At 41.1% G+C, this 69,385-nt stretch overlaps 1 protein-coding gene across 4 annotated transcripts; it reads right to left on the reverse strand.

Moving 5' to 3' along the window:
* Positions 1-21,312: 21,312 nt before the first annotated feature.
* On the reverse strand, positions 21,313-58,916 carry trak1a (trafficking protein, kinesin binding 1a). Of its 4 annotated transcripts, none has more exons than XM_085290994.1 (16): positions 58,720-58,916; positions 49,571-49,765; positions 35,378-35,454; positions 34,326-34,442; positions 34,089-34,189; positions 33,775-33,883; positions 32,951-33,029; positions 32,699-32,829; positions 32,519-32,593; positions 31,860-31,997; positions 31,656-31,732; positions 31,305-31,544; positions 30,547-30,857; positions 28,099-28,587; positions 26,524-26,626; positions 21,313-25,335 (listed from the first exon to the last, which is right to left on the reverse strand). In XM_085290994.1, exons 3-16 carry the CDS (start codon positions 35,426-35,428, stop codon positions 24,273-24,275), a joined length of 3,084 nt encoding a protein of 1,027 aa, XP_085147120.1. In that variant the 5' UTR covers positions 35,429-35,454; positions 49,571-49,765; positions 58,720-58,916; the 3' UTR covers positions 21,313-24,272. The 4 variants fall into 4 exon arrangements, with proteins under 4 accessions (XP_085147120.1, XP_085147118.1, XP_085147119.1 ...); XM_085290992.1 differs by lacking the exon at positions 58,720-58,916 and adding an exon at positions 53,211-53,387; XM_085290993.1 differs by lacking the exons at positions 49,571-49,765; positions 58,720-58,916 and adding an exon at positions 46,772-47,550.
* Between the last annotated feature and the right edge of the window lie 10,469 nt (positions 58,917-69,385).

Genomic DNA, 69,385 nt, shown 5'->3' on the forward strand with positions numbered 1-69,385 from the left:
AACAGAAAGTACATGTTGTGGTTAAACGAATCAATGATGGCCCTGTCTATGTTGTGGAACCCGAGTTGGGAGACGGACCAAAACGCACCTTACACAGGGATCTCCTTCTACCGTGTGGGTTCTTACCTGTGGAAGAAATAGCAGGGAGCAGATCTCATGGGTCCTCTAAAGGGAAGAAACTGAGAAACAAAGCCGAAAGAGAAGTACAATCTTCTGATGACCCTGATGGTCAGGAAGATGAGGTATACAGTGATGAGGACGAAGTGTATCCAGCTTTTGTGGTTCCAGAAATAATAACCAGAGGTCCTTTTATCCAGACTGAAAGGCAGGTTATCACACCTCAGCTGTCCACTGGGGATGTGCATTCTAGTTTGCCCCGTGCAGAGCCACAAGACGAGTCACACGCACGAGAAACACCCAGTCATGTTTCTGAACCTGAGCCTTTGTTACACTCAGAAAGCAATGAGGTGACCACATCTCCCATTCCATCTGATGAAGGTCCAGGTTGGGTTGTTATTGACATTCCTGAACAAACAGAACCTGTTGAAATGAATCAAGAAAGCAGCGACACTGCTGAGCAGAGTTCAGAGACAGTAGAGTTGCGGCGTTCTGGGAGAGAGAGACGCCAACCTCGTAAACTAACTTATGATGAGTTAGGTGAGCCTTTAATTTTGGCTCTCAGTTCCTTTTTGTCAGAGTTTCGCAATTGTATTCTCTCAGAGCACTTTCCTTCACACACCTGTTAAGTCAAGTGTGCATGCAGAGACTCATGCACTTTAGAGGGGGAGAGTGTAACCCAGATCATTGTTTGAGTATGGGATTTCTGATTATTTGTGGTCACTGAACGCACCACTGTGCCGTGCGCATAGCCACTCTCTAGTCCAGCTACAGAGTTTTTCCTTCCGTTCATCCGATGAGGCGCATGCTGCTCTCGTGCCCTCTACGAGCTGGAAATTCGGGAAAAAGTCTTGTAGCGGTTACAAACGTGAAGCGGAGCTGAGTCCGACAGCATTCGCCATTACACGAACTCCTCTGGCTGGTTTGTTTGCCCTTTTGGTGCCCTGGATCCTACTGGATGAACTGCCTTGTGGAAGTCCTCATCTGATGACTCTGCCGAACCGTCCTGGCAAATAGATGGTCGTTGCTGGATGCTATTATTGGATGCTACACCGTTCCAACAGAGCGGTAGGAACAATTCAAAGGGCCCCAACGATGCGCTTTATTTTTCCCTGAGCTCAGGTGATTTTCTTTTGGCCAAAGGACCTTAAAGGATACATATTTGTTTTTATTTATTTATTTTATTTTTCTTATGACACTGAGTGGAAAGACACTACAAAGAAAAGGGGTTTATTATTTAAAATTGTGTCTAATAAATGTGTTTATGTTAAGTAAGTGTGGTGTCCATTGTGTGCTGGAAGCCTTATTGTTCCTGTGGTGGAGCAGCTACTACCAATCTCCTTTACGAAACTAGCTTCTGACAGGATACAGGTATTTGGGATACATTTGATTTCTTGTAACCTATTTTTAGAGAAACTGTGATTCTGGGTTAAACATCGGGGTGAAATTGATGACACTGACACCTAGTGAACTGCCCAAGGTCAACAGTCCTGATTTCCACGCATTAAAGGTTTGGCGTAAGTACAGATTGCGTTACACATGGTAAGGAGCTTTCTTGTCTTTATGTCAGTGGCTTCTATCTCCTCCTTTGGCCAGCCTATTACCCCAGCAGGGTACCTGATCACGGGCAGGGCGTACGTGTTGATGGCCCGGATCTTGTTCTTACCATTCAGCTGACTCCTCAGGACTTGCCTGACCCTCTGCAGGTACTTGGTGGTTGCAGCTTTTCTAGCGGCCTCTTCATGGTTCCCATTCGCCTGTGGGATCCCCAGGTACCTGTAACTGTCCTCTATGTCTGCAATGTTGCCTTCTGGTAGTTCAATCCCCTCAGTTCTGACTACCTTCCCTCTCTTTGTTACCATCCGACTACACTTCTCCAGTCCGAACGACATTCCAATGTCATTGCTGTATAGCCTGGTAGTGTGGATCAGTGAATCGATGTCTCGTTCACTCTTGGCATACAGCTTGATGTCATCCATGTACAGGAGGTGGCTGACAACTGCTCCGTTCCGTAGTCGGTATCCGTAGCCAGTCTTGTTAATGATCTCACTGAGGGGGTTCAGGCCTATGCAGAACAGCAGTGGGGACAGAGCATCTCCTTGGTAGATCCCGCACTTGATGGTGACTTGTGCTATGGGCTTGGAGTTGGCCTCTAGTGTTGTACGCCACATCCCCATTGAGTTCCTGATGAAGGCTCTTAGGGTCCCATTGATCTTGTACAATTCTAGGCATTCCAGTATCCAGCTGTGGGGCATTGAGTCATAGGCCTTCTTGTAATCAATCCAGGCAGTGCACAGGTTGGTCAGTCTGGTCTTGCAGTCTTGGCTGATTGTTCTGTCTACCAGTAGCTGGTGTTTTGCGCCTCTGGTATTCTTGCCAATTCCTTTCTGTGTCCCGCTCATGTATTGACCCATGTGCCTGTTCATCTTAGCCGATATGATGCCTGACAGGAACTTCCATGTAGTACTGAGGCAGGTTATTGGTCGGTAGTTGGAGGGGACCGGTCCCTTCTTGGGGTCCTTGGGGATCAGGACCGTCCGGCCTTCAGTTAGCCATTCCGGGTGTCTCTCGTTAACTAGCAGCTGGTTCATTTGTGCTGCCAGACGCTCGTGGAGTGCAGTCAGCTTCTTCAGCCAGTAGGCGTGAACCATGTCGGGCCCTGGTGCTGTCCAACTCTTCATACTGGAGACCCTTTCTTGGATATCTGTTCAGGGAGGTCGCTGTGGTCTATCTATATATATATATATATATATATATATATATATATATATATATATATATATATATAATTTAAAACATTTATATTTTGGGATTTTTTTGTAATATTTTATAATATTATTTTCTTCTACTCAGCTGTTATAAATCTGAAGCTAAATACTCATTACCCGTGAGTAAAGAGTCCTGCCAGTGTTTCTTTAAATAGATTTACTCTATTAATCCATCTGTGTGGAACTAATCTTTAGGGCAGTTGTCATCATCATCAGTATACCCATTTGTGCATGTTTTTACTATATTAATCATCTGTGCATCCATTTATAGCTTCCGTCTTAGCAAAGCCCCATAAAGCACATCCAAAAATCCAACACAGAAGTACATAGACTGAAATGATGCCGGTTAAAGCAGCCAAAAAGTGCTGTTCACTCCCCTCAGTGGACATGTCTAATGAAATCATTTTTCTTATTTAAGCCAAAAGGAGACAAACACTGATCCTTAAATTCTGCTGCATTATACTGAAGTTTACCCAAAACTCTTTGGGTAAACTCATAAACTCACTGGCAGAAGAAATAATGAATCGGAACAAACATTTGTTAAGCATAGATAAGTTGAAAAGTTTCTAAAATATGAAAAAGAAGATCTGATGTGAAAAGATAATTTTTTAGTTTCAGTTCTTCTACTGGCTGCTGTCAGCTCAGATTTCAATTTCAGCCCAACATAAAAGAAACTTGTTTCACTTACATCTTTGACCTGAGAGTGGAGCCACTGCTTTAGTCCATCAGACACCTCTGCCTTCGCTAGCAGCTTCGGACACATTTAGACACCATGACTGCCAGTATAGGTTTGCTCTGCATGTTCAGCTGTGTCTTTGATGTGGCCTCAAGATTTTTATTTTGTTTTCAAAAATGGAGGAGTGAACCAAACTGTGGGGACGGAGAGGTCATAAAGAAAGTAAAATCAAAACACAAGAAAAGACAAACTCCAGAAACATCATGAATTTGTATAACTTGTATTGTATGAAATCTAACCTTCAGGAAGACAAGGAGATGTCACTTCACAGAGCAAACAGTTAGTGGTATCTGTTAAGGCCTTTATCTATAAGTTATGAGATGCATCGGGATCTGTGCAGCATAACACCTCTGCCTAGAAGTCCTTGAAAATGTCGTTGAACTTCTCAGGCTCAGAAAAGTTCAAAGTCTGTCAGCCTAATCATTTCAGTATCCCACACAGAGACAAGTTTCAGGGTGTTGAATCAATATGCAGTTTTTAGTTTTTTCCTAAATAACAACCCAACTTTAAAAGTAACAACTGTTCAAAACAGCCAAAGTATATTAATTTGACATCATCTGAAGATGTGGGAAACACTGACATCTAAATGTTAAAGCATTATTTAGACAAAACACTAAGCCAGCATAAACACTGTTTTCTATGGTTTAAAAACTTCTGTACTGAACAAAAGTGACTTCAGAGTAAGTAACAGAGTAGGAAGCAGAGCCAGGTAGAGTTATTGGCACATTTGCCGTGAGTTTCTAATCAACCTCATCCTCCGCCAGACACACTGAGACTCACAGCTGATAGGCTGTGCAGCAAATTAGGAACACAATCTTCCCGAGTTGCTGTGGAGCACACGTGCTTTCAATTGTTATCAAGTGTGTGTGTGTTTGTGCACGTGTGTGGATGTGTAAGTGTGTGTGTACCATGTTTATATATTTGTGGGGACCAAAGATTGGAAGTTTACTATACTTGTGGGGACCAACAGTCCATATGGGGACAAAATCCCCGTCCCCACGAGTTTGAAGGCATTTTTGAGACTCAAAATGCAGTTTTAGTGTCAGGGTTACAATTGGGTTAGGGTTAGGCATTTATTTTTGATGGTTAGGGTAAGGGTAAGGGGCTAGGGAAAACATTATGTCAATTAGATGTCTCCACAAAAATATGAAAACAATATGTCTGTGTGTGCTCAACCTGTCTGGTCTGAGAAGAGCTCTCAGGTTTAAGAAGTCTCTGCTACGCTGAAACCACTAGCAAACTTAACTGATGCAGCCTTTGCATTAAAAAAAACAAACCCGCTGCTCAAGCCCAGTAGGGGGTCAACTTAGGTGAGGTTTGTCCTATCAGGGCCAACTGGTTGCAGCAGATGACTTCCCTTCCCTGACCCTGGTTCTGCTGGAGATTTCTTCCTGTTAAAAGGGAGTTTTTCCTTCCCACTGTCACCAAGTGCTTGTTCATACTCGGGTCATCTGATTGTTGGGGTTTTTTCTCTTCTTTCTTGTTGGGTCTTTAGCTTAAAATCTAAAGAACCTTTTTGCAATTAGTGCTATATAAATTTAATTTAATTTAATTTAATTTAATTTAATTTAATTTAATTTAATTTAATTTAATTTAATTTAATTTAATTTAATTTAATTTAATTTAATCGCATTGAACTGAAATGCAACCCTGGCAGAAATGATGGGTTTATGTATCTCAAGAATAAATTAAGTTAAAGTCTTGCAGCAGCAGCTCCAGCACAGGTTGGGCTGGAGCTATCAATGATTGATATCTCATCTGCTGGTAAGCAAATATAACTGAAAGCCTGCAGCAGAGAACACGCTATCATTCACTAAACCGATTTTTTTCTTTAATCTTTGATCCTTTTGATGCGTATGGTTATGAGCTCCCATTAATAATCACAAGCACTGCCCTGCTGACAAGAACAAACCCGCTGATCGATCAGGGAGCCGCATGATGGAGTCGGGTTATTAGTGGCACAGGTGAGTCGTAGATCACATTATTGATGTTGAAGATTAATGATAATTGTGCAGAAAAAAAACAACTCCAGCATGAGTGTTCAGCTCATGTAGCTGTATATCTGACAAGATATCCACTTTGTTTTGACTAAATGAGGTGCCAAGATTTCAAAAAAGGCTTTTGCACGCACATCATGGTGACTGTTGTGTTTATTATAGGGTGTATTTTGTTTGAATTTTAGGTGTAAAGAGTGAAAAATATATATCCACTTGATACCAAAAAACAGGTCTCTCTATCACATGTCAGATGTTAAAGTTTCACTTCATACAGTCATGCTTGTAATTCATATAGTGAGTTTTGACTCTAGAGTCTGACGCTTCAGTGGTGTGTCTTTTAACGATTAATTTCCAAATGATATTAAAATTCAAACACTCTTCACTGATCTGAAGTATTTGGATACTTCTGATTTAAGGGCAGCTCCCCCAAGAATAACACTAATGAACATGTTTGATTAAACCATGAGTGAAAAATATGCAGCTTCATAATTTGCAGAAGTACAAGAAATTCTGCTCACCAGTGCACAGAAAGAAACAATAACACTCTCCGGGTCATACAAAGTGAAGCCGTGCAGTGTAGCAGAGACATAATGGGAGAGCCTAATGCAGACTGTGGTTTTTGACCCACCCTGTTTTGCAGTGACAGATGGAGTCCACTCATGATCCGAGCAGTCCTGATTAGCAAAATGGCGTGCCTTTGCATACTAACCACTGTCATGAGCTCAAAGTCAAGTGGTCGTACTGAAGAGTGAAAGCAGCACAGGCACACAGAAGTTTGTATTTGTTGTGACTCACTTTCTTTTCCATGAGCGTATTATTTTATAAATGTAGGAATTTGCTAATCTGTGTATATACGAATGTATCCTTTTACGATGCCTGCGTGAGTGTGCTGACGTCTGGTCCTTATGAATTGTGTAGCAGATGATGTCATGTGTGCTGTGACGAGGACACACGTTTAAATAAGGGCCTGAGTTTTTTCTTCGCTCTTGTAGTTTTGAGGATTTCTGACTAAATGAAAGTGGAAACATTTTTTTAATGGTTGGATACACACATATTTGCACAATCTCTTTAAAAGAGGAGGAGGTATTTCTCTTAAGGGGAGGCCTTAAATTGATTAGGCCTCCCGCTGCTCAGTAGTTACTCTTTGGATGTTTTTTATTCGATATGTCGCTTTAAATTAGATTCCAGTGTCCTGAAAATGCAAATCACAATGCCACAATGCATCAGGCAAATACCGCAACAAGGGCTGCAGAGCCCAAGAATTAATATAGATGTATAGGTCTTGGAGCTATTGCCTTATGCAAAGAAAAAACTAAGCCTCATATCACAAAATGCAGAATAGTGTGTGTTTCTGGCGTAGCAATATATAAGATGTCAACAGACTCTTATTAAAGTGAATGGAAAGGTTGCATTTGGATTTCAAAGAATTTTTTGTGTTTTGCTATTAGCTCATTAAAATCAGTGCAATGTTAAAAGCAGCATTATTCAACATTTGTAAAATTAAAAAGTAGCACTCTATAGAAAATAGATTAGCAGTGTGTGTGTATTTTAGGCACACAATCTCGTCTTCCTTCCATCGGGCTTTCCTTTTGTTTTTTTGTGCGTTGGCTATTGAAAGTGGCCATAAAGACATTAGTCAGCAACTGCAGAAGGTGGGAATCATAAAGCATCAGTTCAAATGAGTAAGATGTGGCCCCAGTGTGTGTAAAGTACACAGATCAGCCAGGCCCTTTTGATATCCAGCTGGCCATAAAGGTGAACAAATAAGAAAGCCAACAAGCTTCATTCATAAATGTGACATACAGATGGTTGATATGAAAATCTGTGTGAGACGGTAGAGTAATAATAAAACTATCACTTTGTCATTGTTGATTTGTTATATTAGGCACTATGCTGGCCTCGCTGCAAGGTAAAAGGAAAGCTCGTGTAGTGGTGTGCTAATTATGTTTACTTTAGTCAGCAAGCCGAAAATACATTTTCCATTAAGAGTGATTTCTGATAAATCTTAATAAATATGCACTACCAGTCAAAAGGTTGGACACACCTTCTCATTTAATACTTTTTCTCTATTTTTACTACTTTCTATATTGTAGATACACACTGAAGACATTAAATATATGAAGCATAATATATGGAATTATGCAGCAAAGGAAAAATTGATAAATAAATATGTCATATAATTTAGATTCCTCAAAGTAGCCACCTGTTGCTTCATAGACAGTGCTGCAAACCCTTGGCCTTGTCTCAGTGAGCTTCATGATGTAGTCACCTGAAATGGTTTTCACTTCACAGGTGTGCCTGGTCAGGGTTTGTTTCTGGAATTTCTTGTCTTCTTGATGGGATTGGGACCATCAGTCATGTTGTGCAGAGGTCAGGCACACAGCTGACAGTCCTAATGGACAACTGTTAGAATTCATTTCATGGCAAGAACCAATCAACTAAATAAAGACAAACGACAGTCCATCGTTACATGAATTGAAGGTCAGTCAGTCCAGAAAATTGCTAAAACTCTAAATGTGTCCTCAAGTGCAGTCGCAAAAACCATCAAGCACTACTATGAAACTGGCTCACATGAGGACGGCCCCAGGAAAAAAGAGCCCAAGCGTCACCTCTGCTGCTGAGGATACATTCACCAGTCTCAGAAATCGCAAGTTAACAACATACCACAGAGCAGAGCCCAGATAAATGCAACACAGAGTTCCAGTAGCAGACACATCTCCACATCAACTGTTCAGAGGAGACTGTGAATCAGGTCTTTGTGGTCAAATAGCTGCTAAGAAACTACTAAGACAAAGCAACAAGCAGAAGAGATTTGTTTAGGATTAAGAAACAGACGGAATGGGCATTAGACCAGTGGAAATCTGTGCTTTGGTCTGATGAGTCCAAATTTGAGATCTTTGTTTCCACTCCCTGTGTCTTTGTACAATGTAGAAAAGATGAATGCATGGTCTCTACATGCATGGTTCCCACCGTGAAGCATGGAGGAGGAGGTTTGATGGTGTGGAGGTGCTTTGCTGGTGACACGGTTGGAGATTTATTCAGAATTGAAGGCACACTGAACCGGCATGGTTACCACAGCATCATGCTATCCCATCCAGTTTGGATTTAGTTGGACCATCATTTTTTATTTTTCAACAAGACAATGAGTCCAAACACACCTCCAGGCTTGTAAGGACTATTTGACCAAGAAGGAAAGTGATGGAGTGCTGCGCAAGTTGGCCTGGCCTCCACAGTCACCTGACCTAAATCCTATCAAGATGGTTTGGGATGAGCTGGACCACAGAGTGAAGGCAAAAGGACCAACACGTGCTCAGCATCTCTGGGAACTCCTTCAAGACTGTTGGAAAACCATTTCAGGTACCTTGTGAAGCTCATCGAGAGAATGCCAAGAGTGTGCCTAGCTGTAATCAAAGCAAAGTGTGGCTATTTTTAAGGATCTAAGATATAAAACCCGTTTTGATTTCACACTTTGTTGTTTGTTGCATGTTGGTGCTGATAAAATGATTAAAAAAAAATACCATTAAGCTCTTGTTAAGTCCATTTGTGATGTACAGTTTAGATCAATGTGAAAAACATTATGCACTGGGAAACAATGACAGCTTGTGAAAGCTCAGAAACTAGCAGGTTTGCCTATATCAAGTAACTGCTGGATACCTTCGAGTTTATGTTTTGAGCAACATACAGCTGACTTTGATCTCTCAGTTTAGTTTTATTTATATAGCGCCATATCACAATGGTTGGCTCAAGGCTCACCCAGTGAAACTCCTTTTCCTGTCAGTCTAAAGAAGCTCAACTACAAACTGTAGTAGTTACATTGAGATTTCTTAATATAAGGAATAGAAGATCAATTTCAATCATACATCCCAGTTTTTCTACATGATAAAGAAATGCTGCTGTAGTAAGTGAAAGAAATCTGTCAGAATTACTCAGTGGGGTTAGGTTGAAAGAAATATTGCAGGAATACTGCCGGCAGCTCAATGCTCAGATTGTCTGTAAATATAAAATGAATTTTTCTTAATTCCCAACAGTGTTTTTCTTACTGAAAACGTTTTCTGTCATTTCATTATGTTTCTGTTACTTAATCAAGTTGCATAATATGACTGTAGCAACATTTCAGAAAATGCAGTTAAAAGGCTAAAATTTGCGCCCTCCTTCATAAAGCGATTCAGTGGGGTGGATTAGAGTCTTTGCTGGTCAATTCTGGCCCCCCAGCCTTATGTTTGACACCCCTCATTTAAATGATCAATATCCTGACTTTAACAGATTTCCGTATAAATGCATTACATTCTGTAATGTCTCGTTCTGTGTGAAAACAGAAAAACTAATGATCATGTACAATCTTACAGGAGAATATGGTCATTTTTATATCTGATCCTGTAAGTTCCCACTACTTTATTTTGCGCACAGCAACGTAAAGTAATCTTTAAAAAATACAGCAAGAAACTGTAACAAAAATACAGCAACGTAACAGTTTCACAGTAGCACAGTTACAGCTTCCTGAGGTTTAATTTCAAAGGCATGAAACTTGTTTTACTCTGATTTGAGTCAGTCCTGCAGACTTGTGTGCAGCATCTATAGTGTTTATTTTCTTTTTTGTCATATCAGACTTGTGTAGCTGCTGCCAAGGGACATCAATGTGACCTGGCAGTCTTGTCATCATACTGTAACAGCAGACGCTAATGTGTGACCTTGGCTGGGTTATTGTGGGACATTTGCATGAGAGCCATAGAGACAAATCTTGATGGTTTTTACCAAAGGGGGGGAAAAAACCTCCTTCTGAGACTATTTAATATTAAAAGTTTATGTCTTCATGTGTACTTGAAAAAATGCAAAGCACATAAACCCATAAAACTACGTCGCAATGATTAACAAGTGTTCAAGTGTAAAAAGGAAAGAAAAGACAAGTTAATGTGTTTCACTTACTCTAAATGTGACTGCTTGCATATTGCTGCAAATACACTTATGTTTATATAATGCTGGTACTGATGCCTTTCTCATAACTGTTCTGTCAGATTCACTTAAGATGCAATATCTTATTTTTGCATGCTTCCTCCACACAATACATATTTATTTTTTTAGGCACGGGCAAAAAGCTTCTTGCATTAACAGACCAAAACTGAATTTCATTTTTCAACCTTTCGTCTGTATCCCACTTTAAGTAGTACTGTATTTAATAAATGTCTAAATCATTCTGACAAACATAATCCTCTTCACTCACGCACAGAGATGCACACAAATAAATAACAGTGCCATCTCCTTTTTCATGTCATGTCATCTTGTTCTACATCCTTCTGATGACGCAGGTGATACGAGCAGGGTCTGCTAAATATAGCTTTGCACTGGAAATGTCACCACTGTCACATTCCTAGATTAAAAACCTCATCAAGTTTTCAAACATAAACCAGTTACATCCTGGTGGCCCAAAGTAAACTCGTGAAATCAGCTTACATCCTCGCTGTACATCAGCATGAATCATCTTTCCGTTTCTTACAATTGCCACCCGCGGTGTGTTTTGCTGAATAACACCTGCAATACAAAGTTTGCATACGTGAGTGCATGTAAATGACAGATGTCAAACAAGCCATGGGTAATCATGACTCAAGGGAAACGTAACATCAGTTAACAAGTAAAGCAAAGAATCAGTGCTGTGATAAAGCTAAAAAAAAAAAAAAAGATCTGACCTTCTGACGCAATTTATTAAAGGTCACAGATAATGAGTAATATTTGTTGAACATAAATAGTTATGGGCAATCTTTATGAGCATTTGTTTGCTACTGAATCAACATTAAAAGAGGTTTTTTTTTCTGACACATCTCTTACAATTATCAAAATCAGTCAAAATAAACAAAGTTTTGGCTCCTGTTCTCTCTTTGCAACTGTTAGATATTTTAGACGTTTAGGGACATTACTTAAACATGCATAAACCTAAATATTAATAACTGATAACTAGCCATTATTTTTATTTAATCTGTAAAGTCTCCTAAGCAGTCGGCTTTGGAGACTTGTGTCAGTCGGCTCTTTAATGTGTTATGGACACATAAGCATACTCTGTTTGGACAGAAGTACCGGGACACCCACACATTAAACCTACAGAAGCTGCTCAGCTGCCGGGTGTGTGTATGTTGCTTACCTGGGAATCAACAACAGGATGCACTATGAGAAGGAAGCATGCCGGGGATGCATGTGGGCAATGTTCAGCTGGGAAACCTTGGGTCACATGTTAAATGCACCTTGGGTACTTTTAACATGTGAAATACACATTTGATTGTTGCAGACCATGCACACCCTTACGGTATCTGTAATGTCCGTGGCCTCTTTCAGTAGGATAATGTCCCCTGACACAAAGTAGAAATGAATCAGTAATGGTAACTGTCACGGACCCGGCTCTGGAGGACTCGGGGGTCCGTGAGCAGTTTTGACTGTTGTTGTTGTTATTATTATTATTATTTGGTGATGTGTGTGTTTTTCTGCACAATGCTGTGTTAGTCTGTGTCCCACTCGTATGTATAGGCGTATAGGCAGGGTGTGGGTGTGTACGTGTGTATGTCTGCGGGTGTGGCTGGAGGATGGAGCACAGCCACCTGCAGGCCTGATGGGTGTGGCCCTGCGAAAGGATTGGCCACACCTGAAGTTCCTGCCACACCTGTTGGTGATCAGGGCTCGTCGGGGGAGCTACTTAGGAGAGTGTTGGAGCTCCCACTGGTGTGGGATTATTGAGTTATTGTACCAAGTTAGTGTGTCAGCATATGTCTGTGCTGTTTGTATATGCCCGCTGAGGGTTAGTGTTGACGGCTGCTTCTATGGTTTCCCTGCAGGAGGAAGAGTGGTCCAGAAAGGCAGCACGCACGGGGTGTGCGGAAACACAACAGCGGGGAGCACGAGCACGAGCACAGACGTCGGAGGGAAGCACGCACACGGGGTTCAAGGGAGCAACGGGGAGTTATTGTGTTTACAGCCTTTCACTGTAAATAAAGAGCACTGTTGGCATCGCAGAGTCTGCGTTTTGGGTCCTCCTTTCCCCACATCCCCATGGTCTGCCAGCCAGACCGTGACAACAACAGAGAGTTTGAGTTGTTGACTTGGCCTCCAAATTCCCCAAATTTCAATCCAATCGAGCATCTGTGGGATGTGCTGGACAAACAAGTCCAATCCATGGAGGCCCCAAGTTGCAATTTGCAAGACTTAAAGAATCCCTTGCTAAAATCCTGGTGCCAGGAGTCTAGTGGAGCCCATGCCTCAACGGGTCAGGGTTGTTTTGGCAGCAAAACAGGGTCCAGCATATATAGGTGGCGACAACAAGACTTAAATCACTAAAATAGTTTCAGATTGAGTAAATAAAAGTTGTGTAAATTTCCACTTTATTCCCTTGCTTTCTGACTTTGTAGGTTTGACAAAATCAGATTTTTGCAAATGATGTTTAAAGATTTAGCCTTTTTTTTTTTTTATCAATGCTGAGAAATGTAGGCCGATTGCATCCCGGAATAGAGGCTTCAGCATGACACGGACGGTGGCACTCTATCATGCTTTTGTTTAGGTGTTGTGTCGCTATTTAATTGTGATTCAGTCTTTGTGAAATCATTTTTGTTGTGCAAGCATTCAAAGGGTGTCAGGAGTAAATGTCAGCTAGCGTTTGTGTCCCAAGCAGACTGAGAGAAATGCAATTCTATTTCATTTGAGTTGATTCAATTTGCTGTCTGGCAAATTTTAATAATATGATTTAAATGTTGTTAAAGTTAAAAATGTCACAGTGAAACTGTAATAACTGGTGCAAGCAAGGAAGAAGACCTGCCTCACACAGAAGAGGAAGACATTAACCCTCATTTTGTTGTTGCCTCTGGATCAGCTGCTAATCACATGAAGGATGCTGCTGGTGAACAAACGGAGGGAAGATATTTTGTGGTCATATTCTCTCAAACAATACGAATATTACAGTGATTACATAACAGTGTGGAAATACTCTAAAAAGATACAGCAGTATGATTGTTATGATTATTAATATAGCAGTTATTGCATACATAACGTTATCAACCTAAATAAATGAAGCTAATGTCTCAGCATGTGTCGGACAGAGCTACTATTACAAAGACTCTACATAACCTGGACCGGGGTTATCACGAAACTAGAATTCCAGACTACTGATAATGCAGGAAAATACTTTTCAACACCACAGTGGGGAAAATGACAAATTTAAGAGGCTTTTATTTAAAAAATTAAGTTCTTTAGTATCTCCAGATTTCTAGTCTTTAGGTTCTGGTTAAGTGCCTTCACTGTGTTCCCTGTTATGTCTGTGCCTGTTTCCGTGTCCCACAGTTCTTGTCTCTATGTCTCAGTGTCAAGTCCATGTCTCTGTGTTATGCTTCCTGTTCGACTTTGACAGTCTGTATTTTTTGTCATTGTGTTCTGCTTTGCTTCCTTTGTCTCGTTAAGTCTGATTAGTCCCAGCTGTGTTTCCCTCCTGTTTCTCACTCCCTCGTTACTGCCTGTGTATTTAAGCCCTGTCTTTTCTTCTGTTTGTTGCTGGTCTGTCTGTGTTTCTTCTGCTTGTTATCCCGCTATGTTTCATTCATATTCCAGGCTCTAGGTTCCTTGTTGTCTGTCTTTAGGTTCTGTATTCAGGGCTGGACTGGGCCCACCAGGATAAAGATTGAAAATGTGACGTCATTCAGGGGTAAAACCGCAAAGGATTCTGGGAACTTGTGGCAAGAGGTACTAGCGATAAAAAGAAACCCAAAAAATGCCAAGAAGCTGTTGTATTATTAACTGCAATAGCTGGTCGCATGACAGCCATGGAAAGCCAACGGGTAAAGAGATCGTTTTTTTTTTTATCGGATTACGTAGTTGAAGAGAAATTTTTTAAGCCATGTTTCCGAAGTAAGAGCCAACGGATGGTCTGGATATACCAAATATAACGTCCCAGAACACTCCAGCTCACATGTTAGTCTGCTCCAAGCATTCCCACAAAGATCAGAGTTTTGTAGTAGTTAATACGTCCTTTTTCTTAACATAATTGGTGATATAGGTTACAAGTCTGGCGCTGAACAGAAATTGTCGCGCTATGCTCCTTTATTTATTGTGCATAAATAGTAAATTGTCCTGACACAATATTGCGTTTCGCTTCTGTTATTATGGTACATTGACAAAAACATATACTTTTATTCACAGGATAAAACAGTTGTTTTGTATCACTAATTGTCCAGTGCGATTACAACATACAATATTGTTGTCACTGCTACATTTCTGTGATGAACCAGAAATTATTTCCACTACTAATTAATTACCGTTGAGCTCAAAGGTTATATTAATAAACGGTTAACGAATGTGTATTTATGACGACAATTTGGTAAACTTACCTTTGTTCGTATGATGGTCTTTCATTCTACACGGTGCATTTCAAGGTCCTGTACCCATCCGTCGGTAAACTGTACCTGGGCTTGTTGCAGTGACCTGAAGTTACTAAACTTCATGAGTGTATGCACTCACTCCAAGAACCGTATAATTATAAATCTGAGCATGGTGAAAGTTTTGTCCCTCTGTGTGCTCGTAAGGGTCTGACCCTTTCACTCCTTTGATTTTTTCCTCGTATCTTTTCTTTGTCTTTTCGTCGAGTCTGTCTTTGTACGGACCGGCATTGTTCTCCTTTTGTTCTGTACATTCCTTTTTTGTGCGGCAAAGAAAAAACAAGAAGGTATTGGAACCGGAGAATGAACGTTTTGCGGTGCTGCAAACGCTTGCATTTGATGCGGTACTTGGATTGTTTTGCCACGAGTTCCCGGCATGCAATGCGCGAAAATCACGTGATTGCTAAACAGGGGGGAGGGTGCATCCGGCCTCCTCGGCTGTAATTGGTCCAGCCCAGAGTCAATCATGACCAATTGGCCAATCCAACACCTTTCATTATATATACCCTTCCTAAAAAAAAAAAAAAAAAAAAAAATCCATCGGCCCATAAAAACAAAAAATCGCCAGCGGCCCACCGGGCAAATGCCCGGTATGCCCGATGGCCAGTCCAGCTATGTCTGTATTCTATATCTCATGTTTTTGTTCCTCTGAGTCCTTTTATTTTCTCCTAGTTTAGGTTTCTGCTTTAGTCTAGTCATTGCTATGTTCTGCTTGTGTTTGTTTCTCATTTCCTTACTGTAAATAAATGTCGTGTCCAAATTCATGGGCTGCATCCTCCTGAGGCCGCATTTGTAGACCGATTACGTCACAGCGACGCGCCGAAGGCTGTCCAAATTCGTAGACCCCTCCGAATGCAGCCGACAAATGCGTGCTCCTTTTTCCGAATTTGAAGGATGGGTCGGGTGTGTCCTTCGTGGCCCACCATATCCCAGAATTCATAGCGCGGCCCAGCCAAGCTCCAGTTTCCGGCTAATGGCGGCCGCTACTAAGTTTTAAAATTACTCTTATTAATCTTTCTGGGTCACAAAATAAACTTTTAACATATTTTCAGGCGAGAATGTGGGTGTGTAAACTTCAAATATCTGCTTTGTTTGTCAAGATATTGCATATTTGCAAAAGTGCATGGAACGTTTTCGGTGACGTCTGTCACCCCACCGGCTCGATAGCTTGCCAGCCCAGAACAACTTCATTCACGTAACGATGGCGGCACAAGATAAACCGGGAGACGAATACACTTTTAAATGTAAGTATGTGAAAATATGGTGGTACAAAAGTTACATTTTTATAGCGGTTATGTTGTTAGGGTTGTGAATTTGCATAGACTTGTAATATTTATTTAAACAATCTTCATAAAGGTTCACTCGCAATAAGTCCTTTGTCGGTGCCTGCACTTGGGTCCTTTCTCTCACCTCTCTCCACGACTGCTGTTGAAGCCGTGACCCGTTTATGTCATGTGCTTTTTAAACTTGGTGCCACATTTCATTACCTTATCTTATGGAATTGGTAAGGTAGGCTTCAGTGCAGTACTTTAAGAGAAACATAACACATTCAAACACAAAAATTCTGTTATTCTGCTAATTTAACACTTCCTAGTAATATTACAGATGGGCAGGAACCACATTAACCTCATCATTCTGACACTGTTTGTTTGTGTCAGTGCTGTTCCAAACTATTATCTAATCTAATGGTATTTTTGAGTAATGATTAGTAACCTAATATGAGACTTTTTATATTACTAGCATATGTACTTAGTGTACATATGCTGCCTACAGTACCTACTGTAAACAAGCAAGTAGCAGAACTTTGGTAACTCACAGGAAGAAGATCTGGCAAGCTGGAGTCATTTTGACAGGTTCACTGTCAGTCCAAATAGATGCATATTAGGTTCATTTGTCAACAACATGTCATAACTGATGGGACCATGAAGGACAATTTCCTGCCATCACTTCACAACTTAAAGCTAAAACACACTTGGGTTATTGGCAGGAGCACAATAACCCAAAACACACAGCAGGGCGACTTCTGAATGGCTAAAAAAAGGGGTTGAAGTGAGGTAGTCAAAGTGGGGACAAACCATAAATGAGCTTCAAAACTTGCCACACCAGGTAGGTTACCACTGTTTCTGTCTAGTTGCTGTTATACTTTTCTCAGCTTCAATCTGGAACTTTAAGACAAACACATACACAAATATTTGTGTATAAATTTCTTTCCCAGTAACTGTGAAAGACTCGTTGCCAGTTATCACAAATGCTTGATTGCAGTTCTTGCTTCCAACTCATCACTGTGTTAATGAGAGAGAGAGGAAAGCACCAGACAATTAGCAGCCTGTGAGTGCCTGCATGTAAACACAGTCAACGGAAGTGGGTCACATTCCTGCTGCTGGTGACTTAACAGGTGCCTGGAGGGCCTTATTTTTCAAACAGGAAACACAAAGTTCTAAAGTGAAAGAACCTGGAACAAGGGATATGTGGAGTGTAAAATTAGTGTTACAGTGCAGACAATACAACCCAGCACCTGTACAGATGTGGTGATCAGACTAAGTCGTAACAGGAAAGACATTAAGATCATACAGCAAATAGTTGCTGGAGGGGGGAAATCAGCAAATTAGTTTAAGGAGTATATTTCTAAAGCGGAAGCGAAAGGATGGATGGAGTATATTTCTGCAGCATATTTACAGAATTAGAAGCATTACACTTTTGTGTCCACACTCTGCAGATATGAATATGAATGAGGGACCAGTTTTGTCTCAGGTTAATTAACATGAGTCATGAGGGGAAACTACTGTGGAAAATGTGGCGTGAAACAAAATGAATTTGAGAAGAGTTTTTAAAAGAAAACTTGGCTGACTGGTGTCATAGAGTCAGTTGTTGCATTCTGTGATTCTGGCTCAAAGTACCCAAAGTCAGTGATAAACATTTAGTCAGGCAACAGAGAGATTAACTTGTATATGTGTCTTCTTTAGAGTGTTTGAAGGTCTTTGACTGAGGTACTCAGTTTACTGTCTAAGCTTTGCAGCAAGGTGCTATGTTGATGAGCCCAACTTACTTTCTTTCAATGAGGAACTCTTGCTCAAATAGTTCTGCAGGCTTTCTGAAGGTCTCTCAAAGTTTTTCTTTTCACATTGTTTTTCACACATTTTCAGTCCATGCCTTGTATTTGATCATTTTCAGTAGTTGCTTTTTTTTTCTTTGCCTGCTTGTTTGTTAAGTCATATAACAGTGGCCTATGAATCAATCAATCATTAAAAGTGCACCTAACTCATGGGATGAACCAGTGTTGTGTCTGCAAACGACTTAACAAAGAACCAAGTATCTTTAGACACTTTGTTACCAGCAGCTTTTGAGAAAAATACATAATTAGTTCCAATTTCTTAATTTGTACATATAAAAGATACCAAAAATAAAAGTTTAAAAAGCATAAAAGAGTATTTTTATAGCAACAAGATAATTCCAAAAGAGTAAGTAAAAAGAAACCAAGCGTGTCAGCATGCTTGGTTTCCTTGAAAATTTGAGTAAAGTGTAGGACAAGAAAAAAGGGGAAGGCCCGAAAAGCTATCCACGGCAGATGAAAGTCTCAGTCATTTCTTTAAGAAACAGGAAAACAGCGAGTAAGGACCTGAGAGTCTGAAGCCTCATCAGAAACTGTCTCAGTTGGAGGTTGGCTGGAAGCAAAGGGATAAAGTGAGTGATGAAACCAAATTTGAAATTTTTGCTGGTAACTGTCATGATTTCCGCTGCATTTCAGACAGTGGTGTTTGGATCATATCAACACTGATGGAATGATGAAAGCAGAATAGTACGATTTTGAACCACCATGCAATACCTGGATAGAAAAACACAATTCCCCACATTCCTAGATAAAATGAATGGTGGCACAAGACCTTTGCCCAGTACTGTATATCATATCCTATATGATATAGTTACAGTTAAGCCTTTTGTGACAAATGTGATGTTGAATGTGCTGTAAACATTTATGTTAAATGATATATTTTTACAGCAATGCCTCTGCACCCCAAGGGCATACACTACACTTGTGGAAAAGGTGCATGCTTGTACAAATTCCCAGCCAGTGAAAGTGTGAGCTAAAAGTCAGTAACTCAACACCTCTTGGATTCATTTTCTTCCAAATTTAATTTGGTAGGGGAAGAGATGAAGCTAAGTAAGTGGCCCGTATCATTTTCATCACAAATCACACAAAAAAATATTTATCTGATTTTGTAGTGTTTGTTTGAGGTTTCTGGAAGAGGCCTGAGTACTCTGCTTTCTGTCACAGTGGAAAAGATTGGAGTATTCACCCCATCGGGATTCGCCTCTTGAAGCTACGATCACATGAACTGTTGCTGAAGTCGAGGTTCTTACCGAGCTGTTGTTAATTACACCGTGATTGAGTTGGAGATGTGGCGCTACTTTACATCAGGACAGATTCACCAAGTCAGTTTGAAGCCTGGGTTTTTAGGAGGTGTTTTGCTTTCTCCATCATTTCCACTAAGTTTGCAGTAACTTTGATCTTCCTCCACAGATGATGAACTGTAACCAACTATTGTTAATCTAAACTCAAATATAATCACGACACAAGCTTTTCTTATCTTTACTTTTCCATCTGTTCATGTTCTGGCTGACTCAGATCTGCAGAATGCTCTCATATCCTCTGTGGGAGCGCGCACACAAACACACACACACACACACACCGGCCATTGCTTCTCCAAGCATTAAAGCCCACCTCACAACTAACCGGTGCTCCCCATCCATCTGTGCTCTCTTTTCATTCAGTGAGCAGGATTGCTCTGTCTCGGCTGAGATCCCTCCACCATGATCTTTAAGAAATCATTACGTTAACATAGTCACATTTTCCATCTCAGTTTGGATCATCATATTTACTGCAGGACACCCGAACATGTTCCTTTGGCTGCTCTAATATTCGTTATTACTGACGGTGTAACTTATTATGCTGGTGTGTCTGAGCATCACTGAAGCAGCCTTAAAGAAAGAAGCCTGGGAGAGATCTGCTGATCTTTATCGAGGCCAAGAGGAGCACATGTGGGTTTACTAGACCTTCACTTAATCTTTGATTGCTGGTTTACTTTCTTTCTGAAGGCTTATTGGCTTGGCTGTGGTTTGTGTTTATGCCAGCTGTCCATTCTGGGTCTGAGAGACAGCGCCACCCTGTGGAATACAACTGTAAGTAGAACCAAAGCAGTAGAAACTCAGTGCCATCTACTGTTCTTTGGTGTTCATTTATGGGGAGAAATGCCTGCAGTAATACTTAAATTAGTAAACAGGTGGATTGCTTAAAAAGTAGTTACAATGAAAGGGCTCCACCCCGTTGACTAGACGATCTCTAAGGTGTTACACGTTTCGTGGCAATATGCTCGCTCATTTGTATAAAGAAGAAAACGAGGCAGCAGAGTCAAAGGAGTGCAGCTGTTATTTTTTGAGTGAAGGGTCTGGCAACTTAGGTGTGGAGAGAGATGCATGAGAGAGGCCTGGACCAGCTGCTGAGCTCTGGCAGCAGATGCACAAAACTGTTGTAGTCCAAGCAGGGGGTGAATAATTCTGCATAATTTAGTGGGTTTTGGTGAGATTTTGTAGTTATACTAAAGTTAAGTAAAGTTATGTGTCGAATTGAGCTTTTCACTCACAGGCTGCTGGCTTATGGTTCTTAGGGTATTTAAAAGTAATGGGAGGCAGAGGCCTCAGCTTTTTTTAAAACCAACTCCCAGTTTGGATTCAGGAGACAGACACCCTCTCTGCTTTTAAGATTAGGCTTAAAACGTTTATTTTTGACAAAGTTTGTAGTTAGGGCTGGATCAGGTGACCCTAAACCCACCCTCAGTTATGCTTCAATAGCCCTTGGCTCCTGGGGGATTCCCATGATGCCCTGTGTTTACACACCGCTCTGCATGTAGTCATTATTTATTACTAATTTCTGGTGGCTTTGTCTCGCCTCCCCTCCCTCAACCCCAACCAGTCCCCAAACCACTAACACTCATATGAAAATATGAAAGGTGATTTTTGTTTTATTAAGTAAAATGTGGCCATTAAAATGTGTTCAGAATTTGCAAATTGATAATCTCATAAATGATAACGCGTTACTCTCCCCTACACCGCATCCATCAGCCTTTATAGGTAACATTAAGTATTAGTGTCGGTAATATTGGCTCTGTATGTACTTGGTATTTGCACAATCACACAGCACTACTCTTCACCTTAGAACGTCGAGCAGCTTGAAGTGACTTATTGTGATTCGACACATAAAAAAAAAAAGTGTACTTTTAATGGAATGAAGCAAAACAAAGTCTTTATTTATTTATTTATTTATTTATTTGACAGTACAGTCAGTTCTGTAGAATAGAACTCATCAGTTTTCCTCTCTTTACCCAAAAATAAACAACTCAAATGCCTCTTCGTTTTTTTCAAGTTAGCATGACTATCTGTGTTGCATACATTTACAATGCAATAATAGTTCCCTTTCATGAGGTTAACACAAACGGAACTTAAATCAACATACTGTACACAAATGTATGGCCCTACAGCGGATTACTGTTTGTCATAAATTACATTCAGATGAATTGACACACACACACACACACAAAAGCAAAGCATACACGCACAAACACACATACACCATCTCCTTGTTTCTTCAGTCTTATCATTTGTTTTTTTAAATACTGAAAATGGTCTGATTTTGACAAACACCTTGCTCTGCCATGAAGCATTGAGCAGCATCAGTGTACTGTCGGGTTTTTACCCACTGTTAGAAATGGAAATGTTTTTAAGATTTTAATATAAGTGCCAAAAAAACTGATTAATATAATGAATGAAAGGATTCCAAATGCTTTTATGAGATTTCAAAATAAATAAAATCCTCAAAATTCCTTCATTTAAACAGCTGTCATGACAGATGTGCTTACTTTTTACAATCCACATACTTCAATGATTGCTAAGTATCCGTTTCCCCCCCCTCCACCAAAAAAAACCTTTGCTTGTTTAGTCATTTAATCATCAAGAACCACAGCAGGTCAGCATCCATTCATCCCACTAAACACTCACTGGTCCAGGTGCAATGCCCAAACTCGAACTCTAATGGAAACAATGTGCACAACAAAATGTCAGAGTGGCAATGAACAAAAGAAAGTCTGTTTGACAAATCGGATGGGTGAAAATATGACAGTTGATGTGCTTAAAAATCCCCCGCTTCATAAGCGAGCATCAAAGTGTGAGTTCAAACGGCAGCAACTGGACCCGCTTCAGTGACACCAAACCATCAGCAGGAAACTGTTGCAGACGAAACAACAAGCTGTTAAAACCAGCGTGAATATTTCAAGTCGCTCCATTTTTTAAAAATCTTTTTTTTTTTTTTTACAGTTACATTCAGAAATCAAGTCTTGTTTAATATTGCTTTAATCCTTTTTTACTCCCGCGCATGCTTGACAGAATAAATAACAAAAGGTGTCAGCATGTATGCAAATTATTCTGCTACAAGGGGCACATGCAATATGAGCAAAAAAAAAAAAAAAAAAAAAAAAAAGAAATGAAGGAAACTAACTTCAAGCCTGCACGACAATGGTCCCTCCCAGTATTCACCAGCATATAACTTTGGTTTACGGTGAAAGCTCAGCGGTTAGCGTGTTGCAGAGGTTTTTGCAATGTGGCAGCTTCCATCTGGATTTTGCAGGACTTAAAATGTTATCGACCACTTCATGCATCGAAATCTCAATCAAATCACCCAACATTCATTGTCGTCCTCCAGCTGACTAGACAAATACAAAAACAGAGGTGAGCCAAAATTGTGGGGGGGGGGAGTACTCGTGTTCTCTGCAGGTCTGTAGTCACAGTGCTTTAGCAGATGTCTGTATCTAGACCTGGTCTGTATCCCCCTTCACATGTGCATCAAACGCCCCCCAATTTTTTTAAATGACAAAAACAGAGCCACAAACACCTTAAATTGGCATAGGTACATTTATGTACCCTCTCTACTGCATACCGTACAATAATAATAATAATAATAATAATAATAATAATAATAATAAAGGCAACATAAAATATGAAGTAATCAACTAAAACAAACGCAGATCCATATTCTACAGACATACAGTATGTTTGTTTTTAGGCACATAAGAAAATTCAGTCACAGCAAGAGGACATAAATCCCCAATCTGGATTCTCTCTGAAAGTATAAATTACAAAGAGGGGAGGGGTTGCTGGCAGAAAATAATCTCGATCTCTAGAGCCATGGCCACTGCTACGTAGCATAGCTTTCAGCTAACTCCACTGCATTGCAACACACACATAATGCAGGAGTAGCATTCATAAAATGCAGTCTGGACTACATCTGTCACAATTAGAGACAAGCACGATCTGAAAGGTTTTAATAAAGACATTAATAGGACCACTGTTTGTATGTTAGTTTAGTCAGATTGCCTTTGTCTCTAACCGCGACTTAAATATCGAGCAGATTACATTTAATGAGTCGTCACTGCAGAAATCACAGTCATTCAAAACTTTTTTCTTCCAGTTCCTAAACTGAAGCTCTTCTAGTTTCGCTTTGGCTGACGGTCTTTGGCAACACTGGACTGGACACGACAAACACTCCTTGGCTGCACATCGAGTTAAAAGTTAGAAAGCAAAGCCAAAAACTGGAGGAGTATCTTGTTTGTAGTATCAGCAGGTTTACATAGGACATACACATTACATCTGGTGTATGGCCATGTGTAATCTTAAAAGTAAAGATTACATCTGGTGGTGTGAATGCACCGACTGTGTAGTCCAACAGTACAGTGTAGAACCCCAGTTTCTGCATAAATCAAGAAGAATTTGTTACATTTTTCTGCAAAAACAGGTAACGTGGGCGACACGTGCACCAGATTGGGCCTTTAATATTATACTATATGACACAGTATACTGTATGTCCAATATACTGGGCAGTTACAACAGACAAGAAGGCAACATCATTAGTCTGGCCTGACAGAATATGAGTATAACACAGTGTAACAGTTCTTAGCCAGTATTTCCATCCCAGCTCACTTATCATGACTGTTTAGAAAGATGAATAATTGTAGTTGTACTGTGTCACTCATCTGTTTTTTAACCTTTTTCGTCCGGGAGAGATGACTGCGGTGTAGTTGCTTATGCTGTTTTATTTTGTAAATGAGTGTGTGTGGTTGTGCACGTGTGGTCGTGTCATAAGTACTGTACTGCTCTGTAAAATACGCGAGACTGTGTGTTGTAATATGATGTAATACGCTTAATGCTTCCATTATGTCCCGGTTTCTTCATCGTTGTGTTGGTCGTGTGTGGTCGAATCCCCCACCTCGCCTTTTGGCCTGGTGTGTCTCTGTATTATCGTCTGCGATGTGACCATTTCCAGTGCATTTAGAGTCTGTGGTACGTGCACGCCTTTTGTGACCAGTGTCTTCTTTTTTGTTTGCACTTTGCCCGTTTCCTGTGTGTGCGCTGTGAGTTGTTGTGTATGTGAGGTTTGCATCGTATGCGGTATGAGTATCTCTGTGCTGGGGGGGCCTCCTGGGTCTTTCATCACCATGCTGGCCCCCACCATGGCGGGATAGCTTCGATTCCTCCTCAGTCCTGGAAGCCCCCCACCCAGTGCGCTGTTCCCCAGTCCAGCAGAACCAAAGGGGCCTAACAGAGTACTTCCAGATGAAGCTGAAGCAGAATGTGGGGAAAGGGTGCGAAAACTCTTCAGTTTGTCCACAAGCCGCAGATTGATCATCTCTGTTTGGTTGTCATCGTCCACCTGGCCCTCCTTCTCCCTTTCTGCCTCCCCCAGCACTTCCCTCAAAATTGTACGAGCCGGCTTAGAAGCGAGGAAGGTATCGTAGAACGGCGGGTCGTCATCGGAAGGGCTGAACTGAAACATGGGGCCTGTAGCGATCGAGGAAGCCGATTTGGAGTGAGGTGAGCTGGGTGGGCTGGATGGCTGAAGGAGGAGGAGGGTGTCTGGACGTTTTCCCAGGTGCTTGACTCCACCCTGCTCCGGTCTCTCTGTGCACCTCTGTGCTTGAACCCCTCCCAACACTGCCGAAGCATCCAGCCCTCGGTCCCAGCTGCGTGGGTTGTACACTGAGGCAGAAATTCCATTCTCCAGCAGGAGGCGCACCAGGCCTAGAGAGGTGCTGGTGGTTTTAGTGGAGTCCCTAAGGTTGGTGGAGGACTCGGCGAGGGAGAGGGAGAGGGAAAGGCGGCGAGGTGTGCAGCAGGGTGTGTAGGAAGGCGTGGGTGGGGCTGAGAAGGGTACAGGGGAGGCAGTAAGGGAAGGCGTGCCCGGGCAGGTACTGCTCTGACACGCAGCCATGGCTGGGCTGGAGAGGAATGGAAGGACAACAAAAGAAAAATGATGAGTAAGCATAACCAAAATTATACAGACACCACCAGCCTTTAATATGACTATTAAATCTTATCCTGTTCTGGAAGACTGAGCCGTGCACACAAGTTTAAGCTCAAGTCTGCACATTGATTTGTACTCTTAAAACTCAGAAACATCAAGTCTGATTGACACATTGTTCACACATTAAACAATTTAATCACACAGAAAGTTAGTTAATCAAGCCCCGTATACATGGTGAAGAAACATTAAGCACAGCAGTCCAATTTGTAGCCCTTAACCGCTCTGCAGGGAGTACACCGTCACGTGACATTTATCTAATAGGAAAAGTGCCAGAAAAACTGAGACTGTAAACTGACTCCAAGATGAAAGCTGACCTTAAGCATTAAAAGTGAGTGATCTCCTTTCAGCTAATTCTCAGAACACTTTGTTCAATCAAAAAAAAAAAAAAAAATGGACCTCTTTGCTTAGTTTATTTCCACCGAGTATAACACAGTTAGATTTAATCAGATTGGATCAGTGATTGGATTCCTGGATGTCAGGTTTGTTAGTTACAAAGCGGCTTCCTAACAGGGAAACTTATGAGGCAAATAAGAAGCACACTGTCCAGTGACTAACTAGAGGACACAGCTTTTAAAAATGACATGTTTGTGTTTGCAGAGCTTTTTCACAGTTTAGTGCTTGTGAAATTTGCCTCACGCAGCTGCCCACAAGTCGCTGCCCACTAAGTCTGACCAGACAAAAGAGAGACGGTGCAAATTCCCCAAAGTTATTCTGCTTCACACACCAGCAAATCTTTAGAAATGCACTACCATGCATTTCCTCACCCATGCGCACACTAGTAGGTGCACTCAATGGGTCTGCTCTACTTCGGCCATAACAACCATGTGATACAACTCCAGTTCTTCTTCCTCGTCACATGACCTGTTAAGCCAATCAAGACATTGAGCGTTATGCGCCAGGTCTACGGCAACACAGAAGCCCTGTCTGGAATGAAAATCAGAGAAAACCTGGCTCGTTCAATTACCTACTACTTCAGGTCTGCCATTTAGTACAAAACAATATGTCTGACTGCCAGCTGTTGTTTATCATTACACAAATCAGGCTAAAGACAAAGGTTTATCAATGAAGTATTTAAGTGTTGATGTGTTTATTTATTCTTTACCTGGGGGATGCAGTGGTCAGCTGATCAGAGGGGTGGAGAATCCTGCAGGTGGTGAAGGTATATGTGGAGCTAGTGTGGGACATACACTTCCCTGGGAAAAGAACTGGAGGAGAAAGGAAGGGAAGGAAAAAAAGAAGAGAGGGGAAGATTTTTAGTGTTGACACAAAATAGACCAAACACAACGAGGCAAAAAAAATGTTAACAACAACGTGGAGAAAATAGACCGTGGGCATAGTACAGGACCCGAGCGAAAGCCCCAGCTAACATTAGCCCCCCCCAGTATACTTGTTTCTGTTAGAGAAACTCGAAGTCTATCCCAGCTAATAGCCTTGGTTGTGAAAATGTAGTTGCTAAGGGTGAGCCTCGACAACAAGAAGCAGCAGCTGAATCAGTCACAAACTCATCTGATGTGACTGAATATTCAGTTTGTATACCTAAAGCATAAAGATGCGTTTATTCCACTTTGATCTTTTATAAATTATGAAACACTTAGATGAGGTAGAAGAGTTAAGTTATGAGGCAGATTTTTCATTGCAGTGGTATTAAAGTTACAACCAAGGCCACACGGGGCTGATTCACTGCAACACTTTAACTTTTTAGTGTTAATAAAGAGATCCATGCCTCTCAAGTTGTGCTCTGCTTTTACATTCATATTAATTACAGTTATAGCACTACAATGTTTACACCCTTTCTAGGGTTAAGTTCACTTGAATTTCTTCCGTTAATTTGTTTTATTATTCTCGGTGTTTCCCTGTACTGGGAACACTTACAAAGGTTTATTCTAGTCTGCGCCTCTTCTCCATTTTAAATGGTACCATGTTGACTTAATAAAAATAAAGCTTTGGGTTTTAAATTCTCTCTCTCATTTTTGGCTCGTAGCCGTAAAGTTAAAGCCACCCACTCCCACAAGATTTGTACTCTGGGACAAGAGAATATCAATGGCACGGCAGTCCTCCACACCAAAGCTGCTCAGTAGGCTCCAATATTAGCTAGCCGCAAGCGTTACGAGTTCATGTGACTCGAACAGCTGCCCCAACAGCACTTGACCTGCCAAATTTCTTTCTGTATCTGCGTGCTTGTGTGCTACAAAACAGTATAGCTTAGCATGAAATATTAAACCCTCCTGCTCCTAAATAGTGTCTAAAATGTTTTATAGAATATACCTAAAGATACTAAAGACTTTGCAAAAGATGAAAAACTTTGAGTGTAAGAGTAATTGGCTGAAATAAAGGAAAAAAAGTGGCAGCAAAAGAAAGTGTGAACTGAGAAGAAAGGCTGCAGATGGAAAATGACGGAAATGAAAGAACAAAAATAAAAACATGTACTCTGTCTCGTTGCCGTTCGCTGGCTGCATACACGGGGACAGCTCCTGGGGTGGGTGCGTGTGCAGGTGTGTACACATGAGCGTGATCATGCAGGATGGGATGTCACGTGTCCAATGAATCCTTTCTCCTGCCCCTAAACCCGCCACCCCTCCTGTTCACCCTCGTCCCCTTTATCCCCATGCTCCAGGGCAAACATGAAGGTGTTATGGTTTGATGCAGTGCTGTAACCCCAGCTAAGAGGCTCCCTCACCAGGCATGCGGTCCACAGTGTTTGGCTGTAAGGTTTGGCGCTCTTTGGGGTCCACATGCCCGTTGATCTCGGGAGAAAAAGGCAGCGGAGAGGAAGGGGACGTGTTGGAGAGAGGAAAGGGCATGCTTGCAACATGTCCATCATTTCCCTGAACTGCTTCTGCCGCCGCGCAGATCGTTCCATTCAGTGCGTCTGACTGGCTGATTTCTTCAATGTTGCCATTTTTGTTGCGGCAGACTGCGGGAGTAGAGGTAGAGCGAGGCAGATCCGTGGGAGCAGGGCTCTCCCCTAGCACGGCTCTAAATGAGTCACATGATAGTTCATCCTCCTCTGGTTGGTCCAGCTGCCAGCTGTCCTCCTGTTCCTGTTCCTGTTCCTGTTCGTGCGCCAAAGTGCGGAAGCCCTTCGTGACCACACCGGGCCGATGATCCAGCAGAGCACCCATGTGAGGCTGAGCCAGCTGCTGCCATGCATGGAGCGTAGCAGAGCCTAGGAAAAAACACATCTTCAAGTTACACGAAAATCAACAGCAGCTTCAGCTATTTTTAACAAGTTCGTGACCTCCTTTAAACACGCATACAGAAAAAGTACCACAAAATCTGTGATTATCGATTACAGATATGTTCTTATCAAGTTTTCAATGATCACAGGTTAAACAAACTACATCTGTTTAAACTCTAAAAGCACCTGATTATTGCAGGTGAACACGAAGACGTCACTTATGTTCAGTAGGTGTTGTTTATGTGTTGAAATGTGCTTGAAAACTAGAAAATTATTGTCAGTACGTTATATATACACATATATAAACTAGGCTAAGCTCCAAAGTAGAGACGAGAACGCATACATATGCAACAAATGCACATTCTTAGATTATAACACTGTCACAGCGTTTCTTTATGCAGCACACAGAGACTCTCGCACACAGCACTGAGGGTGGATGTCACGACAAAGGAGGAATGTCTATAGGCCAAAGTGTCTTCGCACACCGGACTGCTTGAATTTCAAGTCTAGAAAAATGGTTTTCTACTAGAGATGCATTTTGAGAGATGCCAGTGCAAAAGAACAAACGCAGAAGAAATGAGAGAAAAGGAAAGTGGAAAATGATGAAGACTTTATTCAAGAAATCATCAAAGAAAGCAAACAAGGAGAATAGAACAAGAGTAAAGTGCAAAGACCAAAGTGAACTGAAAGGCCAACAAATGACGAGTGGAAGAGGTGGACAGTACATACAGCATCATGACACTGATGAAAGGCTCAGAAATTTATGAAGACAGATGAACATTTAAGAAATAATCACCTGAGATTGTTTCTACATTACTTCTTATTTCTGCACCGCTGTTAGACTTGAAATGAAACATTTCCATCTCTTTTTGTTTTTTACATTTTCATACGTTCACGTGCTTGGAGAACACATTTTTGTCCTATGACGCAAATGGTTGCAACTTCAAGTTTGGACACTAGGTGGTGCCATCGTACAAGATGTAAGGAAGCTTTCAGTTCCACTGGACAATACTGAGAGTGGATGGATGATTGAAGAGGTCACAACAAGTACATGTTAACAAAAACTGGTTTCTGAGATTATAAATATAGTGATAACTGCTCTGTATCTACAATCCAACACTAAGAATTCAATAAATAATAAATAAAGCTCCTCTATTAGAACAAGGCATCAGAAACATGTTCAGCATGTGTTCAAAAATACAGAAAGTGCATTTCAAATACCATACAGGAAATCACTCACTGCAAATGTGTCAGTGAGCATGTGTTGTTATGTGCTAGGTAGGCTTTTTAACACATTATGGCTGTGCACAACTTTATAGTTTGAGACACGCTCCAATATCCAAGTACAACACTTGAATAAAATATTAGGAAAAGAAATCATTAAATCGACTTTGTATAAGTTACTGTGTGCACAACGTTCATTGAACTATTCTCATTCTTAAACTGCAGCCTTCGAACCAGTGCACTGCTCCACACACAGCAGGCTAACCTATATTTCAAAGCTGCAGCGCAACTGCGTATGTCTAAAATAAAAGGAGTGCTGCAGATTTAAACTACCATCCTGTTGCACCAACCTCTCCAGCAGACCTGTGGCTACAGCCAGCGGAGGCTGTGAGCTTGAGAAACTGCTCAGCTCCATCAAACTGGAGCTCCTTCGCAGCTTGTTAGGATCTGGTGAGGCGCTCAGAAAGATCTTGGACTGATTGCATTTGTGAAAAATCAGGTATTGATTCTCACTCTGAGTTGCTTGACTTTGGGTTTCACAGCCCTGGCTGCGTGCTCTGGGAGGAGTGAGGCTGGAATTTTGCACCTGGTTCTGATTTTCATTGTGTTTTTCCTTCAAAATCTCATTTTCATTGCGAAAGGCTTTTTCACTGCTGAAATTCTGATTTAGTTTTTCATCATATGGAAGATTCGAGGACTTGTGACTCTGAGAGGAATAATCACCTTCTAGCGGCTTTACAATCTGCAGCTTCTCCGGCAGGTAGGACCTGGGTGTGAATGAGTACCCCGACCAGATGCTTCCAACTGAGGTATGTGAGGAAAGCGAGAACAAGCTTTCCGTTGGGGTTCCTGGTCCTCCTTTTTCCTCCTCTTTGGCCAGGTAAGCCAGCTTTCGCTCCCTCTCCTCCTCGAAGAATCGTTTTTCTGAGAGGTAGTTGTCCCGGCGGAGCGACAGGCGACGCAATGCTGCCTCCAAGTCCCTGCTGCCCGGAGTCCCAGGGGTACCAGGGGGGCGCTTGTTGGAGTCCTCTGACCTGAAGAGGGAGACAGACAGCGGTACAGTTTTTTGCAAAGTTAATCTCTATTTTGAGATAATAAAATGATCGTTTAATTTAATTCACTATCAAAAGGGGAAAAATAAGAAGAAACCTTAAATAATTGTGTTATTTCACTCTTAAGTGTATAAAAAATCCTCACAAGTCATTTGGAAAAATAATCCAAACGTTTGAATCAGAGAAGAAACTAAGTTTTTCAACTTACTGTCATATATGACAAATAAACACGGGAAATTATTTGTGAAACTGGAACTACAAGGTGTTTGCCAAACTTTGAAATGAGAACCTTAATCAAATTTCAAAACAGCTGCAAATGAGCACTCTGTTAATTACCTAACTGGGATGCTTCTAAATTAAATACATTTCATCAGGTCATTATGCTTCATCATTCAAATCTACGGTCCGTAGCGGGAGCGATGTCCATACCCGTCATCAGGCGTCTCCAGGATACTCCTAGTCCTGTTGTCTAGGATGATCCCACTTCCTGTTTCACTACCATAAATGGAGTTGGAGCGTGGCGTGCCCACCCTGCTGGAACGCCCTGAGGTGAAGCATGAAGTCTGATTGGAGCCTGGGATGTTGAGAGGAGAGGGGGCTAGAGAAGAACGCTGCTGACGCATCAGATTGAGGTTTTTCACCGTTTGGAAAACTCGCTTCGGATGCAGTCTGCAGACACACAAACATGGAGTTGATGGATGACTTTTAGATTATTACAAATGATTAACATCTGAATCAGATCATACTGTGGAGGAAAAAAAAAAAAAAAAGGATATGTACCTCTGCTCTTCTACGTCTGGATCATCCATTTGGAGTTCCTTCCTCATGGTGCCCTCTATTTCTGCTGCCAGTGAGTCCTGGAGAAGAAACAAATTGCTACTTGGGAACTGAAGATGTTGTGATGCAGACAGACAGTCTCTCTTCTAACTACGTACATTTCTTTTGCATTGTAAAAACCCTTAAAAATGTAACTCCATCACTCACCATCGGGAACAGGCCCAGGGAATGGAAACGCCTCGCCGTGCTGAGCGGGAGAGTTTTATTTCTCAGGTTCTTCAGTTCCTCCTGAGCTTCATGCAGCATCTCCATACACTCTGCATACTTGTCTTGCAACTCCTGCAACTAAAAGTGAAGAAAGGAGGAAGAGCTTTACAGAGAAGAAAATGAAACGCACTGAAGCAGAGTGTTTCACCTCCAGCCTGGAGGTCATTTGTCTCCTGTTTATCTCTCAGTTACATTTAAACAGTGACAGGACTGATTTTCATACAATTTGCTTCTCGGAGAGACTGAGCTTTGCATCCTGTTTTATTATGATATAAAATATGTTTTTAAAAAGGACAATATACTGTGGGTGCTAAATTTGGTGATATAATAATATGTGAAGACAGGAGAAGCCATCAGCAGCATCTCTACTGGGCCAATAACATGTGTTGATGGAAGCATGTGGAAGATGATTACTTTATAATTAGCATCCTAATAATAAAGTAATCATTTTTAAAATCATAAAATCTAACAAAAAATACAAATCTGATGGCAGGAATATATATAACTGTCACACTACAAATTTGCCTCATCTGGCAGAAGCTGGCAATGCAGAAAACACAGTGCTGTTGCCATGGTGACCAGGCCCTGGACTGCCCTACCTCAGCAGTGAGTTGTCGCTGGGCGTCTTTGGCTGCACCCAAGTGCTGAGTCAGCTCCTCATTTTCCAAAGCATACTGACAACACGGCAGACAAAACAGGACAACAGGTGTGAAACCGACTGCATTCAAAGTATTTTTAGCGTTTAATGTAATCTGAGACAGAGATCGGGACTTTCGTACAAGCTTGGCCTTCTTCTGGAGGTCGACTATCTGGGAGAGGAGGTGTGTGATCTCCTCCTGCTGTCTGGAGGCGTCCTCAGTCTTCCTAGCCAGCTCTTCAGCCAGAGAGGAAATCTGCAGGTTGGCATCGCCTGGGAATGAGAACAGGTGTTCAGCAAAATACAGCTTATGGCCACACTGCTTCTAAAGAGTGACTGTGATTGTGTGTGTGTGTGTGTGGGGGGGAACAAATAAACAAAAAAAGCCACTCACGTATTTCTTTGACACAGTCATTGACAAGTTGCTGCTCTTTTTCCTCATAGGAGATCGTTTCTGTCTCCAAATGACTCGCCTGGAGGGAAAATGAAAATAACTTCACATCACAGCAAAGATAAGATCAAGCTTATAATTCATATAAGACTTTCTTATATGAATGTTTTTTATAGGGAATCTATAAGATGGTAGTGAGACCTGCTATGATGTATGGTTTGGAGACACTGACAAAAAGACTGGGGGCCAGTTAGAAGATTTTCAATGGAAGTGACCAGAATGGACCAAGTCAGAAATGAGTACGTGGCAGGGGTGTGGTTTTTGGCTCAGCGGGCTCGAGGGGCAGTGTCAGGGAGGCTGAGGTCCAGGTGAAGGGAATTAGGCTGATGAACTCTCTTTTCCCTTTTAGTGATGTCGGGGACCGGCAGTGTGAGCGTGGAGCCAGCTGGAAAACTGGCCATGGCTGAACTAGCAGTGCCGATCTAAACACATTGGGTGTGTGACATATAAATAAAAGTGACTAAACAGTTACCGAACGCCGTGTGGGTCTGAGTCATTCACTGAGTACTTCAGACTGACAGCTCAGCTCAAGTTGAATATTTTGGAGACAAAGTTAAAGAGGCAAGGCTGGACATGAGCAGAGGAGGGACAGTGGATATACTGGACAAAGGATGCTGAAGACGGAGCCGTCAGGCAGGAGGAAAAGAGGAAGATGACAGTGGAAATTCATGGATATAGTGAAGGAGGACATACTGAGTAGTCAAAAGAAGAAGAAAAGTAGTTTTCTAGTGCATGCGCGTTAGACTATCATGCAAAAAAAACCAAACCTCAGATCGCAATGATTTATTCTCTTCCTCCAAATCCTTGAGTTTCTTCTGCAACGACTCCAGGGGGAAAAAGTTTGGTGATGACACACTTGGTTCACTGGGACGGACGCTGTGAACACACAGGAAAGAGTTGTGCTTGTTAGTTTAAGTCATTCAACAGACTTTATATATTTTCATTAAAAAACCTGTTAAAACCCAAAGAACCTTAAGTTAAAATGTGATATTATTAGAATTAATTTTTTGTTTTTGGTTTTTTGGAACAATGAGGAAATATACTGAGCAGCAAGGAAAGGAGGTAATAAAAGGAGACTTACGGTGTAGAGGTAATCGACTCGCCGTCGCTTTCTTCGGCTGCATTGGTGTAGAACTGTAACAGCTCATCTTTCATGGACAGGTCATGGCGCAGCTGAGACACCTATAAGGAGACGACTGACGTCAGAAGAAGATGGGGGGGGGGCATGCAGGACGTTCAGCTCATCACAGACATACATTATTACACAGTTCCCACCACCAAATACTGAAGCACTGATGAGCACACATTCGTTGTTTACCTCCTCTCGTATGTGCTCCACTTGCTCCTCCAGCAGTTCATTCCTCTCACTGAGGGCTTTGTTTTTCTTCAGCAGTGACTGTCCGATGCGAGCCGCTAACTCCAAGTCACGCTCTTTCTGCAGAGACAAAGCTGCGTTTAGCAAAATGAATTTCAATAGTTTAAACATTTGCAAAGACCCGTGTTAGTAATTTCCCCCTGTTTCAGGTCTACGTAAACTAAACCCCTCAACCATTAGCCTAGTTTAATATATAGATGCTTGTTTCAGCTGCTCCTTTATTAGAAAAATGGGTTTCAAGGATCTGTATATTTGATTTAACACAGTTTTTACACCAGACAACCCTTCTTAGCGTGTATCAGAATTACTAAAACCAGCTTTAAATGTTGGGTAAATTCAAATACATCAGTGAAGAAAAGGACAAAACAAAAGAGAGTGGCAAAAGCAACACAATATCCACAAATCACTAAATATGAACCTCAAAAGGAAACCTTTGTACATCAGCCGCACTGGAAAACTCCCGTCAGTCAACATGAGGCAATAATTAAAAGCTTATTGTTAACTAGCCACTCCTGTTTCTATCACTACATCAACAGGACTATTTATTGTACTATTAAAAGCTACTAGCAAAGCAAATACTGCAATAGTTTCATGTGCTACAAGAAATAAAAATAACTGACATGATCAGAAATATACAGATCTGACATTAATTGCGTTCGCAGTAATGGAAGTCATGTGTTTGGTGATGGTGCTGTTTATCTAAGCCATGCTTTCACAATGCTGTCCGGTTGCTCAGGTTCATACTTTAACAGTGACGTCACCCTGTTTTCCTCCCTGCTTTACATTCTGTTGGTCAGCGCAGTCAGCTGAGGAGGATGAAGTTACATTTGAATATCAGCCGATGGAAACAGCTTTTATGACGTTGCTTTCTTTGTCGCAACCCTGATAAATCCGCCCGCGTTTTGACTATGACATAACACCATGTGACCGAATGGCCTTGCAGACCCTCTGACAGTGTCCTGGGTTCCTGGTTATTCTACTTTATTGAATTTTACCTCTTCCAGCAGTCGAGTGACAGCGTCAATGTCGCTGTAGGTCTTCGTCATCTGGCCCACTCTGTCAGCACACAACACTGCAGACACAGAAACAGTGAAAGCAACTGAGTGCTGAACATTTCCAGAAGCTTTAACAGTTCTTTTTTTTTTACTATAATATAAATCATGTTATTAAATCATAATCTAGGCTGATTTCATGTATGCTTTCATATCATTCAAGCCAGAAAAAAGCACTATGGGCAGCTTTTTGGGCAATTTATTGCCTCTTTAAAGATTTTCCATTTTTGTCATACATGCAGATACCGCCAAAGAAAATTAAATATAACATTTAATATAATAGGAAGAGGATGGATGCTTTAAGGAGTTAGTTTCTATTTTTATACCTGACAAACATGACCTGTATAAAAGTAAATACTTATAAACATGTCCAGTTTTGGGATTTACTTACCTGGATGATTGAGCATGCATTAAGACATTTGTACAATAATGTGTTGGAAGAAAAGGCCTCATATACGGCTCATAGTTATAACGGGTGTGGGCTGTGGGTGTGGAGTGCATTAGCTTTATTTATCTACATGCATATGCCCGGTTTTACAGCCCTGTGCAGCACACAGCGCAGACTGGACTTGACAGCACTAAAGTCATGAAAGCATAAATACGCCAACAATGACCCTCTGCATAGCTCAGGGTTTTTGTTCCTAGCAAATGACTCAGAAAAGATAAGTTATTGAATAGTGACACAGAGGTCAAAGTGAAGGGCCACGCCTCAGCCATGCTGCTTATTATTAACTCCCTCAGTCCTCAAACAGAGGAGTTTACATCTGTATGACTTCATAGTTTAATTTGGAAACGATTCATAGACAGATAACCTGCATAAAACAACAAAACCAGCTTGTCTGTTCCTTGATACCAACTTGTTTCATTCAAATTGATTTAAAAAAAAAAATTATAGCAACCTTTTTAGAAAGTATCTTCACTTGTGAGTGCAGATTTTATTTTATTTTTTTTAAGTTTCTACTGCATGAAAAGTGAGACTTTCATAAATGAACATTGCTATAAATTCCTGTGGAAATGCACATTAACAGCAGAAACTCGGGGGCAGGGAAGAATGCTTTCACACCAAGTTTCAGCCTGAAAGGACTGCAGTTCACCCCCATACCCCTGCTCAGGCCCAGGGGAGCCTTTAAAATGTAAATGTTGTAAGCTATACAAATGCAAATCATAGTAGTATGGAGCCATCAAGCTCCACTAGTTACACACATTTCTAAAAAGGTACCAACTCCATTTTAAGATCATCTCTTTTTGATCAGGCTTATTTTAGTTGTAATCCCATAAATTGTCACTGATAGATTTGCAATATGTCGGTAAGCTCACCAAGATAAATTATGTTATTTGTAACCAATAATAAATTGTTAATAAGTAATTTCATCAACATGCTAAACTGTGTGACGTTCTGGCAGAATGCAAAAGAGAGCCGGCCAATGTAAACAACAGATTTTCATGTCCTTGTGTGGTGCAGTCCTCATATGACTGCTGGAAACAAGGAAAAGGATGCTTGATGGAAATAGAAGTTAATAATGGATTAAATCCTTAACTAAGTAAGCTAACAAAGGTAGGAAACGTTGAAGCACTACCAAGGCATTTTATTTGATTAAATAAGGGCACCTTGGCTTGTTTGCCCTTTACTTTTTGCCAAAAGTTTCACGGGCAATTTCAAATCAGGTCTTCACCTAAACCCTGCATCTTATTTCTATTTATTTTTTATTTATTTATTTTTACTGTTTTTGTCGTTTGTGCCTTTTGTGTCATTTTTTACAGAGACAATGATAAGCGGATAGGTTCAGTACATATAATGTTAGGACTATTACCAAACCCACATTTGTCTGCTAGCACTACAAGTTTATTATAAGTTAATTAAACACGGGATCTCTAAAGTCAGGAAGTGTTGTTCTCTCACGATCCGGATTGCTTGGGTCACGTTTCAGCATAAAAGAAGTTGTTGAGTTACAGATATGGACTGAAACCTCAACTGGCCTTTTTGTGTGAAAACGAGCCGGTTGAGAAGGTTCGGGAATGTTATGCTTCCTTCTGGATGCCTCATTTTGGAGGTTTTCCAGGCATGCACATGTGGAATCATGCACCTGCTGCATCTCATCTCTATTGAGAGGAGTCTTGGGATCTCTCTGGAGGAACTGGAAAGTGTAGGGAGAAGAACGTCGAATATCCTGCTTTGCCTGCTGTGAGCTGACTTGCATAAGTGGAGGATGGATGGATGGCACTAGTGCACTGACATGCCAATATTCAAGCTACCTTGATAGTAATACTAAAAATAAATGGAAAAAAAGAAAACACAGTCCCACTTCAAAGAGGTTGATCACAAAAGGCTAACTATCTGTCAGACACAAGTGTGTCTCACACACACACACACAAAGAGAAACATCCACGCTCAGTCTTTTCTCATGTTTGCGTTGCTGAACCACAAACTTAATGGAATAATTTGGTATGAGGAAACCTGTGTACGTGCACTCACGCACAGACACAGAGACACAACACCCACAAGACATTTATTTACTTGATATCTAAGATAAGATAAGATAGAACTTTATTAATCCCTCGGGTGGGTTCCTCTGGGAAATTCGACTTCCAAAAAGCACAGCAACGACCGAAGTTACAGTTACAGAATTGTTTTTTATATATATATATATATATATATTTACAAAAAGTATTGCACAAGGTATTGTACAGTGAGGTGAAGAGGCACTACAGCTTAGTTGTTCCCCCCTCCTTTGTCCTCCTGTTTCCCCTCCCTCTCCCCTCCAGAGAGGAGTTAAACAGTCTGATGGCGTGTGGGACAAAGGAGTTTTTAAGTCTGTTAGTTCTTGTCTTGGGGAGAAGCAACCTGTCACTGAACAGACTCTTCTGATTGTTTATGGCCGTGTGCAGAGGATGCCCAGCATTGTTCATAATGTCCATCAGTTTCTTTAATGTCCTTTTCTCTGCCACTGTCACCAGAGTGTCCAGCTTCATGCCGACCACAGAGCTAGCCTTCCTGACCTGACCTGATCTGGCCTAATAGAGGACTCTGCTGCGGATAGTGAGCGTGCAGCCTGTTTACCTCCCATCTATCAAACTCTCCATGCTGACTTGGTTCCATGGTAACACTCCACCCAGGTCAAACGGCTAAGCTGAAAAAAGTGAGGATGGTTTGACTAACAAAAGCTGATCTGACTACAGAAAGTCTGTCTATTACTGACTGACTTTAATAAGCCAGTCGGGTGAGAAACAGGCATTAAAGACAAACAGCACAGGTTAGAGAAGGTGACTGTAACCTGGATTATCAAAGAGGAAGCGTAACCTAATTCTGAGAGGTGAGCAGGATGTTTTCTTGATATATTATCCAAAGTCTGGGTAACTTAAGACACGCACACGCCATCTCTTTCTATTTATTTTGCTCCAAGACGATGACAAAGGAAAGGGGGCATCAGACAAGTGGTCCTATTCAGCAGCTGTGAAAACTATGTGGGTTTTGGAGATATGTAGGACTAAAGACAATCACCTTAAACACAGATATCTGATTTGGTGACTCTGTATTTAGAGCCATAATGTAATCAAACCTCCACGTGAGCACACCCTCGTGGCCTTCGGTTTTGTGTGTGCAGCAGAAGTAGTGGGTGCGCTTGAAGTCTGGAGTTACAGACATTATAATAACCTTAATTGTAGCACACAGGTTCATAGAAAAGAAAAGAAAAGAAAACAGAAAGGAAGCCCTGTTATTGACATTAATACCCCAAGCACAGCCTGTGTAGACCATTAAATACCACGTCTTTAGCTGGAGCAGCACGTATTTATCTTAACAGCCACTGCAAAACATATCCATGTAACAGCAGCCGACGTAAACGCGCTGACCAAACACTTCACACATTATCGAACATTAATGCGAAGAGACTTTTTTTTTCTTGCTTAACAAATTGGCATTAGAGTGTACGTATCTCGTTTTAAGGATCCCTGAAACAAACCCTAGAAGGATTAAACACAGAACGAGCGCGTTTGCAGTTCAAACTGCAGCCTGCTGGCTCTTCATATCAAAAACAATAGTCACAGCTGAGATGAAAAGCCAAGCCCATATTTGAACTTGTCAGCCCAGCAGCCAGGTGAACCGTGCTGTGTTGAAGCCAAACACACAAATAATCAACATCAGGGAGAGTACCCGCTGGATGAAACCACAGCCACAGGAGATATGATAGCCTACAGATGCCTACAGGAAGGTTAAATGGCGTCTGTTATTTTTATATAGTTCCAAATCGTATAAACAGGTGTCTTACTGCACTGAGTGATAAGGATTAACAAAAGTAACATCAAGAGATTTAGTCACATCTCACTGCTACCTTCACACAGAACTTGCTGCTCTTCATCCATTTCTTCATCCCCTTCGGACCTTCCATCACTGGGAAAACTGGTATATTCTTCCTCCTTCTCCTTTTCTTCTTCTTCCTGCTCTGTGCTGTCATGTTTTGGCAAACAAAAATATTCTTTATCCTCGTTCTGCAAATCCAGATTGTCCTCATCGCCATACAAGAAGAGTGCCATCCTCTCCCCTGATGCTTCAGCTAACCAGATACAACGCCATGGTTTCTACCTGTGTGTGTTTTAATCTCCTAGTCTGTGTGTGTGTATGTGTGAAAGTATGCAAACAATGCCTGACTGACTCTGAGTTTCTCCCTAAATGTCATGTGCCTCTCTGTGCACTCCATGGTACATGTCTGGTAAAGCCTGTGTGCGTGGACCTGCTTGTAATTGAATTTCTAAGCGTGTGTGTCATTTCTATGGCAGCTCAGTGAGACAACCAAACTCCTCCCCTTTTTCTCTGTGGCCAGTCAGTGAATGGCCTTCTCCACTCTGCCACAAACATCGGGTAAACTGGCACACTCCCTCAGGTCAACAATGTAACAAACAATTTAACAAAAAATAGGTTAAAACAGATTTAATCAAGCAGATGAGGGCATTGAAAATGCATAATATTTATGCCTTTAAGTCTCATCTGTGTTATCCATCCAGTGGTTTACTAATGTGCGGTCGCTGTGGTTCAGACCAACAACAACAGAGACAACCAAAAGAGAATTCTCCTTGAACAATTCCCAACAAACACCAGTCACTTTACAATCCCCCCCCCCACCCCCACCCCCACCCACCCCACCCTTAAAATAACTTGGTACAGTCCTGCTCAGCTCTATGGTGACAATAGGGCAGGGCATAAAATAACACACAACCTGTTTCCAGGGCTGGGCCAGACACACAAACACACACCTTCACAGGTGAATGTTTTTGCATACTATAGTTAACGTGCAGACAGTGTTATCAAGAGAGTCAAGAGATAAGCAAGGGCACTTTGAGCTGAGCTGCTTAGAGATTTTCCATGAAGTCAATCAGAAGAAATACTGAAGAATAAACTCGTTTCATGAGACAGTGCATGAGACCTACTTGTACAGCCATACAAATTGACCCTACAAAACACAAGGCACTGTGAACCCTAATCTTGCATGAACTGCATTTACAAGGTGAGCTATAATAAAGCTACTTTGGGTTGTTCCCCTTTTCCCCAGGGGTCGCTACTGCGGGTAGCTTCTCATGTTTGATTTGGCAGATTTTATACACCAGATGCCCTTCCTGATGCAACCCCAAAGGCATCTGTGTCTCCTTCTGGCTTGTTAGCCCAGTGTGTGATGCAAAAGAGAAAATATTTCTTTTCATTGAATGGGGACATACAGGAAGTGGATGACTAAGACACAACGACAAAAGAGTTTGCAAAGAGTGGACAGGCAGAGTTTCAGTTTGGCATCAAATCTCATGCCTCAAGTTCCTGAGCAACAAGACAACCGCTGACATGAAACAAGCCGTTCAAAAACAAAACAAAAAAATTCCAGCAAAGCTTCACAACATTTCAAGAGTTTAATAAAGACCAATAAATAGTTTGATGGCTTAAATTAAACCACAAATTAACCAGTAAATTTGTGACATCAGCTTAATGGTAAATTTATAACCTTTATCGCAACATTTAAATAGTTGCGGTGGAAGAGGTGAGGTAAAAACATAAACATTTGAAAGAAGATATTACCATAAGACACCATAATATTCATTGCATGTTAACAAAAAAGATTAAATATATATATATGACATATGTCAGTGCCACATGTCTGAGCTGAGCTGTTGAGAGGGGCCAGTCTTCAAAAATGACACATGAAAGAAGCTCCGTCTTCTGCTCATTCGTCCGCGATCAACTGTTATAATTATAGTAATTGGTCTAGAACACTGATGACAGCTCAATACTGTCCCACATGCCTGAGTAACTCCGCTCAATGTTCCTATGGATGCTTCACAGCAGGCAACAAAAGAGCTCTGGACAAACACCACTCAGTGTCTCCAGGCAGCGTTTACCTCCCCCATTGTTTTATGGTCGTGTTGACTCTTAATGCTCCAATAGTTCTCACACTTTAGCTCTCATGGAAACATAATATATTGTTTTGCAATAAGCTCTGAGTCTTTTATTCAAAAACCAAAAAACTTTTTGTCTCGGAAAATGTTGACTTTTGTTGTTAATCCACTTAAATGGTGCATCAAATGTACATTTTATATCAAATTAAGTTAAGAAAAACCCTCCCGAGAAATTGATAATCTTCAATAAGCAAACGTAAGACTTTCACACAAACTGAAATATGTAAGCTGAAAATTTTCAGCTTACATATTTCAGCTAGGGACCGTAGACAAGGTACATGGACGTAGCTACTGTGATATGAGAATGGGCGGGCTTGACCATTTCGTACCACGGATAATCCTCCTGTTTGAAACACCAACATTTACAAAATAGACTTAATTTTTTATTCAATATGACCAAAAATGACTGACTGAGCTCATGAACTCAGCAGGAAAGTTCATGAAGTCAAAACTGAGCACTGTTTTCACATAGACTTCTGTAGGACAAGACGTCTTTTTGCAACCACAGTAGGGCTGCCACGATTTGTCGACTAGTCACGATTACGTCGACGACTGATTTAATAGTCGACGCGTCGTTTGAAGCTTTGTAAGATCCCAAAAGACGCAGGAATAAGTAGCAGGATTTAAGAGTGTAATAACGGACTGAAACAGAAGATGGCAGCACTGCATGTACAAGGATGCCAGCTGCCGTTAAACCCCGAAGAAGAAGAAGAAGAAGCAGCTGTGTCCCAGAATTCATAGCGCGGCCCAGCTTAGTTTCCAACAATGGCGGCAGCTAGTTAGTTTTAATATTACTCTTATTATTCTTTCTGGGTCACAAAATAAACGTTTAACATATTTTCAGCCGAGAATGTAGCTGTGTAAACCTCAAATATCGGCTCAGTTTATCAGGACACCACATATTTTCAAAAGCGCTCCGACGTTTTCGGAGACGTCTGTTACCCACTAGCTCGATAGCGAGCCGGGGGCTAGGCTCACTAGCGCGGTGAGAACACCGGACTCCCGGCAAATTGTTTTCAAACCCACCGCCGTCTTTCGCTACTCAGGTTAAATACCGGTATATATGAGTCACTTAGATAAATTAAAAATGTTGTTGTTTGGCTTTTTTTTTTTTTTTTTTTTTTTTTTAGTATTTTATTTGTTCCTGAGTAAATCGGTTTGTCTGAGATTAAAGTTATAGTTTTTACACAGCTGAATAAACTTCAAGCAGACAGCTGATTATCAGAAGTGTGAGATGCTGGAGAATATACTCCGTTGTCCTGTTATATTTTAGATAGCAAGGAGTTTATTAAACTTCACCGAAACAATCTGCAAATTTCATTAAAATTGAATAAACTATCATCTTGTCTTTATTTTTAGTTAGCACCTTAAAAGCTTAAAGCTGTAAGCTAATGATAGTTATATAAGAGCAGATGCTGCTGGTGCAATAAGCTGTAGTTTTACGTCCAGTGGATGATGATCTGATTAGTCGACTAATCGCATAAATAATCTGTGACTAGTCGACTATCAAAATAATCGTTTGTGGCAGCCCTAAACCACAGCTATCGCCACCTGGTGGCCTTGAGACATAATGCAGGTTTAAGGTACTTCCATATCCAGTCTTTAAGTCTGACGTCATTAGCCGTGTCCGGGTCCAAACTCCTCTTCAGGTCCCAAAGTCAAACAAACACTGCGGCATCACTGAGAGTTACAAACTGTCTGAATTCTTTCACCTTCAATAAAATGATCTGTGTGGCTACCAGGTGTAACAAATTTCCATCTAAAGATGATATACCAGGTTCTGACTGAGGGATTTGTGAAAAAATTAAAACGTAAAGCTCTGCTATCACTTCTGACATAAATGAAGACAGAAAACTAAACAGTAGTGACGTTTGTATGGTTACTGAAGTTGGGCTAGCTGGTATATAACGATGTGCTACGTGGTGGCTAGCTACACAGCTATGTTAGCGCGTTAGCATAATATAAACATACTGAAGCTGGAGGGTGAGCGCTAACTTTTTTCCACTCGATAAAAGTTAATGGAAGGTTCCCAATGATTAGGGACGAAGGTGTCTGCACGGCAGGATGCTGTAAACGGACCAAACTTCAGTCAGGAGAACAACTGAAATAATCTACCATCTACCATACGAGGTTAGTCATTAATATACTGCTGCATGGGCTGGGCTGTAGTTACATCGTAAGGTTTTAAAAACTGAGCTTTAAAATAGTGGTAGAATAGTGGTAATAAAAATTGAGAGAGGCCGACAGTGATCACCACCTTTTTTTTTTTCCCTTTAGGGGCTTGTTCAGATTAAATAGGACAAGATACAAAAGCATTAAGAAACGTTGAAAACCCAACAACCTTAATAAACGCAGAGTAATTTGGACTCGGAAGCAGGGTTTATCACGTTATCACTTAAAGATTGGATTGGCTTCATCTTTTTCTGTCATCTGCGGCAGGCACACAGGCCCTCTGAAGTAGCTGACGTTCACAACATTGAATATCACTTTATGAACCTGCAATTTGTCAAAGCTCCAATTTGAATAACACTGAGGTATTAAACAAACATTGACGTTATAGTTTGCATTGTTTCTTTTTGTCTCTCCCCTCATACACACACAAAAAAATGGTATCCAATATCAAGTATTTTTCTGGGATTTGCTGTCGAGCTTGAAATTCAAATATTGTTAGAACCATCTCTTACATTCCCAATCGAAAAACAGGGCCCTTTTATTTAGCCCCAGCCCCAGTCTGAGCCCAGCTGTCCTGGTTGTCCTCTGTCCATGAAGCCATTTGTTTGAAGGCCTCTGGAAGTGCCAAAAAGTCGTTGTCAGGTTGATATCAACAAGACTGGCTTGGAGGAGCATGCAAATCATTGGGCTAAATATAAGCCAACCTACTTCCTCATCCCTCCCCAACATAAAACCAGCTGCGTATCTATTTCTGCCTCGACACTCCATGAAAAGCTTTATCAAAGAAGCCGTGTGTCCCTTCTCATCCAGCATTTAAACATTTTAACACAGTAAACCTACCGTCAGTGTCTACCAGGCAATATCAGTTCCTAAAAAAGACTGGAAATAAAAGCTATACCAGCTGGCCACATGTGAATAACATTTAAGCTGCGCAGCTCGAACTGGGAATCCATCTCAAACTGTTATGTAAGAATGCATAATATAGGACAATGAACTCATTTCTCCTCCAACATCCATATTAAGTGTGCAGTTTAATGATGTCAAAATACAAAAAGTGCACAAATATGTGCATGCGAACAACCAAAAGCAAAGCAATTACTATAGGTGAGAACTACACGTATAGCATGAAATCAGTTACATCCCACTTTAAATAAAGGGACCATAAGCAGGTGCATCATAATTAGGGAGCAAAAAGGACCAAGACGAGAGTAGAAAGACGGACATGTTTGTGAAGAAAGAGTAGGAGCTAAAAAGCACTAAAGGGTAACAAGCGAGCCACTACTGCACCCTGCTGATAGTGACACCTGTCACATGACCATGTGGATCAATCTGCAGATTCAATCTGGTATTTAATCATTTCAAGTCACACACTAAAGCTACTTTGAGACAATACCACAGGATGTTGTAACACACTGGAATTCAATACATAAAGGATCATTTTATAACGTTGCATTAGTTTAAGCTTGTTTTGTTTTTAGGTCTCCAACAGGGGCTGATATCAGCTAATATCAGCTCTTCATTAACGCTCCAGCAGCATTTTCTAATAAAACAAGTCAGCAACCTACAGTGAGGACACCGCTTGACTCCACAGCACCATCTGCACAGTGCACTGCTACATGTGCTACAGTGAGACCTCAATGTACAATAACGACCGAGTTGGCGCCGCTCTGCTGGACAAGCTACAGATAAAAGCTTTCATTTTTGTGCATATGAGCAGAAACATATACATGGATGCAAACTTAGCTAAGACAGGTCACAGATCGCAGCAAAGATCTAAACAGCACAGATCTAAACTCGAAACCTTATTTCTAAGCAATTACAGGTTTCTTCTAAAAAATCCTGCTCTTTGTTATGAAATTATCATTTACTGCAGTTATGTCATTGAGACTAGATTATTGTAATTTGTTACTTTGTCACCATCTCCACAACATAACCTTTATTCATTTTATCGCTATGTGCTAATGCCAGCTACCCGCTGCATCAGCAGGAGGGAGCTGGCGTTAGCACAACAAGATCTCTAGTTGTTGTCCAGAAACACAGGAACCACCATAAAGTCCAGTCACACCGCCAACACCTAACACCCACAACTACTACTTGGCTCTATATTAGGAGCCACTGACTCACCTTCCAAACACCACCTATTACAGCACCTACTGTTTATAATGCTGCTCCTCTCGGTCCTTTCCACAACACCTACCTTCATGGTTTTGCTGAGAATGCCAAGCCACAAGGTGACATTCACGTGATTTAAATAGGAAAGAAACTAGCATACATTCAAGCGGATCCCAAGAGTGAGTTACTTAAAAGACAGTAAATGTATATTCAGTGTGCACGACTTCCTCAAAGCACTTCAAATATGTGTGAAATTGAAGCCAAAGAATTCCCAGCTAACTTTCCAGGAAGTCCTCCATGCCTGTGCTTTGAATTGGTTTCTTTTTAGATAGATTGCAAACAATTTGACATGTTGATGTATGTAAAGTGCAGGAAACGGCTCTCTTTCTCCATTGCAGTTGCTCTTATCCCATTTTCAGTCTCAACTGTTCTGTACTAATAATGTCTTACTTGGATACAATCCCCACAACAGCCGTCTAAGTAACAGACTTCCACTTGAAATCAGCTATCCAATAGAAGCTACTTACTTGCTACATAAAGAAATTAGCCTCTTTCCAACTCCAGGAAAGTGTCTGGCTTTTCAGCTTGTACATGTTAATCCACACTGAAGTGCTCTCTTACCATCAGTGCACTCTTCATAGTACCAGTCCAGCTCGTAGTAGTCTGCCTTAACAAACCTCTGGCCTCTGGTCTGGCCTCGTCTCTTCATCCTCACTGCTCTGACAGACAGATGTGCCAATGTCCCAGCATACTTAACTGTAGCATCCCAGTATGGTCAGAAACAAGCATCTGTCACTTTAACTGGTTTCCAGTAGAGTCTGGTGGTCAATAGGTCAGCATCTCAATTCTTCTTTCTCAGCATGCTTAGCAGATACCAGAATGGACACGGTTACTTTAGGTAAGAATCTGGTTCTCATGATCAGATTTCTTTTCTGTTCCACACTGAGTAACACCAGCCCGTTGCTGTGTTATGCTTAATTTAATGCACTGCTGGTGCCATTTTTGGATTTCATCAGTCAGAACCCATTATTTGCGTCATCAGCTGTCAGCTGGAAAAAACACCGAGTCACTTATTTGTATTTTAGTCCGTCAGGTAGTCTTTACCATTTTCAGCAAATTTTCCATCTTCTGCCAAATATGTCCCTCATCTTCCTTATTTTCTGTCGTCACATTTCCAGAGTCACTCCAAAACAAATCAGAGCAAATAATCAGGTCCATCCACTTATAGCTTCATGTCAGGCCACCTTCGGCTGCTGTCAGCTGTTACTCTGGCCATGTTCGCAAAATGACCTTTTCCTTCCCTTTTGTAACATTCTTTAGCTCAACACATGGACAACCGCATCTCCAGCAATGACTCAATAAACAGAGAGATACAGAGAGCAAGGCAGCAGCAGCAGTCACGGGTTTTGCAGCAGAAATGATGAGAATGACGACACAGTGGGATGGGTGGGCTAAAAGGATGTCTGTAGCCAATGAGGGGGGGGGGGGGGGGGGGGGGGGGGGAATTTCACCAGCTTCTTCCCGCCCACCATTCACATGTCAGCATTTCGCCCTCCCTCCTCTCCTCTCCTCTACTTTGTCCTTCTGCGTCGTTGTTATGGAAACAGCCTCAGACTCCAAAGCCTACGGCTGAGCAGCATGTAGATGCAGAGAAGGCAGTGTAGCGTTGGCAGGGGTGACGTGGCTAACTCAAAATGAATGAACCAAAATGGGGATTCTGGGATTTGTCATATAGGGAGTGATGAAGCGCATGCATGGGAGGCAGAAAGCACGTGAGAGGAACCAGTGAGAAGCACATTATGAAACTACAGCGTAAAGCAGCTACATGCTCACAGGATGGGCTAAGACAAGGCTAACAACATACTGTGAACCTGCTGCTTGCTAAAAACAGCCAGTGTTTCTTACAGTGTGAAAAAAAGCAACTGCTGCTAAGTGACATGCATGGTTTTATGCTAATGTGCCAGTAGAGTCATATAACTGCTTACTCATGTAATGTAGTAAGGTTGCATAAGACCCCATTACAGGATCAGTTAGAGCTGCTTGCCAAGTGAGCCTGCACATTAATACATGTATTATCATTGCATTTATACGTATCTGTGCGCTGCTATTTGATTTCAGGTATGCAGTTGAATCAAAAGATAAAATAATAGGAAACAACGCAATCCCGAACATACAGCTATTCTAATTAAAACCTCAGTCTTTTTAAAAATGACATCTCCTACATGTTATCTGTTACTCTGTTGACAAAATATCCATCACCAGCTGAGGCTGTGAAACAAATTTACCAATCAGACAGTCTACAGTCTTTGTTACGTGTGCATTTTATGTCATCACAGCATGGATTTGCCTTCGATCGGTCAGCTGCCTCATGTCACAACCTCCTCACACTCATCCTTCTCAGGCACCAGATCGAATCAATGTTTACTCGGATGATGCAACAGCGTGTACTATATCCCCCTCCCCCACAGCGCTCCTGATTAAGATGCAAGTTGGGCTGGACTTTTCATTATATAAATGCTTAAAAATGGTAACACGTTGGCACTTTGTGATGGTCTGTACAATCAGACACTCAAGATCAGTTGAGCTTTACCATTAAAGATCTTAGCTCATGTATCACTCCTGCTTAGGGTGCCGATACAGAGCCATCTCCTTGAAGCAGATGGGGATAGCTAGTAAAAGTCCAAGTGGAGATACAGATGATGACAAATCACAGTGATGGTATTGACTGTACAGCAAAAAACTATTTTCATGATTTGTAATAATGGCTCTTCTGCCCCCTCGCTATCACCTGATAGGCTGGTTCTCTGTGATGAATGTCAATACTAAATTGAAGGTGCAGGCAATGGGGCACCGGGTGTATTTGCAGCTCTTGATTAAGCCTATTTATAAGATGCTTGGTTTATTTTTAGAACATGTTTTACCCTGAGTCACTATTCCAAGTAGACATGAGTTAGATATTAATAATTAATTGTGAAAAAAAAAAAACACTTTACACTCCCTTGGTTTGCCATGTGCAGTGTTTGCACATGTTATCACGAGCCTGTGCATGTTTGTTTAATTCAAATTGTGTGTATGTGGGTCTGTACGTGCTCTAGCTGGCACAGATTGCAATCAAAAGCCACAGTTTGATAAGGCAAGTGCTGACGATGGTATAAAAAAAAACAAACCACACAACATGCGCACTGAGTGCACGAAAAAGTAAAACATTAACCAGAGTGAGATAGACAGCAGTTATTAATTTTGTTTTGGCAACCACGGTCACTTGGTTCACCCACACTAACGGAGACATCAATGGAGTCAACACCCTCTCTCATTTCCACAACATTAACGTTGCCATAACACTCAGATCTCTCATTGTCACTCTCCAACAACAGGACACGCGTGTTATTATATTTTGAAAACGCAGCATAACGAACTTACAGAAGTATTTGAGGGTCTCCTCAATCTGTTCAGTAGTCAGGTCAACGGCAGCGTCAGGGCCCAAGAGGGGAGTGTGCAGCCAATCATCTTGGTCATAACCGAAGATGGTGTCAGCCCTCAGCTTGTACACCGGCAGTTGTTCTTCCAATAAGCTGATAATCTCGAGCTCCGGCAAATCAGTATTGTTACACACATCTGCACAAGGAGAGAAGACAAAGTGAAGAATAACTGCTGCTTTCTTTGGAAATATTTACTTTCACATTTTCATCAAGTTAGTGGACACAGGAAACACCAGAACTTCTGAGTTATTCAATTTAGTAATCAGGACAATATATTTCATTTAGTACACTCATGCAGTCTTCTGAACCGGAGGGTGTATGAGGCCCTCTAGTGGCCCACTGAGGAACTGGTTAGGTTTTAATTGCAGGAAAAAGAAAACCAAAAAGGAGACCAGCTAAAAGTTGAGTTGGTATGGTAAATGGTAAATGGCCTGCATTTGTATAGCGCTTTTTCTAGTCCCTAAGGACCCCAAAGCGCTTCACACTACATTCAGTCATTCACCCATTCACACACACATTCACACACTGGCGATGGCAAGCTACATTGTAGCCACAGCTGCCCTGGGGCGCACTGACAGAGGCGAGGCTGCCGGACACTGGCGCCACCGGGCCCTCTGACCACCACCAGTAGGCAAACATGGGGTTAGTATCTTGCCCAAGGATATTTGGCATGCAGCCAGGAGGCAGCCTGGGATCGAACCACCGACCTTCTGATTGGTGGCTGACCTGCTCTGCCACCTGAGCTACAGTCTGTATGGCCTCTTTCTTTATCATTTTAATAATTACTGGGTGTTTTCAGCCCTTGTATCCCTAATTAACCGTAGCTTTGCGATTGTAAAGGCTTGAAATGAGCTAGATGTCAGACATTTCTAATCATTTTTATAAAATACTGGCTTGCCAAACAGTTTAAATTAAGTTTGAATCCAGTGTTGTGCCACATCCTTATCTAAGACAATAAATAATTTCTCTGCCATAATTAAGCCCATTATTACCCCGAAAGAGATAAAGATGCCATGCATACCAAACAAGATAAAACAAAATCAGGTCTCCAGTCTCTCTGCAGCCAACTGATACGAGATTAACCTGCTCAGACATAATAAATAAACAGATGTAAGTAGGTGTCGACTAGCTGCAGGGCTTCCCTAGTAACCTGAGATCAACCGTCTTAATTTTTTCCTATATTTTCCTGTGAAAAATAAAAATAAAAGATGGGAAATGTATACATCTCTTACATAGTTATAGCCCAAATTGGGATTGCTCTCTGTATGGCCTCTTTCTTTATCATTTTAATAATTACTGGGTGTTTTCAGCCCTTGTATGACAGCTGCAGTGATTAGAGATAGTAAAGGGAGATGGATGGATGACATTACACGCCACAAAAGTTCCAGTCAGCTGGGATTTAAGAGGGGACTGAAGGATCGAGGCACGTGAGCCCTAACCACCGAGCCACTCAGTTGTGCTCTCTTTTTTCCCCCTGCACAAAATCAACAGCAGCCTTCCTCTGTGAACCACTGATTCACAATTGTGCTCTGCTGTGCAAACTTAAATAACCTTACCTAAGCTTTCAGCTATGCAGCTCTCTGTTCACACATCACTTTAGTGTGCTATTAAAAGCGTCATCCATTTTTGGCTCTATTAGAGAACACATTCTCTCTGCTTACACACAAATCAAGTTTTTTCTTTTTCCCTCCTCCACAAATATAGAACAGAGAAGCTCTTGGACTGACAGAAGGAGACTAAACATGGGAATTAACATACAGTAAAAATAAAGTTCTTTGTTTCTTTGTTCTGTCTCTCTATCTGCCCGTCTGTCTGTCTGTCTCCCCAACAATGCGCTCTTACAGTTTTTCTAATGCAGACTGAATGACTGACTGTGCTGAAAAGGGGAACACACACACTCACAGCAGAGGCTGGGGAAACATTTAGCAAGCACAGCCAGAGAAATTTCAACACAGATGTAAGTGCTGAATACCCAGTTCCATCAGAACAAGTGACATTTCACAATTTTCTGGATTTTGCCACTTTGTGCTGCCTCTGGTTTGTGTAAAAGTTCTCTGAGTAAGATTATGATTGATTAGCGCATCTCTGGCAGATCATTTGGTTTTACGCAAAGTACAGCAGCAAATAAAATTATATTGACACTGAAGTTTTGTAACTGAAGTGTATTAAAAGCTTTCCTGCAGAGCACAATCTGACATTATAGGAGCATGAATTCAATATACCTAAATGTACTGCAATATTTGGATTCTGATATGAAACATGAACAGTAAACTGGGTGATGTTTAAGAATGGTAACACTGCAAATATCATCCAACAAGGTTTTGAGCTTTGTTTAAAGGCAAAAAGAAAGGCAGGATGAAATATGCGTGTGTGTGTTTTCTGATATTAACATATATAGAAAATGTATAAATGTTACAGCCATTGCTCCTCCTCTCTCTGCAGCTGTAGGTACCAACTGCCTGTGATTTGATACTACTGAGCATTTAGGCTCAGACTACTTTGTGTCTCCACGGTGTGGTGTTTTACACATTCGCCTAACAAGAGAAAGATCCAGGTTTGATCCTGGGAGGAGAAAAAGTCCCTTTCGGTTGCATCAGGAAGGGCGTCCAGTGTAAAAATTGAAACAAACGGGGCTCCCTCTTAGAATAGGTGAGCAATGAAAGCAGATCACCTGGACCTCTTGGGAAATGCAACAATTATACATATAAAAATATTTTTGAAATTATTTTTTCATGTGACAGAAAGAAGATCACACAACTGACCTTTACATTTACTATGGACCATTTAAAAAAAAATCTGTATTTTTTTTGTATCGCACCGTCTCTTCATAAGAGAGTGGATAGTAAAACCTTTTGAAGTAAATACAGAGGAGGCACAAAGCACACAAGCTGTGAGGACACCACAACAAGAAAGTTCAAGTTCAAATGTAAAAATAGGCCTGTCACACAGTCCGTCTGAGCGATAAACACACCGCCTAACACAGCGAGCAGGCTACGAAGACACAGAGAGGGTTTTATCATATTAAAGGAAAGCTACTGACTGACTAGGATCAGCTGAAATGTTAGCAGTCACGAGTTGTTTGTGTCAGACCGTTCAATCTCCCAGACATGACTTTCAAATCTTTAACTAGAGAGCATAGATCTGAAATGCAACATGGCTGCCTCCTGTTGACCAAAACAATGCACTTCTGCCCCCTGAGGTCAAGGCTTGAAAAGCCAGGGTTTTTTCCCCTTCTTCCTAAAACACACTCACTGACAGGCTTTTAGCCGTTTAAACCTGGAAATCTTATCTTTTACTATAAAACTGAACCCACATGACGACATGTGACACTTTTGATTTTTCACAGATTGAAAGAATTCAAACATAAAAACATTTCCTTTGCAAAGCCAGCTCTTTAACACCCCTTTCAATATACAAGGTTAAAAAGACAAGAAAGCAACAGTCCCCGACAAACAGATAACAAAAGGGATAGCCAGAAGATACGGCGAGCAAGCTGTCCAGATGTTAGTCAGACTGCTCATAACTATCACTAGAGATGAGCTGAAACTGCTAGAAAACCATTCTCCACACAGCGTACTCACTCATGGTGCCCGAGCACGACAACCACTGCCCCCCTCTTGCCCTCTAATTACATTTTCCAGCGATCCTGGAGAGGGCAAGGTCGCAGGAAATAACACAGAAAGAGAGAGAGGTGCCGGGAGGGTGGGAAATGGGAAGAGCAGAGTACTAAAAGTTTTAGAGGACAGTACAGAGTGCAGGAGACCAAAAGAGAGGCAGTAAAAGAGGGAGGGAGGAGCGGCCGGAGCCAACCAAACTGGTCCCATCATGCTTGACATGCCAATGACGAGAGATCACATGGACCGCCCCACTCTCTCACTTTTCCACACTCTGGCAGCCAACAAACCCAGCTGGGCTCTGCACACAAGCTGAAAGCCACACACACACTACTTTCCCTATCCTGTATAAACCAACTGTGGCCACACCAGGTCTGATGCTGCTCAAGCTCCATTACTAAAACACTAATATCAAGAGATTGGGCCTTTCAAGATTTTAAAAGTGTGAGTGTGCGTGTGCTTCGAGGTGTGGTGAAAACACAGCCTGAGCCAAAAGATAATAAACTCAACATAAAGGAGATTTTGCTATATTAGAGAGCAAGTGTTAAACTACCACAAAAACAGACCAGCGGAAAAGGTTTCTCCTCGTTACAGCAGTAATCACAGTGTGTGCGCGACAGGAGCAAAGCTCCAGCAGAAAACCTGCCAAAACACCACTCAAGATTTTTCCCTGTAATCCCACAGATCCCAGCTTTTGGCACCAAACAAAGCTCGATATGATTACATGTTATCCTAAGCTGATGCGTAATAGTCTTGGAAGCAGACTAATAGCTGCACTAATCAGTTTAGAATCACTAGTTACCAAACTTCACGGTAATGTGAGCGATTAGGGTGGTGCACAAAGTAACCGATCTTTGAGATGTTTCATTTTAGAAATGAGGTAATTTCAAGTAAAAGGAAGTTGGTGGGTGGTTTGATGCAAACTATAATCCACTAACACTTAGAAAATTGCCTCCATTTAAGTTGTAGTGCTGCTCTGTGGAGTTGCAGCAGAGTGTTATCCAGATTTAGATTGTAGCACAAGCAGCTGCTGGTCACAGAGGGTGCACTCGTGAAATAAAGCGCAGTAGTACGTCAGTGTTATCAAATGTCACCGGCAGCTCACACATCTACACGTAGGTGGCGAACCAGGGTTTTCAAATGTCACTAACCCTGTGAATCTGCGCCTAGTGTGTTTGCTAAGGTGTTATTTTCTTTGTAAATAAAAAGTTTATTACTAATAAAATAAAATCCCTCAAGTCCTACCTGACAGGTTGAAAGTAAACATCTTGAATGACAAACGTAACATGGGATTGGCTGTTGGATTTCCCAATAAATCATTACAATTTCCATCAAAGAAGGATTTAACTGTGGATTATAAATCACAAATATTTGGTCAAGTGACTCCCACTCTTCCAGGACAAAAACCATGCAAAATTCCACACAGCAATGCTTCTCGTTTGGTTTGTGCAGTTAGTACAAAGAGATTTTTTTTTCATGTGCATATATTTTCTGTGGTTGCCTACTATACTTCTGATAACCTGAATCACAGAGCAAAACCAACTTCCTTTGTGTAGAGCTCAATCGTGCCTACTGGTCAAGGGATGTTTGCACGAGATCTGTGGTTCTGCTGTGGGGTCTGGCACCGGATCATTTGAGTCCTTTGGTGTCTTGGTTTCTGAAGCTGTTTGTGAACTCTCCAGCTGGTGGAGGAAGCAGCTGTCGGGGAGTGCCGGTGATGTGTGTCTAAGTAACATCCACAAATGTTGAAGTTACACCAATCTGTTCTTAGTAATAGTGCGCTTAAAAGTAAGAATCCACATAATACAAATCTGTTTACTTGGATACAAATGTGAGCTGGCGATTTTGATTAGTTGGTCATCCTGTGGAATGACACGGCAACGCTGCATCACACCGCAAGCGACATGGCAACCAGAGACCACAGAGAGTCAATCCCGTTCGGTGACTTCAAGCGACTATGGGCAAAATATTCGCTGACGAGACAAAGTAGCTGTGACTGGAGATATTTTTTCAACTTATATATCTATACAAATACAGATGCAGGCAACAGGAGTCTGGAACGTTCACAAGTGACCAGCCGTTGGCTACAAAGCGATGCACGACGAGCCAATCGTTTCCAGTGTGGACGCAGCTTAAAGGACAGCTTTAACAGACAAGAAATGGAGGGCAAAGGAATACTTTTCTTTAGACATTAAAATACATAAAATATGTAAACGCTTAACCCTAACCCTTAATATCATCAGCCAGAATAGTAAAGAGGCATCAGCTTCACAGAACATCAGATACAGTATGTAAATATCTGAAATCACTTATTTGTGTTCCATTTGTTTCCAGATGAGATCATCTGTCTACATCTGGCACAAACTCAGTGCATATTTTATAAATGTTAAATTCAGATTCAACTCAATGTTAAATATTTTTCAAGTCCACAGAATTGATAAAATCCAAACGAATGAGGTTCAGTTTGTTCTGTAAAGTGTGCAGTCAGCCAGTTGTTCTTGCTGGATTATTCATAGTTTTTTTATGTACAAAAACATTGTAGCCATAGCAACCCTCAGTTTATGTGTATAGCAGCCCCTCCCCCCCTGTCAAAATTTTCCACTCCATGATTACACTCCCTCAAACAGTGACTGCACTGGTCAGACTGACTAGCTCACAGAGGCTAATCTCCACACACAGTGTTTTGAGTGCTTTACTGAGGGTCTGGTGGGTCAGCACAGGTCCAAACTCGTCTTTGTGAAAACACAAGAAGAACCCTGCACTCCTTTGAGAAAAAACAAAAATAGCAGCACAGTGGATGTTTCTGCGTGCTGTGACTGGATGAGAGCCAGGGGACCATACCCATCAGATCAGATTCAAACTCTGTTTTTCCACTTGCCATAACTTTGCCAGCCGCTTACCAAAGTTATCCGTCCTCTGCCACTTTTCTATGTGTCTGTTTGCTCCCAATCGTCCTCTCCACATCAGACATCCCATAATTTCACTGTTACTCAACTCTTTACATCATCGGAGGCTGGTAACCACGGAGAATTCATCTCACACCCAGAAACTGCCGCATGGCAATGAGCTGCTCTATTCAGCTCATTGTGTTCATTCATTCGCCCGTACCCACTCCCACACCAGCTCTCTCTTTCTGTGAGAGACTCAAAGAGAGAGTTGGAGAAGCAGGATGACAGACGGAAGGCTGAGAGAGAGAAACATGAGGACACAAACAAAACAACTGCAAATTTGAACACAAACCAGCAGGTGGCAGCACTGTCCTGAACACCTCAGCCAACTTTAAAACTGGGCTGCTGTAGATCCTACCACAGCTTTGATTTTGTAAATACAAGTGACCTGTTAAAGAATGAGCCTGTCAGCCTGAAATCAAGAACTGGGTTTCACGTATATGTTAAAGAAAAAGAAAAAAGAAAAAGAAAAACACCATCCTTTGATTCAAACAGCATGCATTAATTATGCATTAAAGCCAACAGTTAAAGGAAAATTAAGTTAAGTTAATAAAGAGCAATAATATTATAGATTTATAGGGCTGTTTAGGGTATAACAGACTACCTACAAAAGTCGGACACTGACTTTTAGCGAATAAGCTGTCATATGAATGTACACAGCACTGTGGGGTTTCAGTCTTCTAAAAGTCCATACCAGAGAATCACCGATAGAGGAATGGGTGATTTAAACATCTGATATATCGGCAGATATTTTCTACTTTAGACACACAAAGCATAAACATAATCCTTCACTTTTATTATGTGAAGTAATTTATTAGTCCTCACTAAGATCGCATTACAGTGCAGTTTAAAATTAATCTTTCTTTAATTATACAAGTCAGGGATTACTCGTTTACGCTTACGAGCTGCCAGCAGGGAAGTGATAGAGTGCCCTACATAACACTCATGACATGGTTAAAGGGCGTTTCTCCCATCTCTCTCTCTTTTTTTAATTTATAGGTGATTGTAAATGCTGATACTGATATATCAATAAATGGCTGCTATTGACCCCCATTGACATCGGTCGGGCTCTAACAGTAAATATAACACTTTTCAGACATGCAGTTCTTTCCATTAATTCTTCTTTAAGCACTTCGGCCTGTTTTCCATGAAAGTTTAGATTTCGCAACATTTATGTTTCACTTTCAAAATGATTGCATGTTTTTCATGGGATTTGCTCAGCTCTCTTAAAAACATGATTGTTGGGCAGAATACACTAAACACCAGTATCGTCAAATTCATAACAATTCACAACTTTCCATTCGGTTCATTCAGTTTGTAGTGGATCTCTAAAGGAACAAAAACTATCATCCCTGCTGTAGACCAAGAATGGCCCTGTTCTCTAGAATGGATAATATGAATCGCCATTTATATTGGGTGGGTGTTAATTTACTTTGGTGGCCTGCCCAAGTAAATTCTATATATGGGGAAACCCTACACTGCACCAGCTACAGTACATGTGTGTACCTGGTCACCAATAAGCCATAAGCGCAAACCTTTGATTTGGTCATGCTGAACGAGCAGAGGTGCTCTGTCTGGTGAGCTGGCAGTCGATTTGACTCTAAAAGTGTAACTAAATCTAAATATGAGTATGACTTTCCTACATGACCTTTTTGGTAACATAAAAATAAGCGAGACCTTGCTGTTCAAAATAATACAAGGAACTGAGATCATGCCCAAGGGTGGAAAAAGAATGTCTTTGGGAGGGTCTTTTCCTGTTGCTCCTGTGAGTATGAACGTTACACACTATTGTGCTGTATAAGTGCTTGGCATCATTTATGAAGTGCTGAAGTAGCTTTTTAGCCAGGTTCTACTTAGCTCCCTCTCCCTCCCTAATGATCCGCAGAATCCCAACCTCCTTTAATCTAGACTTCTGCATGATTAGCATAGCAAAAAGAAGGAAAGAAAAATAATCAATACTCATTAATTTTGTATGTAATACCAACTCAATTAAAAGTGTCTGGTAGGTGTTCTTCCCAGACTGTAAAGAGAAAGGAGAAGGGCCAGTGCACAGCAACAGTTTGGACACTAGTGTCATCCTGCTCTATTGAGGAAACAGTCCACTGAGAGCTCTTCTCTCTTTCACATACTGGCTCACACACAGCTGAAGTCCCCTGGAGCTGCTTCACTGACAGGATGTTACATTAGAGAAGGGTCACAGAAAAGGGACAGTTTCTCACAGCTCCAAAGGCCTCACTCTCATCCAAACCACCTCCATCAGCCTGCAGTCTTCCTAACACCTTACTCCAAAACCATTAGAGACTGGGGGCTGGCATTACTGTAAACTTTTAATTGGGTTAAATTGTGCTGTACTGTGTAACTTCTATAATACATTAATGCAGCCAAATGGACTTGTAAAGGACCAAAGGAGATCATTTCTGACAGATGAATTATACACATGTCTGCACACAGTGCTGATACAACAGCGCCAAATGGGTTCCAGTAAGTTTTGTCTGCCAACAGTTATAACATATGCATGCAGCAATTACCAGTAATGGTCTCAGCATCTGTGTAGGTGGCCGTGAACTTCTGAAGTGCAGCCTCACTGACATACTCCTCCTCTTCCTCCTCCTCACGGGCCAATCGGCGCGCTTGGCTACGGAGCTGGGATGCGTGTATGTGTTCGGAAGGCTGTTTAGGGGGCGGGGAGCAGGAACAGGTGGGGGGAGTCTGAGCCCTCGGGTCCAGCTTGGCGCTGAGTGATTACCGATTAAAAACAGGACCGGCCATGGACCAAACTTGGACCCGCCGAAGCAGAAACTGAATTAGAAGTGTCCTGAGCGCATTTATTTGACAGGGGAGGACGGAAATGGTCAGGTTGTCTCACCAGCAAGGCACAGACGGGGCAGCTGCGAAACCAGACTCCTGTGATCGTGCAGAGACAATGTCTGAAAGACAGGACAAAGAATTACATTTAGCAACGCTTATGTTAAAATCGCAGCGTTTAAAAAGCAAAATCATGTAAAACAAAGCACAACATCTCACCAGCTCAAGTTAAAACTGTGTGTTTTTAAATATTATTTAGTTTGCCCTGTGAAAACACATTTAGATCCTCTCTTTTTCTCAATCACACAAGGGCAAGCTGTAGTATTTATGGACATGGTATCACACTTCTCTGCACGATGGATGATTGGCTAAGAAGCAGTGCACATGCTCGAGTGTAGACAGTGTCATAGACATGACTTTAACCTGTCTTATCAGCTGGTCAGGTATACCGCTATGACCTAATGTAAACCAGTTAAATTGGCATGTAACTAAAATTATGCCCGAGGAGGTTATAATTAGGTTTTTATTTTTACTTTAACAGGTTGTGACTCGTGGGTAGATAAATAAATACATGGATTAAATGAAATACTAGAAAACCCTCTCAGTATACTGTCAACGCCATCCAGAGCATCACCTCAAAAAAATGCTTCTAAATCACATACTCCAGTATAAGGAAAACCAATGTGCCAATGTGACACAGTGGATAACTACCATTAAGTCACTGTTTAATTAAACTACAACAATTCAGCCACAGCATCTATGATAAAAGGAAACCTGGGAAACAAGCTAAAAGGCAGACACAAGTCACATCACTCTCCAGGCTGCCAAAGCAAGAGGAACTCATCTACGTTTCTCTTTAAGCCATTCAAACACGCTCACTCCTGATCCTCATTAATTAAAAAAAAAAAAAAAAAAACATGGAGGTGTGGTTTTAAAACTCCCTTTCCCTCCCCTGTATTTCCCCACACTCCTCCTTCTCTTTCTCACCATCTGTCTTTTTTTCCACCAAGGCCTCCTCTCAGAAGTACTGAGTAAGATCTCATTGTGGGAAGCAGAATTTAGGTCACAGAGTTTCCATTATTTAAGGGCAAATGTACATCATAAAAGGCCTAAATATTGTTGCTAATGACAACAGTCTCTGCAAAACATACACCAAGCCACAGTTTGTACTGCAAGTCAAAACCTAAATGTTTTAATTAATGTTTGAATTTTAAAAAAAGTCTTAATTTAGTTATCACAACTTCTAAAGAAATTAAAATTGTTGTAAATCAATGCAAACACTGCGTCATGCATCTTTATTATTAGCAGCTGATGCTAATACCAGGTGATGCCAATATTGATATTTTTATTATCTTTGTTTTGCTTTTGATGCCATTTATTCCTCTTTTTTTCGGTTTTATGTCCTGGACCAATACTTAAATGGCACTTTTCTGTTCTTATTAATCACTCAAAACCTTTTTTTTTTTACGTTTTTTTCCCCCTTTTAATGCCTCGTCACACTGTCCTAGAACCACTAACCAGATCAACACTGATGCGGCACAAAAAATAAACGCCTGTCATTCTATAAATGTCATTCTATTTGCCGATATCAGTCAACAAAAGCAGAAAAACAAAGCAACGCTGTTATTAAATAGTTTCATTCAAGTGTTTTCCTTTTGAGATAATTGAACTGTGTCACATTTAGCAACCTGAATGAAGGATGTGTCATTGCTATACAAGTGTAATGCTGACCGAGCACTACTGTACTTTGAAGTTAAGTTTCAGTAATAACTAGGTCAGCAACACAAGGATCAACTATGTTATGGCCACAAAATTCCACATGGTGGGAACAACATATCATCGTGCTGTGGAGCCAGGGCTCAAGGACAAGGTGTAGTTTCCACCAACTTCAACGTTTTCATTATGTCACAGGTTTTGCAACAATGATACAGTAAGGTCAAGAAGTTTTTGGACGACATCGCTTTCGTATTTTTGTGTCTTTACATCCCCTCATAGGATCTTAAATCAATCAAACAAACATAAAATTGAAAGGCAGATTTTCAGCTTTAATTCAAGGGGTTTAAGAAATGATTGCATTAACTGTTTCAGAGTGACAGTCATTTTTATATGTAGTCCCCCATTTTCAGATGCTTAAAAGTAAATGGACAAACTAATATGGGTGGATAACAAGGGTGTTGACATGTTAGAATATTTTAAGCATGTTCTCTAGTTGTAGTAGACAGTGGTTTAAGGAGGTACAAAAAACTACAAATACCTGGACAGGATTGATAATGCATAATATTATATATAATAATATAATAGCCATAACAATGCTGTCATTAAAACCTGTCCTAAGTCGGAGTCAGTCTGCCATCGTCTGTGATTGAATGGGATCAAGTTGGGAGTAGGGCTGGGCCATATCATACCGTTCACGGTAATACCGGTATAATTTTGGGCAACGATAGAAAAATGAAATATCGCGATAGAATATGGGTAAGACGCGCATGCGCAGTGCCTTTGTTTTCATACGCACACGTCGGAAAAAGCATGGCGGCGAAAGCAAATCGTTGAATGAAACGCAACTTCAGTGGTGTGGAACTGGTTTAGCTTTCGTCCGTCAGATACACAACAAAGCACTAGTTTTGGTAGCGCATGCTAGCGGGCCGTCGTTATTACCGTGTTTTTTGGAAAATATGGCACACTAAAAATCAATCCTTTGATTTTTCTGAAAATCGACAGTGCCCCTTATAATCCCGTGTGCCTTATGTATGAATTCTGGTTGTGTTTACTGACCTCGAAACGAGAAAAAAAAAAAAAGAAAAAAAGAAAAAAAAAGAAACGATTTTATGTGGTACACGGCGCTCGAAAATCTGTCAAATGTTTCAGTACGACTTTGCTAAGCCACGAACCTGGACTGCTTGATGGATTATCGGAGCATTACTACTATCGTAGTCAGGAGCCTGGCGGAGTGATACGTACTGTGCTTCAACATAATATTACCGTATTGTGTGTGTATGACCTCTTTTTAAGTTTTGTGGATATTATACATGGTTATGCTGAGGATATGTCGGCCAATTTCCACTGGAAATGCCTTTTGGTTAAACTGTGTTGAGAATAGATTCCTTAACATACATCAGAGTTAAAGAGAATATAGTTTGTGATTGCTTGCAACATTATAATATTGCGGTTAATGGGTGTAAGAATACAAAATAGGCTTGGAATGGGAACAAAGAACTGAGGTACAGGGCAGGAGAACAATCAACCCCCACCCCCAGGACAGTAGCAAGAGTTACTGAGGGTGAGGAGCAGACAAAGGGCAAACGGGCACTACCATAAAAGGAGATGGGGGTCAGGGTGTCAGCACCCTTGGCCACTGTACTAGTGTATTTCCATTTGTGGGGATGTTTACTGTAGGGGGGAGGAGACCAGAGGTTATAACTGTAACTGTTGTGTGGAGTTCTAGAGATCAGCCTTTAGCATAGAACTGCAGTGTGCTGATCTCCAGATGCATCTGTAAGAATAATTGGTAATAAAAGGATTGTGCAAAACATGGAAACATCTCAGCGTGATCTCTACCAGGACCAAAAGAATCGCAGAGACCGGCGTTGTCTCAACAATTGTCAGCAAGGAATTTGAATTTGCACTGTTACATTTTTATATAACTTTAATTCACATAAAACACCTGCTTGTTTAAGTGAAAATACATTGATGTTTTGGGGTTTTTTTTGCACTAATAAAGTTGTGGAGTTGTAAAGTATTTTGTCTAGTGTCAGTTATATCGTCAGTTATATCGTTATTGCAAATTTTCAAATGTATATCGTGATAAATATTTTTGGTCATATCGCCCTGCTCTAGTTGGGAGTTACATGCAATCGGTTTCTCATAACTCACCAATTAATTGTGATAAATAGTCAGGACTACATAGACAGAAATTCACATTTAATATTTACGTTTGTGCTCAGCAATTCCTGTTCCATATGAAAATAACCAGCTGGCAGTCAGTTGAGTCGAGTCCACTGAAGGTGTTGAGACTGATTCAGACTGCTGCAAACATGTTTATGGCAACATTATAAATGGGAATGTTTTAAATTAGATTAAATTATTTGCAAACCTTTGAGAATCTCTGAGAGTAATTGCAGTCTCTCCTAGTCAGTCTGTTTGCAGAAAGGTGCCTCCTATCAGGTGACCTGTGCAATCACCAGGCAGGTTGTTTTATTAATTTATTTATTTTAGTATATCCAAGGTGGTTGCTGTCCTACCTTTACTCGTGTGACTAAACCATTAGCTTACTTCGAATTAGCAGGTATCTTTGTCAAGCTGAGTGTGTCCAGTTTTGGATTGTTTTTCAGTTGAGGTCATTTAATAAGTTTGCTCAACTAACATTATCTCAGGATGGTAGTGCATGAGAGAGGCCATTTTATTACTGGTATTTTAATTTCTTTAATAAAATACTGATATTTGGTGTCCCAGTATGGATGCAATATCACATTGCAAAACAGCATGACTTCACACTGTGTTGACTTTTTCCCCTCCTATCTTTCTCTTCCATTGTGTTTTAGTGTGACTGAGCTGGTCAGTGTATTCATTGCTTTTAAGAGGCAAAAGTACAAGAATTGTTCCACTGTATCACATATAAGATGACTGCGATAAATACATGCAAACACACATCTTCATCACTGATTGTATTTGGTTAATAACAGTAAGTGTAAAGGTGGGTTTACTATGAGATTACAGATGTGTTAAGTGGACATTTTAAATCATTTACATCAGCTGTCTGGAAGGCTTTACGTGTGGATCCCTAGGACTTGAGTTAGCAAGTCTTTAGATAAAACTTGCGACACCCCAAAAAGATTTTGTAATCTTACGCAGAGATAAGAACTATTCAATCTTAGCCCTGACAGTCTGGAAAAAGACAAACAGCTGATTTGTCAGTGCAGTCTGTTAATCAGTTACTATTGACTGGGCTTGAAAATGCAACAACATGGACATTACAACACAGACCACAAATATTCAACAGCTGCTTTAAGAAACCAGAGCTGCACCACCCAAACCTTTTAGTAATGCTAAAAACGTCTTCCTTCAAGACTGAGTCAAGGCCAGCTCAGTGGCCTAACCCTTCCTTTGTTCCAACTTAACCTTAACAACTCTTAGATAATAGGCAACAACAGAAAAACCACGTATACCACACGCCAAGAGAACAACAGAAATGTGTCGATTCGAGTGAATCCCGATAGCATTACACTTCACATACTTTTAATGCATGGGAACTCACAGGAGACACCAAAATATGTTTATTGTTTTCTGACACATGTGGTGTAACCTCACAGTGTTCCAAGGTGAGTAAGCTCTTTCCTGACATCCAACTGAGGACAAGCCTCCTTTAATGTTCGACTACTTGGAAAAGAATAGCAGTGCTTTAATCCAACGCTGACTGACAACAACTGATTCTTACTACATTCAAATGCGCGCACACACACACACACACACACACGCACACACACACACACACACACACACGCACACACACACACACAAAAAATTCTAACCTACCACCTTTTGATCGAGACAACTGTGAATCAAAATAAGCTACGCTGAACAACCAAGTTGGCGAAACAAGACATCCAACTGCGCTATTTGCTAAATATCAGCTACCTGACGGAGATTTAATACCGCAGTTTTCAAGTACTATGAGAGTTAGAATTGGGATACACAACACAACCTATTAGCCATACCATTAGCATGTCTGCTGTTAAGCACACCACAGTCAATACATCAATTCACAATACATGCTTTTTGCAGCACTTTTTAGCAGCTGAGTGTTCACTTTTGTCCTAGCTAGAGGGGATTTCCTTACTTTTAGCAGCAGACCACGTAAAGCACTTAGACTTGGAGCTGTGCAGTTTTCAGTGTTTTGCTATGTGCAGCATGTGTGTGTTCTGGATAATGGAATATACAAAGATATCCTGACAGACATTTGGTGGTCATCAGTCTAGTAGCAGGAGAGAGTGCAAAACAAGCTGTGATCATGAATTAGAGCGTAAACGCAGGAAACGTTGTGTCCACCATAAACTACTTCCTATCAGTGTTTTTTGACTCAAGGGACCAATTGAGCTGAACTTAAATCAGCTCTAAGACATATTTCAAAACCTCTTTTTTGGCTATGCTCACAAACATGTAAGAGCCTCAGTAGCAAATGGGTGAGGTGTCCTGAACCAGACATAAATGTGTAAAAACTGGTACCATAACGTCTCTCAGGACTGCAGGCCGACATGTTAAATCCCTGAATAAATAATAATGACATGAAGGTGACAGAAATCAGGCAGCCATTGGTTTTGACTAAAAACCAAAACGCCCACATAATCGTGTTATTACACAACAAATGCACAAAGGGATCAAGCACTGTTGAATACAAAGGGTAATGCTAATTCTTAAGCCGTGTTTAACTGGTCAGAAGCTTACCTAACAGGTTCAGTCAAGTCTCAGATGCGTCTTTAATTCCCTCTTGCTTACCCCTTACTCTTTTTCCTGCAAATGAGATTATGTGAAACCTTTCATTTTTCCCCAGCATCATCTTCTCTAGGTTTCAGATATCAGCAATATCAAATATTGGGCACAAACAAAAATGTCCACCCATTTTCACACCTTGGCTCAGGGGCTTAGAGGATTTCAGGGGGTCCTTTTGTCCATCTTTGGGGGGATACTCCCACTGGGTTTAAATCTGGGACTCTCCACCATTTGACCTTAGAACTGAAGAAGCTTTTCGGATGAGAGGTGAAACGTCTTCAAGCAACTTAAAGAAGTCCAGACGCTTTTCTTTGCAAGCTCCTTTGACTACGATGACCTGGATGACTGAGAACCTTCACAGACAACTGACCCTGTGAACACACTGCTTTTGTAGAGATTTAGTAGTTTGATGGTAAAATATGACTGCTTATATCTTACAAATGTATGAAAAAGGAGAACTAGAGAATCTTACACCCCAGTGGCTTTTCAGACCACACCCATCTTCAAACTCTGCCTGATCTCTAGGACACACCTGTGAAGTTTCATGGCTGTAACTTACACTGTTGCAATCACTCACACTCCATGGTGTGACAGACATATAAATGCCTGCCAGAGAGTACTCAAAACTGTCTTTTCTGTGCTCTAAATGCAGTATCTTTAGTACCCACACACTGTTACAGTTGGTGTTTTTTGAAACACAGCAGCTCCAGGCAGGATCTCATTTGACTAACAAATGAAATCACCTTTGTAGATGCAGGGACTTTGATTTAGCATTCTGCCTGCTCGGTTCAGTTTTATATTATTATGAGTACTGAATTTACAGAACCCTGTCCTACAGAGGTGGTCGTATCACTACAGCATTTTTAAGTCCCCGTGCTTCACTGGTACGATTTGTTAACTATGAACAGATCAAGACTTGCATAAAACGAACACAAATAAAGGAGAGAATCTCTTCTGGCCTTTCATCTCTCTTCACTGTATCCTTCTCTGACGTACTTCCTACAATGCGAGCGCCTTTCAGTGACACATAGCAACCAGTCCTTTGTGTTCCTACAGACTCAAATCATGTTGTCAGATAACAGAGATCTGATACCATTACTCATATGGACTCACACAGTCTCAATTCAACCGTCTTCACAGGGAGGAAAGAGGAAGAGGAAGACAAAGAGAGAAGTTGAGGAAAAATGTCACATGACTGGCTGAAGAGGGTTAAGACAGCTTTTTCAAAAACCTTTCCCTTCACTTATCAGAGTTGAATACCTCCTGGTTGTAGTGCTGACAGGAAAGGAAGGGATGCTGCTTTGCAAGAGCAAACAAGAAAAAGGAGTTGACAGATTCTCATAAAGATGACGATACAGCCACATTTAAAAATAAGCATCAATGGAGAGAAGCTCTTCCATCCCAGCCATCGGCTGGAAAGACGAGACCACATCCAGAGAAAGAATGAGAAGGAGAACATGGTGGAAGAAGGATTAGTTCTTATTCCATCTCTTAAAGTGATTTATCATTGTTATTATTCTATAGACAAGAGAAAGACAGTGTTATAGCAACAAAACCATGGCCAAGAATGTCATGCATACAGTTAAGCTGTTTACAGTAGGTGACTCACATTGGGATAGCCCACAGTTGGAATGGAAAACAGATCTTTCAAAAAAGAAAAAAGAAAAGAAAGCCATCCATGTCGACACTTTGTACTGATTGCACTGTACTGTAAATCCCTCCCACGGCCAATCTGACAGTCTGAAGTGATTCTGCAAACTGTGACAGCAAACCAGAGCAGAGTACACAAGGCCTGGTATTTGCACACTTTGTAGTATTTGTAAAACAAGAAGAACTTCTTAGCGCAAAGAGCACTGTGGGGAGTATCTAATCCAGCAATCCTTTATCTTCTTTGACCAATAAAAACAAACTATTCGTTTTTTGGGTTGGAGTCTGATACACACTTCAGCCCGATTCACAATAACCACCAGCACATATGCTTTGCAGAGACAGCTCAGCGAACTGTAACCCACTAAAAATAACTCTCTTCCTGTTTGCCATTAAAGGGTACCCTATTATGCTTTAGGCTTTCTGCTATCATATTTATACTCAGGCTTTTTTTCTACTCTAGGTTCTGTATGGTGTGTCAAAGTGAGCTGATATCCTCATTATGACCATCTCAGATACAGAGCTTGGGCTCTGAGGAAAAACACAGCCACACCCAATCGCTGTGCATAACGTTTGCTTGCCGGGGCTAGCCAATCAGGAAAAAAGTTAACCTAAAGAGATAGTAGCGAGCTAAAGCTGTATGTTTCAGACACTAAATGAATTAAATAAGATTAAGGATTATTTTAAACTGAATCATTCAAAGAATAAAAATACTGAGGTAGAAATTAGCATAATAATTCACATTAAATAGGCTTTTTTTATCCATAGTTTGTGTGCTTTTAACAGCAAATGTCACTATCAAGTAAAGTAGTCAGATATCACCTGTGATGTGAATCGCTGTTTGTTTTTTAGACAACAGTATTAAACAGCAACACAGATCCTACAGGATGTGCTCGTCCTGCTTTTTTTTGTTATTGTTGCACACTGTACGATATGAAATAGCCCACCAGCTGAAGGCTTTCAGTACATCAGCTTCATTTGTGCCAATACAGATAAGCTGAAGTTCACTTCAGCTGAACCTGCTGGGTGAGACATGATTTGGATTTAACATTTTTTCCCTTTCTCCTGCTCTTCTGTTTTATCTCACAGAATCAACGCAAGACAAAAAATGAAGGTCTCGAGGACAGAGTTAAGGTTGATGTGGCTCCTCTATTTTATATATTTATAGTTTTTTTTTTTAAAGTTTATATATTTTTTAGAATGGGATAAACTTTACTCGGCACCAGAGTTATTCTTGTGACAGTGCCAGTGTTCAGGCAAACAAAGGCCAATGCCAAAGGCAAACAAGTGATAAAAATCACAATGACAAAGAAGAAAAGTGCCCATTTTTGTTTGTTTATTTAAAATCTGGAAATACTGTTACTATATTTATTTTTTAATAATATTATAATATTTATAATTTAAAACAAACACCAGACCATATTTTCATGAAGTACAATCCCAGTGAAGTAAGAGATGTTTGAAGGTCCTTAACACTCAGAGTCTCATTCATAAAAGCAACCTTTGACTTATTCTGGATTTTTCAGAGCATTTGTAACCAGTGTTACATCAACATGGAGGTCTGGGTGCTGACTGATTATGAGTTGGAGAAATATTTCTTATCCAAAATAAATCAATGTACATTTTGCAGTCCTTAAGAAAGAGGCTCATTCTGGCTTATTGAGGGGCTTGGCTATTACTACTAACAGCTCTTTGAGAAAAAAAACAACAACCAGAGACACACCTCAGTCAATCTGTCAGTAACGCCGTGTGAACTTCCTTGGCAGACACAGCGTTAACAGTGTGTTCTGCTGTGTGTCTGAGCAGTGAGACAGTACGCAGACCATCCACAGATCATGTGCTGTTAGTTGGCAAACTAAGTGGAACCTTAATTTAGCTTCCTAGGAACGACAAAGAAACGTTGCGCCTGAAAACTATCACTTCATAACAATAAGTGTGTTTGTATAGCACTTTTCAAGACACAGAGTTACGTAGCACGTCACAGTTTGGATAAAATGCACACTTTAAAGTATACATGTTCAAATACAGACATACAGACACGTAATCAGCCATGTGGTCAGGCATGCATTCCAACATGCATATTTCCATACATACAAAGAGCTGTAAACGACATCCCAAAATAAAGAGGAAAAGATTAAGAGAAAGCTAACCAATAAAAATGTGTTTTCAGCTGTTGTTTAAAACTAATAATGGAATCGGCTGACCTGATAGGCTGAGGAAGGCTGTTCCCCAGTTTGGGTGCCACAACCTCAAAGCATG

This window comes from Mchenga conophoros, linkage group LG11 (genome assembly GCF_057382185.1).
Source record: "Mchenga conophoros isolate Kocher_MC1m ecotype Shallow Benthic linkage group LG11, M_conophoros_male_GT1.1, whole genome shotgun sequence".
NCBI lineage: Eukaryota > Metazoa > Chordata > Actinopteri > Cichliformes > Cichlidae > Mchenga > Mchenga conophoros.

Coding starts and splice junctions, on each gene's coding strand:
- trak1a (XM_085290990.1), bottom strand. CDS start 39,964: ATGGCACTCTTCTTGTATGGCGATGAGGACAATCTGGATTTGCAGAAC. Junction 32,594..32,698: donor TCCAGAAGAAGGCCAAGCTT/GTACGAAAGTCC, acceptor CCGTGTTGTCAG/TATGCTTTGGAAAATGAGGA. Junction 30,858..31,304: donor CTGGAGACGCCTGATGACGG/GTATGGACATCG, acceptor CTCCCTCTTCAG/GTCAGAGGACTCCAACAAGC.